Here is a 59,732-nt window from a genome sequence, read left to right as displayed (position 1 = left end):
TACGTATGTCATTGTTCTTTTACAGCACATGAAATAGAGAGTTGATAGTACTATTATATTCGTACATTGGTTACTGGTAATTATACAACTATGCACATCTATGATGTGATGCTTGTCACTTGGAAGTTTAGTGATAGAACTTATGTGAGGATAGTTATTTGATTCAAGATTCCGCTGAACACTGATTCGATTTTAAATGTCACTAGATCATGACCCGCTCTACCGAGCGGGAGTCAATTTTTTTTTATCTTTGTTTCTACTAAATTTACTAAATGTTATACATGATTGCAATGTGTATTAATATAAAATTTTGATAAATAACAATGTGTACTAATGTGTTTAAATAAGTAATGTGTTTAATTACTAAATTTGATTTTTAAATTTTATGATAACGTGAAGTAGATTTTTATATATATAATTTAAAATATATAGTGCTATATATTTTGTATTTTCAACATTTATCATATAAAACTTACACTGGGGTATTATTTATATGAAATATGTGTAACTTAATATATAAATATATTATATAAACATATCTACGATTTTTGCAAAGGCCATGCGCACCCGCACGGGTTTTATTTTTAAAATGTATTATATATTGTTTAGTTTTATGTAGTATCGAGTTTGTATAATTCAATTTTGTGTTTAAAGAACAATATCAAATCTGTCTTTATGTAAAAATAACACTTTGCAAGCGCGAGTTGTGTCTTTTTATTGTAACACAAAATTTTATATAAAACTTATGTTTTTTGTACATTACGAAATTTAATTTTCTAAAATAACTATTACATAATTTCAAAGTGAATTTTATCTCTGAGGTCTAATATATTTTGTGTGTAATGGTTCAAAGCATTTTCGATATATATTATATTTCAGTTTGGTTTGTTTTTAGTATTATTGTATAAGTATAATACTATACAATATTACTATATTCTATACAATATATAAAGCTATGTGTTATTTGTTTTAGAAAGTAGATTAAACCCAACGTAGTTAAAGAATAATCGTATCTTTATGTATGTGTCTGTGACTTATCTACTTAATGTTATTCGTACTAATAAAATCAATATGGCCAATGAAAGTATACTGATCAATTTAAAATGAATTGTATAAGGTAATTCTAAAACGATTAATATTTTTAGTATTTTAGTATCTATCTTATTTAAATCGATATGTAATAAATGTGAAAATTATATATGGAATATGGACAAAAAGAAGAATTGTATTTAAGGAAATACATCAATGCAAAGTTAGACTATAGTACGTATTATATATAAAGAATGAGACATTTAATTTAAATATATGAGGTCCACCTTTAAAATCCACCTAGAAGAAGTTGTAATGTTTCTGATTTAATAAGATAGATACATGTATGTCATATGATATATCGTCGGTGAAATGGTCTAAAACGGTAAAACATAATATTCTCTAATTGGATTTGTTTTCGATATATAAGGACATTTTATCTGTTAAATTTAATTCGATTCATTATTCGTTTCGATTTGATTCAAAAATTCTAGATATCCGTAAACTTTCAAAATCAAGCAAATACCAAAATTAATATCCGCTAAAATCAAAATAAACATTAAAATTTTAGAAATCGGATATCCCTTATGATCTGACAATATATAAATACATGTATATCTTGATTATATTTAAAGTTTTAAATATATAAATTATATAATTATTATTCTAATATATGATTTGACAAATCTTATTCATATTATTACTTAGAAAATTATTACAAAAAGAGAAAACTTAATTACAATTATACATTTTTCTTAAATTTTATGTTATTATAATTGTTAACTAAGTTTATTTTTTTATAAAATATATAGATTCACTACTTATTTTAATTTTTATTTTATATATCACGTAAACTAAATTTACAAAAAAAAATTGTATCCAGCTTTTAAGATTACTTGTATTAATCAAAACATATGAGATATTCGTAAGTATTTGTAAATATCCGTAAATATCTATTTATTTTCCGGATATCTATACTTTTATGAAACAAAGTAAATCTAAAAATTAGATATCAATAACATATAAAGCAAATCACAAATACCGTCAAAATAACTTGGATATCTGATCGTGCCCACCATAGGTATGTGTATGTTTAGTGAAACAGTAAATCTAGAGTGGTCCCGTATAATTAATTATCGGAGTAGTGTAGAACGAGTTGTATGCAAGTCTCACTTACTATCATAATGTGGTTGGATCTTAATTCTCCTACCTTGTTTGCAATGATGAGAAGCATTTCCAAATTGTATAATTAATTTAATTTCCCCACTTAATTACTTTTATAAAAACATCATATATGAGTCTATGTGTTTGATGACAAAAAAAAAAACTTGTCACAAGCGCACATATTTGATTTATTGGTTTATAGTTGTAAAATATAGTTGGGGAAACAAATACAGTATTTTTTTTTTGTAATAGTCTACATTCTTAAAAAAAAAATTAAAACTACGAATCAAAAATTACACATTTGAAAATAAAATTTAATATGAAATTTGCATATATATCACTATTCCTTATATGAAGTAATAATTATCTAGGTAGTTAAAGCGGTTAATTAATCATGTATTCGGTTACGAGTTAATTGCAGAACAAATTTGTATAAATAGTTTATACGTCTAGCACAAAATGCATGTATATCTAGGTTGCATGGAAGTTTTGTCGGATGTCCGCTTCCCGCTTTGGAATCGGAATCGGAATCAGAAGCTTGTGGAAGTTCTCAGAATCTTGCTTCCAATGCGCTTCCAAAAATACATCTTTAAAAACACGTTGGAATCTTACAATTCTATTTTGAAATCACGCTTCTGTTTTTTTTTAAAATACAATATCATAAATAAATAAAAATAGAAGGAACATTGTTTTTATATAATAGTGAAATAGAGAATATAAATATACAAAAATTAAAACTAATACTATATATTGTCTTTATGTATTGAGGGTCTATTAGAGAAATATCGTCTATATTCAAATATCTTGTGTTAATTATTTTAAAAATATTAAAATAATTAGTATAATAATATTTTATAAACATAGTTTATGCATAGTTTCACGGTTTTAACATGAAATCATTTAAAATTATTATAAATAAATATTTTTCTTTTATTTTAATTTAAATCATATAATTGTTAGTCACATTTATATTTTTATATGTATATATATATATAATATATATATACGTTTCCGACACGTTTCCGCTTCCTAATTTCATACTCCCTCTGTCCCATTTTATATGATGTTTTAGGTTATTTCACATAGATTAAGAAAACACATATTTTTATATAGTTTATCTTAGTAACATAAAAATACATTAAATAAAACTAGTTTAACCAATAATAAAAAAGTACAGTATTTTATAATTGGTCATAAAATTCAAATCATATTAAATTATATCTAGATTAGTGAGAACATCACTTAAAATGGAACAAAATAAAAATCCTAAAACATCACTTAAAATGGGACAGAGGGAGTAAAAAAACTTGCTTCTATGCTTCTACACGATTCCGCTTCCGCGTTTCTACTTCTGTTTTCACGTAACATAGATGTATATTATAGACAACCGCGTCATATCACTTTTATATAGTAGTATATGAGTTACAGCTAATTAACAACTATGATCGTGGGATTTGACCAAATAATTTAAAGTTTGACCATATTTATGGGTGTTGGGGCTTAGTTGTCCCATGTCCTATAAGAAGTTAAGAACTAGTTGTCTAGTACTAACCACTAGTGTGTCCAAGTCTTATAAACAACTGTAGCTCGAACTGTATACGTAGTATTTTAGTTTATTTTATTTCTAATGAATTATAGATTAGATTCTTTTTTATTCGTTATGCTTCCTCCTATGACGTTGATAATACTTTTATAGTCTACGATTTCTTTTTGAACCAAATCGTCTACGATTATCTTGACCAAAAAAGCGTTCCTACTATTATTTTGTGCGTGTTTAATGTTTATAAATAATTAGCATCCGTTACTTGTTGCGATTGTTTCCTTGTTTCTGCCCCCGTTGTTAATTATCCGTTAAATAATCGATATGTCTCTGAGTTTAACTTATGTAAAACGATACCATTACTCCCTCCATTTCATTTTACTTGTTGTTTTAGTTTTATACACATAAATTAAGAAAATATATAATTTTATATATTTCTAAGATAAAAACACAATTACCTATACATCTAACCATATTTCAACTAATAAAAAAAATAAAATACATAATATTTTTAATAAATTTTGCATTGAAACTCTAAAACAACATTTATTTTGAAACGAATTTTTTTTTCCTACAACGACAATTAAATTGAAACAAAGGGAGTATATGACTAAAAATTTGCAAGAAGTGGGATCGAACCTGTTTATTCTTCAGAAACGTTTTTGGAAATTGTAAAAAGTCTTGCCAGTTTAACTTGTTTATTTTCGGAAAATGACAACACAGCCAAATAGTATCACCTAGATTTGAGGATCCTCATAAACTTTACGCACTGTAAATTGAATAAAACTTAGCTTCACCCCCTAAGGTGAACCTCTACATTCACCCACCAATAGGAATTAGTTAATTGAGATTTGATATCTCTTAAAAAAGGAAACCAATTAATAAGAATTTAATGAAATAAAATTATGTTTTTAGATAAATAAAAAATAGTAGCAATTATCAAAAAAAAAATTTTTTAATATTGATAAATCCGTCAGAAAATACTAAACCCTAAACCCTAAATTCTAAACCCTAAACCTTAAATTCTAAATACTAAACCCTAAACCTTAGGGAAAAGCCTGAACCCTTGGGCAAATCCCATACCCTAAACCCTTAAATTTAAACCAAACCTTAAATCATAAACTAAATCCTAATCCCTAAACCATAAATTATAACCCCTAATACTAAACCCTAAATCCTAAATTCCAAAATGGTTTATGGTTTAGGATTAAGGGTTTATGATTTAATATTTGTCAAAGAGTTTAGGGTTTAGGGTTTCGTGTTTAGAATTTAGGGTTTAATATTATTGTTTATGATTAAGGATTTAGGGTTTAAGATTAACGATTTAGGATGTAGGATTTGCCCAAGGGTTCAGGCTTTCCCCAAGGGTTTAGGGTTTAGTATTTAGAATTTAGGGTTTAGGGTTTATGGTTTAGTATTTTCTGACGTATTTATCAATATTAAAAAAATATTTTTTTTATAATTGCTACTATTTTTTTATTTATCTAAAAACATAATTTTATTTCATTAAATTCTTATTACTTGGTTTCCTTTTTTAAGAGATATCAAATCTTAATTAACTAATTCCTATTGGTGGGTGAATGTAGAGATTCACCTTAGGGGGTGAAGCTAAGTTTTGTTCCTGTAAATTCATTAGTTGCAAATTTCAATAAAGGACAATATGTTTTCTTCTCAAGTTGCATTGTTGGTAATATATACAAAGACGAAACAATATGTCCCTCGTGCCATATTCCACTTATCTTAGAAAACTTCAAACTACCGTTCAATTCTGAGAAATGAAGAAAGTGCATGTGATCACAACCTTATTCAAGACTTTCAAACGAGTCTTTTAAGGAAAGATAACCCTTATCTATATTATTAGAATTAAAGTACATTTTAAATTTGTTTAAAAACATAAATAGCAGTAAAAAATATAATAATATTTTAAAATATGAAAATAGTATATTAAAAAAGTTTAAACTATTAAAAAAAATTGGAAGTCTATATGTTATGAAAAATTATCTATGTGGGATAATTTTAAAATATATGCAAACGACTCAATCTAATTATCTAAAACTATCTTTTGTTTAAAATAATCATAAAACAAAATTTTAATTTTGTGTACATATTTTAAAAAAAAAATTAAAAATGGTTTATATCAAAAATTTATTCAAAATATACATATGTTCAAAGATTTAAATTTTACTAAAATATTTTCCAATAACCGTTATTAAAAATCTTTTCAATATATATAATAAAAATACAATACAAAGCTCAATTTGAAACACTAACTTAAATTACGATTTTTATATTTCATACTAAATTTCTAAAGTATAATATATGTGATTATTTATATTATTTATATGATGGTACATATAAACGATTATTAATTATATGATTATTTATACGATGATACATATAAAAGCAAAAAATACTTTAAATTCCAAAATAATATGAGACAAAACAAAATAAATAATTAGAAACTATCGATATGGATCAGTTTTAAAATATACGAAAATGGCTAAATCTAATTACTTAACAAATAATAGGTTTAAATTATTAAAAAAATGGAAAGTCCATTATATTATGAAAAACTATATATCTGAGCTAGTTTTAAAATATATTAAAAACACAATCTAATTACTTAAAACATCTTTTGTCTAAAATAATCATAAAACAAAATTTAAATTTTATATACATATTGAAAATAAAAATAAAAATTTAAAATTGATTCAAAATATTCATATACTCAAAAATTAATTTTTACTTAAATATCTTCCAATAACCATTATAAAAATATTTTAACTATATAAAGAAAAATTAAATGCCAAACCCAATTTCGACCAACAACCTAAATTATGGGTTTTCATATTTGGCATTAAGTTTTAAAAATATAATATATATGATTATTTATATGAAGGTACATATAGAATACTATTAACTAGATTTTGACCCGCGCTTTCAAAGCGCGGATTTATTTTTCCTTTATTTTTTTTAATTGACAAATATTTAGTAAAGGTCATTTTTTCATATATTTGTTTTTTTATAAAAGACTTAAGCTTTTTATATTTCTTTATCGTATTTCATTTTAGGTCTGAGCACAATATCCGGACCCGAAGAACCAACCCGAAACCGATCCGAAAATCAAGGTCCCGAACCCGATCAGACCCGGGGTAAATATCCGAATGAGTTCTAAATTGCTATATCCGGAGAACAGGTCCCGAATCCGACCCGAACCGAGAACTGAATGAGTACCTGAAGATATCTGAAATGTGAATATATATAGAAAATATATGTTATAATTATATTTACAATTATTTTAATATTTTAATTTTATATTTTAAGTTAACTATAGTAGTTATTTTCGGTACTTTTGAGTATTTTTGGATAAAATATGATAGTTTGGATAAAAGTTTACCAAAAAAACTGTATAGAATGTATATTTTTGGTTACTTTTGAGTAATTTGGATACAAAAATTTTAACCGAATCGGATACTTTAGTTACTTGGAGTACAAATAACCAAACCCGTTTTAGATATTTTGGTTATTTGGTTATTTTCAGGTTCTTATGCATGAGAACCGAACCCACCAGGACCCGGAAAGACCCGACTCGAACCCGACCCAAAATTTTATAATACCCGAATGGAGTTTAATTTCAAAATCCGAAAAACCTGATACCCGAAAGAACCGATCCGTACCCGAATGGGTACCCGAACGTCCAGGTCTAATGAGTATTATGTTTAGAAAATTAAACTTTATTTTTAATGAATTAAGTTGGTATAACTCTGATAAATTAATTTTATTATGTGGTTAATTTTTTTAATAAAAAATTATATATTTTTAATAAAGATTTATACTTTTCAATGAAAAAATTCAAATTTTTTTATGAATGCTTAAATTATATTAGAAAAAAGAAAAAACATAATAATTAAGTGATTAATTTTTTTTTACTACACAAAATATTAAGAATGGTTAAAAATAAATTATTTGAACTTGGAGAAAAAAATAAGAATTGAATATGATTTATTAATCTCAAATGGCCCAAGAGAGATAACGTGGGCAGTGGATTGAATCCAAAAAAAATGACCCAATATATATGTGTTATTAATATTATTTGATTGTCCTTAATGAAATATATAATGTTAGTAAAGAAAATGATATTTTTAGTAAGAAAAACCAATATAATCCTACTTTAATAGTATATATTGAAAAAATGGGGAATATACTGTAGTACATTTGGTTAAAATTTGATTCAAATATTTTGGCTTGATTAAACTGTCAATACTATGTCAATATTGTCTGTCCATAAGTATATATTGCATTTTGATAAGCAAATATTTGAAATAACAAAGCCAAGTTACAAAAAAAAAAAAATTTGAAATAACATATAGGTTGGTGGAAAATAAGCCTTTGAACATGTCAATAAGTGTTTTAATAGTTTTTAATTATTGTGTTATGGAATAAGGTGTGTTTAGAGTTTTATTATGAAGATGATTCTGATGGGCTGAACATTTTTTCTGATTGCTTTAAAAATGCACGGGCTTTACTCTGAATCGGGCCTAAATTATTGGCTGCGAATTGATGTATACGGACATTAAATAGGCTTTAAAAACTGAGGAGTTCTGATTGGTAGATAATGACTGTGGACATTTATTTTTTTTTTAAAAGGAAAAAGGCAATGGCAATGGCATGTAATTAACTTCAAAATCCAAGGGCAAAAACCTATTAGGTATTTTGCTTTAATAGTATAGATTATATGATTATTTATATAATGATATATATATAAAATACGATTAATTATACGATAATACATATCTGGTATATAATAATGACTTGAAAAATAAATAATAATATACTTTTGAAAAATATATATCTACGCCGTACGTGCAGATTGTTAATATAATTTTATAATTTATAATGTGAGTACACTATCACATACATTAAAATGTTATAAAGGAAGATAGTGAAAAACAATAAAAATATGTTGCTTAATCCAACGGCTTAGAGATGAGATCTAAACGTAGTGGTTCAATCACACGGCTGCTAGAAAAGCTGAGAGTAAAATTATTCCAAAAGAGGGGTTAGTTGGCACTCTGAACAAAAATATGAGTGTGTCACAGCAAATAGTCTTCAGTTAGAATATACAGTTGGAGTTGCCCAAAAAAAAAATATACAGTTGGCAATTTCTGTCAGTAAAATAATACTATTATCTTACACATAATCATATAAATATATATTTTGCCCAAAAAAATCATATAAATATATATATGCATGTATGTGTACTTAGACCATCTCCAATGGTTTACACTATTTTAGAGTATATTTCACTCTAAAATAGTGTCACTCTAAAATAGAGTAGAGTTTTTCTCCAATGGTTTACTCTATATTTGACACTAAAAAGAATATTCTTAAATATATTCTTTTCTAATTTTATGACTAATAGCTTTTACTTATAAAACTTACAAATTGATCCATTACATTTTATTTTTCACAAAATTTTCATAAATTATATATCTATATCAAACATTTATTATATTAATAATTACATTACATTATACTAATAGCATAATACATTTTAACTTAAACATCTCCATTAGTGTATGTTTCTCACAAATGATCATTAACGAACTTCAGATTGTGAAATGAATTTTTTATCTAATAAAATTATTTTTGTTTTAGTGCTTATTTTCTTTTGCTAATAATAATAAAATTTAAACGTTTATATATACATATATATATATATATTGTTTTAAACATAATTATGTGTTGTTAGCATAATTAAATAAAATAAATAGTTATAAAATAAAAATGTTGAAAAATAAAAGGACTAAAGTATAAATAAAAAAGTTTCACTGTATAATAGAGTAAAAAATAGAGTTACTCCAAATATAGAGTAAGAAATAGAGTTGCACTATTTTAGAGTGGGATATAAAGTGGGGTTGGAGAAGATTTTACTCTATAATAGATATTAGTGTGAGAAATAGAGTGAGGTTGGAGATGCTCTTATAAGCTATAATATTCTAAAGCACATGTCAGGGAGTAGCAGCTAGAAAGCAAAGCTTGGGCATGAAGAGAAGAACCTCTTGCTTGCACAATGAGACTTTGAAACAATAAGAAAAGAATAATGATACTTAAATATTGTTTGAAAAAATTGATTGATAAACATAGTAAAATTAAATTTTTTATATCAATATAACCTTGATTCTCTGACAATTTGGTATATATTTTGTGTTATTGCAAAAATTCAAGATGTAGATTTTCATGTGTTTAAATAAAAAGAAAAAATGAAGGAAATACACAGAGGGAATAGTTTACTGTAGTTTAAACATTTACAAGCCTACAAGGTGTAAAAGCTAAGACATGCTTTATAAAAAAAAAGTAAGACATGCTAAAGAGGTAGATTAGGTTGTGTAATAATTAAAAAGAAAAGAACAAGTAAAGCAGTTGCAGTAGTTATTTTTTTAATAATCATATTATGTTTCATCTGTTAATGTTAATTTCAACAGTTCTCTCTCTCTCAATTGGTAATTATGAACTTTACTTTGTTTATTCTCTTTCTCTAGGTATTTTATTGTCATTAAACACAGTTATTATTACTGTTCTCTTATAAAGGTTGGAACTTGATGCTTGCTTTGTTGCTTGTGAATCTCTCCTTAATTTCACTTTATATTTTTTTCCCTTTTAAATTCTTCATTCTTCCCAATTCAAGCTACAAACAGCATTTGATACCCTTTCAAACCTATCTGATTTAGGTTTACTGTAATTGTAAAATGTAGAAGTCCCACCTACAGAATTTGATTCTTATATTGTACTCTATCTATTCAAGGGCACCACAATCTTGGAGTATCTAAAACAGAGTTTGTTTCAATCTTCTTCCATTTATTAATTCCCGTCACATTATTGCTTCTCTGATCCTAACAACTTGATGCTATCCAATGGAGTTGTGTCAATATCCTTCATTTAAAAATTCAAAGTTCTTGAAGCTGAAGAGATTAGTTATGAGACAGTGACTTTGCTCTCTCTCACACTATTAAAAGCGAATCTACTTTTGCTTTTCTTTTTTTTTCTTTTCTTGACCAAGCTTCTGTGAGCTGTAACTTAGCTAAATCCATTACTTAATACCACTTTATGCTCTGAAAGTCCTCAGCTTTCTTTGTCTATGATAAGTCTATTCTTCTCTTTAAATTATTTTCTTCTCTTGACTTGAGTAGGAGTAAGCATTGTATCCTAGGCCTCTCTTTCCTTAAAGAACCTGTGACTTGCTTCTGCTAACATTAGATTTGATGCTCTCTTGATTTTTGTTTCTCTTTCCCCACTGTATAAAATCTACAAAACTGGTTTTTAAGTTTCCTTGTCAAGAAGTCTTTACAAAGTAGCAAACCTGAGTTTAAAGTTTCTTCCTGAGAGTTGAAATGGGTGGAGAGAGTAATGAAGGTGAAATGGGGTTAAACCATGGACATGATCCCTCAAGAGTTGGAAGTACTACATCAATGCCCTTGTATGCAAAGGCAGATCCATTCTTCTCTTCTGCAGATTGGGATCCAGTTGTTAATGTTGGTGGCTTCTCCAGCTCCCATTACTCTTCAGTGGTGATGGACAATCCAGGGATGAGTTGCTTCACTCATTACCAACCTGGTTCTGGTTATCCGGACATGCCTACAAGTCTTCTTCCTTTTGTTGATTGTGGAGATGGTGGTGGTGGTCATTTTCTTGGTTCAGACAAAAATGGGGATAGTGTTGGAAGGTTGATCAGAGCTGGAGAGTCTCATGATCAGGTTTCAGATGATGGTGTTCTTGGTGTTTCCCCAAACAGAAAAAGAAGGCAAGCTGAAGCTGAATCACAACGGAACAAGGTAGGTTTTGGTTTTGGTAGCATTAGGTTCAAGGTGAGTGTGGCTTGTGCTGAAGCAAGTGTTGTTAAAAATGGCAGAAAGCTGTGGAGGAATATCGAGAAGACCCTCAAAGGGGAAGTGATCAGAGCCAGACAAAACACAAAGATGGTCAGAGTAAAGAGACAATGAACAAGGAGAGCTCACAGAGTGAAGAAGCACCTAAAGAAAACTATATTCATATGAGGGCAAGAAGAGGTCAAGCTACTAATAGTCACAGTCTTGCAGAAAGGGTAACGACTCTTTAATAATAGGTATATCAAGTTTTCCTACCAATCACTGGTTCTGAGAAGTTTGCTGTTTTGTTTGTTTGTTTGAAGGTTAGAAGAGAAAAGATCAGTGAAAGGATGAGACTGCTTCAAGAGCTTGTCCCTGGATGCAACAAGATCACTGGTAAAGCGGTTATGCTTGATGAGATCATCAACTATGTTCAGTCACTGCAACAACAAGTTGAGGTAAGAACTATCCCCAATAATGCTAGATTCTTGAAAGGTTTAAGTTAGGTCTGCAAGATGTTTTGGTTTTGATGTTACTGTCTCACATTGCTTTTCTTTTTTATTCAGTTTTTGTCTATGAAACTGGCAACGGTGAATCCAGAAATCAACATTGACATAGATAGGATTATCGCCAAAGATGTAAGAACTCCCAAAACTTGACCATTGAAAATGATTAGTAGTTTGCAAAGTTATGAATCAGTTACTAAGCCTTACATATTCTCTGTTCAGCTTCTGCAATCTAGAGACAGAAACACTCCTACGCTTGGGCTGAATCCTTTCACCGGGTTTCAAGGGACGATACCGAACATTTCTACCACCACAAATCCACAATACAACTCATTACCTCAGGCAAGCAACAGCAGAAACAGCATATGGCACCACTTTAGATTCTCTTACACATTTCTTTTTTTTTTTTAATCTCATCTTGCAGACAGCACTAGAGAGTGAACTACAAAGCCTCTACCAAATGGGTTTCGTCTCAAACCCATCGACTATGTCTAGTTTCTCACCTAATAACGGTAATTAAAGCTGCACAAGCTTTGCTCCTCTCATCTCTCTGCCTCTTCTCTCTTTTTTTCTGTTGTCTTGATTTATATTTTCTTCTTACCGTAGGTCGATTGAAACCAGAGCTCTAGTACTTCAAGGAAAATTTGCAGAGAGTTTGTATAGAAGATGGCTTTGTTCCTAAGTATGATATTGTTTTCCCATCATTCCATGTTATTATTTTTCTTATAAACCAGAACGATTCGAGTTCTCAGTTGTTGTGTTTTTTTCCCTCAACGAAGAATGCATTTATAAAATATGGAATCAGAATACATTTACTAATAGAACTTTGTAGGTAGAAGTTGAGAAGACAGAAACGAGCAGAAGATCTTTCTGTTTCTGTCACATTATAGAAAATATATCTACAGAATTATTATTCACTGTTGTATATACACGGCTTAATAATTTGCAGAGTAGTTTCTCAGTTGATACATGTGACCCATCCCTTGGTATCTTTAATGGATCCTGTCTGGATACCGACAAGGACCGAACGTAGTTTCTGGCATACAGATTCATCCCCGGCTTCATACTCTACTCTGAATGTTTCATAAAGACTATTACATGAGGACGAATCTTTGTAAAACTTGATCAAGGCATTGTGAGTTTTTTTTTTTCTTACCTTTTGTCCTGATATGTTATAGTACCCACAGGAGCAACTCCTACAGCAGTTCCTGTGCAGAAAACTTCATCTGCATCCATTATTTCATTCACATGAACTGCCTTCTCTACAACCTGTGAGGAACTTATCTGAGATTTATTATTGTTGGTTCTTCTGAGCTATAGAGCAGCTTTTGAGTTGTCTTTACCTGATAACCTTGATCAAATGCAATCTCCATCACACTCTTCCGAGTAATCCCCTCTAGAATTGTTCCATTAGTTGCAGGAGTTACGATTGTCCGACCCTGAACACTAGATATTAAGACACAGCAAAAAAGAATTCACAGTCCCAAATATGTATATTAACCTTAACAAGAAAGACGTTACAAGCTGAAGCTTCCTCAAGATACTTCTTCTTGACAGAATCAAGATAAAGAACGTCTGAAAACCCAAGACTCTTGGCTCTACTCAGTGCTTTCAAAACCTACAACACGTGTTTTTTTTTCAAAACTTGTGTCCCCTTTCAAAACTAAGTGGGTTTCAGTAGTTACCGGGGCATAGTTTGTGATGCTCTTGACGCCTCCAGATCCACCAGGAGCTGCACGAGCATGCTCTTCCTCGACAAAGAGGTTAAGAGCAGCAGTACCTTCCTATAAAGAACCATTTTCATTGAGAGAAAGCCAAACGGGAAGCGAAAGAGAGGAAATATATGTATACCTTGAAGTAGTTACCAACTGGAGATGCATAAACAATGAATGTATATTCAGGTGCAGGTCCTAAACCAAGAACTGGACCAGTTCCCATCAATAGCGGTCTAATGTACAAAGACCCTTTCCCTGAAGGAGGAACCTGGCCAAGCACAAACCACTCAGATCTCAAAAGAAACCTTTTTAGAAAGCAATACTCCCTCTGTTTCAAAATATTCATTCCATTTTTATATCCATAATTGTTTCGAAAAAATACATTTTTTATATTTTCAATATTTTTCTATTAAGTAATAATGATAAATTGTAAACTTTGAAATTTCTTATTTTTCTCAATATTGATTAATATTTGATTGGCAAAAAGTTGTGAAAATAGTTAATTTTAAGATGTGCAAAACTCTAAAAAAGGAGGGAGAGTTTGTTACTGGAAAGCATTTTTACCCAACGTTTGTTTGCAAAAGCGGTTTGTTTAACAGCATCAACGAACTGATCAACGGAAGGAGAAGGCATGAGCATACGTTCAGCTCCAAGCTGCATTCGGACAGCGTTGTGATCAGGGCGAAAGAGAAGAACCTTCCCGTTTTCTTTCCTGTATGCTTTTGTACCTTCATATATCGCCTGTGAATGATATCACAAAAACCTCCATTCATCAGACAGTTCATAGAAAAAGTCAAGAGGGTTACAAGAGGGCTTGCCTGTCCGTAGTTCAAGACTCCAGCAGAAGGACTTAGCTGAATAGTACCAAAACGAGTAAGTTCACCTTTAGTGAACTCACCGTCTTTTGAGCATTTCATGACGTACATGTAATCAGCTGGAGTAAGAGCAAACCCGAGATTATCCCAATCCATATCCGCATACTCATCATCTCTTTATAACACAAAACAACAGTTGTGAAAACAGAGTTTTCTAGTGTAACAAAAAACATATATTGGTAAAGGCAATAAGTTACATGAGTTGGATCAGAACTTACTGATAAACAGGTTTTTTACCCTCCTCTCGCAAGGCTGAGGCAGCTTGTGCGTTGTACTTAGAGAAAGTTTGTAACTGTACATCAGAAAAAAAAAACATTCTCAAATACTTTTGTATCTAAGATTTGAGTTTTGTCCGGATAAGAATGTAAGAAAAACATTTTCTGTTATACCGTACGGATGTGTACATGACTTTTGAGCAGAGATGAGACTGTTTTGATCATCTTCGCAGTTGCAGAGCCCTTGTTTTCTGGTCGTGGAAGAAGATCCTATTTGATTTTAACAGAAACAAAACAAAAAGAAACGAGAAATTTCTTGAATGAAAAAGAAAAAGGTGAAGAGGACACTAAGCACACAGTGTGTCAAATTAAGTATCCAACACGTAAGTGGTTGCGAGGTGTCTGCTTTTATCTTGGCAAATAGTTGTATTTTGTGTTCTTGTTTTGCTTTTATTTCTAGTTCGAAAAAGACACGTCAGCATCTCATCAGGTAGACAGATACATGTGACAAAGCAAATGAAAACAATAATTTTGCTTTGTTTTCTTCGTCACTTGTGTCTATCTACTTGATGAGATCATTTTTTTTTTGTCATCTGATAATATAATTACCGTGCTTAACCGAGCAAAGAGTTTGGTTACAACCATGCTTACAAAGAAGCAGAACAACTACAAGGTCGGTACTATTCACGACCATATATACCAAAAAATTAAGCCATTAACCCTCAAACTTCAACCAGTTAACGCTCTAACCCAAAATGTAGTGCTTGAGTCACTAAGTCCCAACTGCAAAAGAGGACAGCCTTTCTTCATTCTCAAAGAGATCTACTTGATGAGATCTAGACGTGTCTTTTCTTGAACTAGAATGATGTAAACAATGGAACTTTGTTCTTGTTTCGTTTTAATGGGATAAGTACCCAACAAATGAGTAATGAAAGTTAGATGTGTGTTTCCAAAAAGGCCTCAATTTAGGGTTTCAAAATTCTTTTTTTATAACCCTAGGGCCTAGGGTTTCGAATTTTTATTTCTCGTGTCGCAAGTAACAAAAGTACAGAAAAAAGATCCAGTACAGTATACACGAACAGCCAGGCTTGTATCTCACCAATGTGGATACAAGACAGCAATTGTATATAAAAATTTCAAAGGTCTATGATCACATCAAATGGACAATTGCCTTTCTCAACAAGAAAGTTCTTCACATACTTACCTTCAGAAGTAACAACTTCCACCACGTAACTCCCATGATAACCTCTGAACCCAAACCCTCCTTCTCCATCCTCAATCACTCCCTCCACAAAAGTTAACCACTCACGTTTGATCTCAAGAAACCTCTTCCCAGCTTCGTTAATCTCACCATCCGCGTCCACCAAATGCGCATGCTCTCTGCTCATAAACAGCTCCCAGAACCCCCAAAGCATCACTCCTTCAACCGCTGGATGTGCAAACGCTTCCCACAGCATCACCTCAAGATCATCTCCTCTTACATGTTCATTAACAGAAGAAACATCAAGCTCCGTGAACCAGATAGGTAACCCTAACGTACTCAACTTGTCTAGAGCTGAACGAACAATGTGACCGACCGGACTCGTTATATGTCCTTGTATCCCGATTCCTCCAACAGGTGCACCTTTTTTCTGCAGCTTATGAACAAGCTTTATGTACTTCTCGGGAGATGACCTAGAGTCAAACCCGTCTTCGATATGGTATTCATTGAGGAACAGAGTAGCTAAAGGATCTAACTCGTGTGCAGTCCTAAACATCTTTGCTCTCGCATCAAACCCTAACCTATCTCGGTAGAATGATCCATGAAGCATCTCGTTGTTCACATCATAGTGTCTGAACTTCCCGTTGTAACGTGTAAGGAGGTCTGTTACACGGTTCTCAACGGCAGCTTCTAGCTCAGGTTCGCTAAGCTGTTGTACCCACGGTTGAATGGCTGACTCAACCTCCCAGAATATGCAATGGCCTCTGGTCTCTATGTTGTACATCTCGCAGAAGCCGAGCATCTCGTCTGCGTCTCTGTAGTTGAAGCTCCCTTGCTCTGGCTCTGTCCAGGCCCATTTGAGCTCGTTGCCGAACACTGCCCACTTGAAGTTGTTGAGAAAGAACTCCACAAAGTCTTCGTTGTCTATGTTGCTCCGACTAATGCATGATCCGAGTGGGAAACTGTTACTCGTCTGCCTGATTTTCACCGTTGCGCCAGATAGTTCGTTAGGATCTAGGCCTGTGACTTTGAGGCGAACGTTGCGTTTACGAACCTGTTATAACAGAGAAAGAGCATTAGTGCAAAATGTAGCTTCATTGAAGATGTAAGGACTAATATGTTTCGTAGGTTACCATATCAGCTTCTCCTCTGAGATAACTCAACCGTGCTTTATGATCGACAGCGAAGATCTGGAGACCTGCAACCATTAGATCAACACCAGGAGACGGTCCCTGGACATGAAGCATAACTTCTCTTGCTTGCTTCTCGATTCTAAACGAACCAACAACCTCATGCCAATCACCATCCTTGACCTCAACCTTCCCTCCATTCACCCATTTACCATCAACACTGAGTGCGATGTTCACGTCCTGTGGACAAGTTAGTCCTCCTCCTGAGCCAACTTTAACCCAAGCTGAGACCTGGTATGTTAAAAACAGCTTCACTTTATCAGTTATCATCTGAGCAGGACCCATCCATGTCCCACTTCGGTTAGTTGCAAGCACGTATCGTCCGGATAGGTACTCATGCGTTGTTCTAAGAGAGTGTCTGGCCAATGGAGGTAATATCTGAGGGGAGCCTTCTCCAACTCTTAGATGGCAGTCTCCAAGAGGGAACCAACCTTCGACACTTCCATCGGTTAGGTGGCTATTGGAAACTATGTTCATCCCAAAGACATGACTCTGTAGAGATTAACAAGAAAGAGTTTATGATTCATTTAGACATGAGGAGAAGGTGCATGTCAAAAGAAGCAAATACAATGGATATGTCTAACCTCGATGTATGGTCGTCTTGAAGGTGGAGGTTTCTCTGCAGGCTTGACTTCGAAATGGTCGACGAAAACATCAATCCCCGGTGGAGGTCCTTCAATGTAAACAACTGCTCTAGCTGGAGATCCGTTCAAGAGGAACTTCCCTTTCAACTTTACCCAATCGTCATGGTTTGCCTCAACACTTGAGATAAAAAAAAAAAAGAAACAAACTTTCATCAACATTGTTCGATCAAATGATACATTTAGATTCACATCTTCAGAATCATTTGGTATAAATAAAAAAAAGAAACCGTTGCCAAGCTCACCTGGAAATGCCTATGTATTCTTCACGTTGGTCATGGTATTGAACATACAAAGTAGCCTGCACAGTGTGATGGCTATGCGATAGCCGAACAACAGAAGATGCTTCATAAATGAGTTTCCGCTGGACTCTCTCTGTAACATCCTGCTCAATCCCACTCCACTTGTGCGTGCGCTCCGTTGCAGAAGCAAAACATGTTCCAGAGTGTGGTAGTATCCTCCCATCAGCAAGAGACTCATGTAAGATAAGATTGCATCCTCTTCCAGACCAGTGATTGAGTCCATCGGAAAAGCTTGAATTTAAAAAGATGTGATGATCAGCTTCAGGAGCTGATGAGCAGAAGTCTCTGCTTCTCTGGCAAGCAGAAAAAACATATTAAACACTGAACACAGAGATTCATAAGATCTCAATATGTCAGTTACCTCAAACTGATTACTGTTTTCGCAGTGGATGGTTACAGACTTTATAAGAAGATCAACACCAGGAGGTGGCCCTTCAAGGAAGAACACAACACGGTCAGGTCTTCCTGAGAATACAAAAGTACCTTCCAGAGTTTTCCAAGTATCTTTCGAAACATAAGTTCTGCCATTAAAAAAAAAAAAAACATTATCAGTGTCTGCATCACCTTCTTGGCTATATATATCAAAGAGAATGTCGTCATGTAGTTCCATTACTTTCCAATTAGTTTAAACTCGGTATCTGAGCCTTGGTGCTCTAACTTCAAAGTGGCCAAGACCTGTGCAGACCTTTGAACAGGTCCCCAGACGCTAACACTAGCAGAGACTTTATATGAATAACCAGGAGAAACTCTGTCTGTGATATCTTGCTCCAGTCCTTGCCAGGTTTCGCTCCGGTTATTAACAACCGCATATGATTCTGAGTTACATTCGTTGCTGCCAACAACAAACGAATCACAACTGTTGGAATGCCAAGAACACATCCCGTCAGAGAAGTCATGGTTCTGAATGATATTCAAAGCCATGGGACTGGATGCTGCTTTGTTTTCTTCTGCTTCCTGCAGTAAATCAACAATCAGATCACAATGGCTTCTAACTAGTAAAGAAAGAAAGAGCCCATAAACCTTATACCTGGAAGTCGTCACAAAAAGTGGAGTCTTTAACGGTAACTGAGCGTATAAGAAGATCCTTCCCCGGAGCTGGACCTTCCAAATAGATCACAACGCGGTCAGGCATATTCTTTATCGAAAACGTTCCTTCTACATCAACCCACTCGTCTCTCGATGCATATGCTCTGCAGGTAAAGTTTTCAAATAATCCATCATCAATCAATCTCTAACAAAACTTCAAAAGATAACAATAACCTCTCAAACAAACCTACTTTCCAATGAACAAATACTCGGTAGGAGAGCCACCACGCTCCAGCCTCACAGTGGCGAGAACCTGGGACGATTCATGGAAAGGACCAGAGACACCAACGCAAGCAGATACAGTGTAGGTAACACCAGGAGAGACCTGAGCTGTGATGTCTTGCTCAAGGCCTTGCCAAGTTTCTTTCCTGTTAGTTACAACTGCGTAGCCAGAGTCTGAGCTAGAGGAGGAGTCAGAGGAAACGACGAAGGCTTGGCATCCGTTGGGGTACCAAGGCTCAAGCCCATCAGAGAAGTCACCGTTCATCACGATGTTGGAATCCGCCATGAGAGTGGCCTGTACTGAAAAAAAAAAAAAAAGAGCTAATGTGTATCAATCTATCAAATCAACATGTACAGATCATGGGTCAACGCAGAATAAAAATCTCACCTTTGAGTGACAGAGAGGAGAGGAGAGGAGCAAGGAGGAAGAAGAAGGTGATTAGTTGTAGGAGAAGACCAACAGGCATCAATCAGAAATGTCAAAAAGAAGACTCATCGGACTTTATCATTTGCTTCTCTGTTTCGGTTTCAATGCATTTGATTTGATTGAGATTCTTGTCTTGTTTTGGACGTATTGGTTGGTTGGTCATAGAATACAAAAGTCAAACATTGTGGTTTGACTCTTCCAATCCAAGCGAAAACAACAGAGAAGCTATTGGGTGGGGCAAGCTTGGATCCATGAAACAGATGTCTTCAAGACATAAGGACCGGGCTTCGTTTGGGCCCATTCTCATTTTCTTAATTTCTAAATATTTTCACCTGTCCACCACCTTAACAGAAACTAAATCTCGATCCGTGCAACCGTGCGTGTATTTATTTTTATTTATTTTTATATAAATATTTTATTTTAAATTGGTATATATTATAACATATAAAGTGTGTCTATCATTTTTTAAAATATAATAATTTTGCCGTTAATTTTTTATTGAATATGTTGTTTCAAATTTTCACATATATTTGTATCTTCTTCTATATAATATATATTTTTGGATCATTATTTCCTTATCTAACTTACCAATATATATAAAGATTGAGCATGCATTCATAATGTTTTAGTGATTACAACAATAAAACAGAGGTTTACTGGTTAATTTTAGTTAAAATGGTCTGTCTACAAATGGTTTTATGGTTTGATAGTTATTTAAACTATACTATACGATGGTCTATCTCAATCATACACTCGCACATATATTATTCTTACCAAAACATCCTAATATACGATGGTTTATCTAAATTACACCAATTTGAATAATTAATTAAGTATTCAAATATATGTTTGTTAACCAATCCTAATTTTTAGGAATAATTTATTAGGAATGATATATTATTGAGCCATATGTTTAGTAATTAATGAATGATAAGTGATTTTTAGTTAAGGGTCCATTTAAAAAAAATCACACATAAGTCAAAGCTGTGACTTCTCTTTTAATATAATAGATATGGTCATTACATGTTGAATGCATTATGTTATTTCTATAATAGTAGGTTTTGATTCTGATCCTGAATTAATTTTTACCTAATTTTAGTTAATTGGAAAAAAAACTAATTTTCAATCTATCTATCTATATTATTATTTGCGAAGTGATTTTTCGCAACGGAGCTCTCACGTTAAAAGTTAGAGTGGTTAACATCGATACTACCCTTAATGAATAAACATATAAATTATCCATAAAGAAAAACGAATTTTAATCTTATGATTAGATAAATGATTAAAACGTATACTGATAAGAATTATCCAAAATTTAAAAATATATTTTAAAATAAAAATTAGAGTGATTAATACTGTTTATATCCTTAATGGATAAATATATAAATTACATACAAAATAAAATCAAATTTTTTTTATTACATAAGTAAATAAAATTAATAATGATAAGAATTATCCAAAATCTAAAAACTATATTTTAAAATAAAAAAATTATAGTGGTCAGTATCATTTATACCCTTAATGAATAAACATAAATTAACCACAGAATAAAAAACGATTTAAATTTTTTTGATTAGATATATTATTAAAATTAATATTAATACTAATTATCCAAATCTAAAAATATATATTAAAATAAAACGAACTTATCATATAATTTAAATTAAAATATATATTATTTTGATTTCAATCTAACAATAAATATATTGATCCAACTATTACTTTTTGTAAGTAATTTTTTATTGTTTATGTTTAAATAGTATAGATGAGAAAATATATGTAATAGAAAATATAAATAATGGAAAATAAATGGAAAATATGAGCAAAATATAAGTAAAAATAAGTGTACAAAAAGTGATAATAAAAGTATAAGACTTCAAAATCAAAAATATTTTTAATATGTTAGTGTTTTCAAAAATTTAATAAAATAATAAGCATACAAATTTTAATAAAATATATAAACTAATAAATATTCGTAAAAGAATTCATATGCGGATAACACACCTAGTTTATGTTGATTAATTAGATGCGTGAAAGAAATGAAATCAGTTGGGGCAATATGGTTATAATTAACGTAGAACAAGTAGATAAAAAGAAAAGAAAGCAAACATTCAGAAATATCTACTACATAAGCTGAGTAGCATCATATCATAAAACAAGAAAATAGATGGTAATGATAATAGTTCATTTTCTTAAGTCTTGGAGTAGTGGTAGCTAAGCTTCATCCTCGTAGTTGTCAAGGAGCTGTGATACAGAAGCGAACAAACAATGAAATTTTGTATCAAAACACTGGTTAAAATATTAGTGGATTAAAGGAATATTACTTACCACAGGACAAAGGATATATTTAATCAATGACGGTTTTCCATTGCGGCTTGTTTGTCGGATTATCTTCCCGAATCCATTTTCACCCCAACCAGTTCCAGCTGAGTTTTTGACCTTCCAGTAGTGGACTCCATCAGCATCAGTTTCATAGCCCATACGCATGAGAATGTAAAAGCCAATCACACTCTTGCTATCCTTAGGACTAGATGGCATCCTGTTTTACAAACCCATCAAACAATATTGTATTGTTGTTCAAAATAGTAAAATTGGGCTTAACATATATATTAACTAACCCCTTTAAGTCTTGCAAACTCTGAATGGTTTTCAATAGAAATTGCCACGGGCCCTTTATTGGAATATGTATAAGTTCTTTCTCATCAACCTTAGTTATCACTGTCAGTTCTTTAACCTTGTACACTTTTTTAGGCTGCAACCAAAAATTTTCAACAGAAAAAATAGTGAATGTTAGATTAGTCAAACCAACCTTATATAAACCACCACTAAATGCTTTAGTGACAAAGAAAACAAAGATGGATATAATTTATATGTCAGATTTTAGCTATCTTGCGTTTGTGGGTGCACATAACTGGTCTACGCATCTTTGATTTATCAAAAGTGTTTATCCTTCTCATTTCAGCAATAGGGTCAGAACAGTTGCAATCTTCCTTCAAAATAACACCTTCGTCTTCTAAGAATCTCTTCAAAGAGGTTAGATCTTTGAGTTCTCCATTGCTTTTTATCTTGTCAAAAAGACCAACCACCATGTGGACAAGAGACATACGCTTAAGAGTAACAGTTTTCTTTTCAATATGAAGCCTAGCAGTCAAAGTACTTGTGGATGCTATAGTCCAGCAAGTTTCTACACAATTAAAAGGGCTCTCATTAACATTTATAGAAAGAAAGAGAGCACAAATATATCTAAAAGAATGAGAATATACAATCAATTCACATAACCAAAACCCATATTTGTGGTATCTGAAAAACAAATTTAATATCCAATTAATTTTCCAATCCTAACTAAAACAATAAACTAAACTATTTATCACAAGTAAAAAATTCTGATATTTGTCTAATCATGTCTGGAAACACCAATCAAAAAAACTCAAAAAGTCTATGGTGTCACAATACATGATACCCATTTTTTCTATTAAAAAAATAAATTTCTAACCCTAATCAGAACAATAAACAAAATCTATTTACCACAACTCATATTCTTGATTTATAATCATATGCTCAAAAAAAAATTACTTACGCATACAGCCTTGATCCATGACTTCAAGAAAGACTTCTTCAGACCAAAACTTCTCATAGAATTTAGCACCACTTAAGACATCCTTGAAAAAAATTACATACATATGAACAGTAAGTATTGATAAAAGCGAAAAAAATCAAAGAAAATAGAAAAGAAGTCTTCACCTTAGGCCATCTCCAACCACAACACTATTTTAGTGTGATTTTAGCACCAAATCTTTTTTCATCTCCAACAACAACACCAAATATGACACTAAAATAAATATTTTCTATTATTATATTATTAAATCAAAGATTTTTTTAATTATTTAATATTTTTGATAACTAACATTATTTTTATAACTTGTATAATTAATTATTTTTAATAAAACTGGAATAATAAATCTATTTTATATTTTTTTTGTTAAAGGGTTTAATTTTATATTCTAAATCAATTAATTAATTATGTTAACTAGAATTTAAAAGACACATAAAAATTTAAGATAAATTAATTTTAAATTACTTTATATCACAATACATAACAATGCCATTTATTTGTAACTTTGTAAAAGCAAATATATTTAACTAAACTACTTAAGCATCAAAATAATTCAAAAACAAAAAAAAAATATATCTCGTCGCTACATTGTCACACTATATATTATGATATTTTATATAAAAGTTTAATGAGTTTATGCAAGCTATTTAAAATTTTATATTTAGTTTAATATATTTATAAGTCTAAAAAATTATTTTAAAATCCCTTTATATTTTTATAGAATAAAATATATTGTATTATGTATATATAAATGTATATATTGTTCTTTCGTACATATTATAACGCTTGTGTCAACATATATATTTATATATATATAACACATGAATTATATTTTGTTTAATATTTCTTTTATAATATGTTTAAATTTTTTAATTAAAATAATAATAATAATTTGTATTTTTGTTTTAGATGTTTAACTCACAAAATTATTTTTTAATATTCGGTTAAATAAGATAATTCGATATATTAGTTTGATCTGCATCTGATTTGCATTTGATCTATATAATCTGTTTGATATGCATTTGTTTTCTTTAATCTGCATTTTATATTCAATCTGTTTTTATGATCTGCGTACCATTCGGAACCATATTGTAACACTGTAGCAAAAAAACAGCATCACACTATAATAGTGTTGGGAATGACGTTACGTTGGAGAAGAAAAGTCACATTTTTACATTATAATAGTGTTATAGTGTCTCCTCCTTTGAAGATGCCCTTAGGGTAGTGTGGATCTGACTCTGTCAGCCGCTGTTACATCAAAAATTAAATCAATACTTATTTTAAACAGAAGGTAAGTTTTTTTTCATTTTATGTCACTTCAGATTACAAGTAATTTGTATATGCTTCAGAAAAGAAAAACAAAAGAAAAGGAAATAAAAAGTGATAACATTATTGCTTTGAATAAATATAGTAGAAATGCAGAGTAAATACAGTACGGGGGAGGTTATTCAAACAAGAATTTGTATGGAATTCAGTGATTTTAAAAGTTGATGGATTTTTAAAAGTTAAGTAAACTTAACAAATATTTTATGTGGATTTCCATTGATTCTTATTGATATTCAAAGATTTGCTTACATTTTATATTTCCAAAAAAATATCCTTCTAACGTAATTTATAAAAGTTTTATAGAACATTCTCAAAATTTTATAATGTAACAACACTAGTAGCAATGATCCAATATCCACAATGGAAAAGACAAAAGGAGATGATGAATGTTTCGGAAAAGATAAATGAGTGTTGGGTAGTTCTATGAATGTATTAAAGCCTGCCTAAGCTTTTCAGATGATGTTTTAAATGTCATTTTCTTCTCCTGCTGGTGAAAAAACAATTCCGGTGTCTATGTCAACGATAAAGCTGCACCTCGAAGAATGAGTTGGTAGAAAGAAGGATCGTCGGCCATGAATGACATGTTTATACGCTGTTCTTTGAAGATGATGAAATTCAAGCATTGCTTCTTGTTATGGTGTAAGAACATCATCTCTTTTTTTTTTTGCATGGGTCACGTTCTACTTGTTACAGAGTTGAAATGAATGGGTAAATGTTCATATTATTATTACTTGTTTGTGTAATGCTACAGAATTAAAAGTGTTTTTTTATGTATGTGGATTTTGAAAATCTTATGGATATCCATAATATTTTAAAAGTTGAGTCTCATGAGTAAAAAAGTAAAGAATTTATATACCAATAACAATAGAGTTTGATGGAATTACAAAATCATTAAAATGTAAACTTTTTGAATAACAATGGATTTTGGAAGGACTTTAAAAATCTTCAAACCAATAACAATGGAGTTTACAAAGATTTTCTAAATCCATAAATCAATAATGATGGATTTTTAAAATTTCATAACTCTCGTAGAATCTATCTACCAATAACCCCCCTACATTTATGAAGCAGATTGATCTGCATTTTATTTCTTATTGAATTATTTAAATGCAGAACAAAATTAAACTATCAAATATTCAATGATCTCGATGTAGATTAATGTTAGTGCAATTTTTGTTGATCTGCAGAGAAAATAAAATAGATGCTGAAACTATGTAGAGGACCAATCACCATTCGTGCAGTTTTTTTTCTCTCTCTCTATTAATGTTTTAAATTAATTTATTGTTAATATATTTAAAATACAATAACTTATTAATGTGTAGATAAATTAATTTACTTTAAAATAAACACATGTTCTCTTTAAATATATTTAATTTTATTATATTTTCTGTTTTCATACAATAATTTACCTACTATTATTAATAAAAACAATATTTTAATATTTTAATTAAATAATAATTTGTATTTTTGGTTTAGATGTTTAACTCACAAAATTATTTTTTAATATTCGGTTAAATAAAGTAATTCGATATATTATTTTGATATGCATCTGATCTACATTTGATCTATATGATATGCTTGATCTGCATTTGTTCTTCTTAATCTGCATTTTATATTTGTATGCCTTTTTATGATCTGCATACCTTTCGGAACAATAGTGTAACATTGTACCAAAAATCAGCATCACACTATAATAGCGTTGGGAATAGCATCATGTTGGAGAAGAAATCACATTTTCACACTATAATAGTGTTATAGCGTCCCCCTTGAAGATGTCATTACCGTAGTGTGGATTTGACTTTTGACTCTGTCAATCGGTATTACATCAAAAATCAAATCAATATTTATTTTAAACACAAGGTAAATTTCTCTTCATTTTATGTCACTTCAGATGACAATTAATTTTGTATATGCTTCAGAAATGAAAAAACAAAAAAAAAAAACTGATATCATTATTGTTTTGAATTAAATACAGTAGAAATGCAAATTAAATGCAGTACATTTATTATGCAGATTGATCTGCATTTTATTTCTCATTCAATGATTTAAATGCAGAAAAACTATAAAATATTCAATGATCTCGATGCAGATTAATGTTAGTGCAATTTTTGTTGATCTGCAGAGAAAATAAAATAGATACTAAAACTATGCAGAAGACCAATCACCATGCATACATGTTTTCTTTCTCTCTCTCGATTAATTTTTTTAATTAATTTATTGGTAACTTATTTAAAGATACAATAACTTATTAATGTGTAGGTAAATTACTTTATTTTAAAATAAACACATATTCTCTTTAAATATATTTAATTTTATTATATTTTCTGTTTACATACAATACTTTACCTTCTATTATTAATAAAAACAATATATAAATATTTGTGTTTTACATATATATTATTTTTTGTATCATCTAAAATGTATAACTATAGTTATTTTCTTTATATTATGGATCACAATTAGCATTAATAAAATAACTGATATTATTTACAAAAAAGTAGTTGTTATATTATGATATTTTATATAAATAGTTTGATGAATTTATGCAAGCTATTTAAAATTTTATATTTTAGTTTAATATATATATATATATATAAATAAAAAAAGTTACTTTAAAATCCCTTTATATTTTTATAGGAATAAAATATATTGTATTATGTGTGTATATATATATATATAGAGGTGTTCAAAAAAATATATATATAGTGTTCTTTCGTACATATTATAACGCTTTTTGTCAACATTTATATATAAAAGATGAATTTGTTTAACAAAATCTTTTTATAAAATGTTTAAATTTTTTAATTAAAATAATAATGATAATTTGTATTTTTGTTTTAGATGTTTAACTTACAAAATTATTTTTTAATATTCAGTTAAATAAGGTAATTCATATATTAGTTTGATATGTATATGATCTGCATTTGATCTATATAATCTGCTTGATCTGCATTTTTTCTGCTCCATCTGCATTTTATATTTTCTCTGTCTTTTTTGATATGCGTACCATTCGGAACCATAGTGTAACATTGTAGCAAAAAGCATCATCACAATATAATAGCATTGGAAATGGCGTTCCGTTGGAGAAGAAAAGTCATATTTTTACACTATAATAGTGTTATAGTGTCCCCTTGGAGATGTCCTTAGGGTAGGGTTCTGACTTTGTCAGAAGCTATTACATCAAAAATCAAATCAGTACTTATTTTAAATACAAGGTAAATTTTTTTTCATTTTATGTCACTTGAGATGACAAGTAATTTGTATATGCTTCATAAAAGAAAAGCAAAAACAAAGAAATAAAAAATGATAGCATTATTGCTTTAATAAAATACAGTAGAAATGCATATTAAATGCAGTACATTTTATAGTGCAGATTGATCTACATTTTATTTATCATTCAATGATTTAAATGCAGAACAAAATTAAACTATAAAATATTCAATGATCTGGATGTAGATTAATGTTAGTGTTATTTTTTTTATCTGCAGAGAAAAGAAAAAAATAGATGCTGAATGGTTTTCAATAGAAATTGCCACGGGCCCTTTGTTGGGCATGCGTATAAGTTATTTTTCATCAACATTAGTTATCACTTTCAGTTTTTTAACCTTGTACACCTTTTTAGACTGCAAACAAAAATTCTCAACAAAAAAAAAATAGCGAATGTTAGATTAGTCAAACTAACCTTACATAAACCACTACTAAATGCTTTAATGACAAAGAAAAAAAAGATGGATATAATTTATATGTCAGATTTTAGCTACCTTGCATTTGTGGGTGCACAGAACTGGTTTACAGATCTTTGACTTATCAAAAGTGTTTATCCTTCTTATTTCAGCAATAGGGTCAGAACAGTTGCAATCTTCTTTCAAAATAGCACATTTATCTTCTAAGAATCTCTTCAAAGAGGCTAGATCTTTGAGTTTTCCATTGCTCTTTATTTTATCAAAAAGACCAACCACCATGTGGACAAGAGACATACGCTTAAGAGTAGCAGTTTTCTTTTCAATATGAAGCCTAACAGTCAAAGTACTCGTGGATGCTATAGTCTACCAAGTTTCTACACACTTAAAAGAGCTCTCATTAACATTTATAGAAAGAGAGAGAGTACAAATATATCTAAAAAAATGAGAATATACAATCAATTCACATAACCAAAACTCATATTTGTGGTATCTAAGAAACAAATTAATATCCAATTAATTCTCTAATCCTAATTAAAACAATAAACTAATCTATTTATCACAAGTAAAAAATTCTGATATATGTCTAATCATGTCTGGAAACACCAATCAAAAAACTCAAAAAGTCTATGGTGTCACAGTACATGATACCCATTTTTCTATTTAAAAAAACAATTTCCAAACCCTAATCAGAACAATAAACAAAATCTATTTACCACAACTCATATTCTTGATTTATATAATCATATGCTCGAAAAAAACAATTACTTATGCATACAGCCTTGATCCATGACTTCAAGACGGACTCTTTCAGACCAAAACTTCTCATAGAACTTAGCACCACTTGGGACATCCTTAAAAAAATTTTACACATATATTAACAGTAAATATTGATTAAAGCGAAAAATCAAAGAAAATAGAAAATCAGTCTTCACCTTAGGCCATCTCCAGCCACAACAGTATTTTAGTGTCAAAACTACACTATTTTAGTGTGATTTTATCACCAAATCTTTTTTCATCTCCAACCACAATACCAAATATGACAATAAAATGAATATTTTCTATTATTATATTATTAAATCAAAGATTTTTTTAATTATTTAATACTTTTGAAAACTAACATTATTTTTATAACATATATAATTAACTAATTTTAATAAAACTGGAATAATAAATCTATTTTTTGTTAAAGGGTTTAATTTTATATTTTAAATCAATTAATTAATTATGTTAACTAGAATTTAAAAGACACATGAAATTTTAAGATAAATTAATTTTAAATGACTTTATATCACAATACATAACAATGCCATTTATTTTTAACTTTGTAAAAGCAAATATATTTAACTAAACTACTTAAACATCAAAATAATTCAAAAACAAATATATATATATATATATATCCCGTCGCTACAGTGTCACACTATATATTATGATATTTTATATAAATAGTTTAATGAACTTATGCAAGCTATTTAAAATTTAAAATTTTAGTTTGATATATTTATAAATCTAAAAAGTTATTTTAAAATCCCTTTATATTTTTATAGAATAAAATATATTGTATTATGTATATATATGTGTATATATGTATATATTGTTCTTTCGTGCATATTATAACGCTTTTTGTCAACATATATATATATATGTTTAAGAATTTTCTTTATAAAATGTTTATATTTTTAATTAAAATAATAATAATAATTTGTATTTTTGTTTCAGATGTTTAACTCACAAAATTAGTTTTTAATATTAAATAAGGTAACTCGATATATTAGTTTGATCTGCATCTGATTTGCATTTGATCTATATAATATGTTTGATCTGCATTTGTTTTGTTTAATCTGGCATTTTATATTTAATCTGCGTTTTTATGATCTGCGCACCATTCGGAACATAATGAACACTGTAGAAAAAAACAGCATCACACTATAATAGCGTTGGGAATAGCGTCCCGTTGGAGAAGAAAATTCACATTTTTACATTATAATAGTGTTATAGCGTCCCCTTGAAAATGCCCTTAGGGTAGTGTGGATTTCAGCCGCCATTACATCAAAAATCAAATCAATACTTATTTTAAACACAAGGTAAATTTCTTTTCATTTTATGTCACTTGAGATGACAAGTAATTTGTATATACTTCAGAAAATAAAAACAAAAAATAAAAGAAATAAAAACTGATAGCATTATTGCTTTGAATGAAATATAGTAGAAATGCAGATTAAATGTAGTACATTTATGAATGTCAAAAAAAATGTAGTACATTTATGAAGCAGATTGATCTGCATTTTATTTCTCATTCAATGATTTAAATGCAGAACAAAATTAAAATATAAAATATTAATGATCTGGATGCAGATTAATGTTAGTCCATTTTTTTGAGAAAAAAAAATAGATGCTAAAACTATGTAGAAGACCAATCACCATGCATGCAGATTTTTTTTCTCTCTCTCTATTAATATTTTAAATTAATTTATTGTTAACTTATTTGAAGATACAATAACTTATTAATGTGTAGGTAAATTACTTTATTTTAAAAAAACACATATTCTCTTTAAATATATTTAATTTTATTATATTTTCTGTTTCCATACAATAACATACCTACTATTATTAATAAAAACAGTATATAAATATTTGTGTTTTACATATATATTATTTTTATATCATCTAAAATATATAACTATTGTTATTTTATTTATATTTTGGATAACAATTAACATTAATAAATTAACTGATATTGTTAACAAAAAAGTAGTTGTTATATTATGATATTTTACATAAATAGTTTAATGAGTTATTCTAGCTTTTTAAAATTTTATATTTTAATTTAATATATTTATAAATATGAAAAGTTATTTTAAAATCATATTATATTTTTATAGAATACAATATATTGTATTATGTATATATATATATATATATATATTGTTCTTTCGTACCTATTATAATGCTTTTTGTCAACATATATCTCTAAGAAGCCCAATAATGTTTTGTTTTACGCATAGAGAGACCATCATTAACAACAAGGAAAAAGCGTTTCGCAACCAAAAGTAAAATATTAATATTTAGTTTTACAAGTATATACTTTAATTCCTTTTAAACAACTCAATTACTCGTCGTCAAAAAAAAAAAAAACAACTCAATTACTCAACTACTAAATGAGTTACAAGTTTCTCCATTATTTTCTTGAAGTATCTTTACTATTTGTTTGTTCTTTTTTTTTTCTCAGTATTCCTTTTTAATTTAATTGGTAGAAACCTTCTAAGGTACTATGATTAGTGGGTGCTCTAATAACCGTTACTATTCCAGCCAACATATATATCATGTAACTAAAATATGAATGCAAATAAAAAGAATCCTTTTTTAGAGTGATCGACTTAAAAAAACAAATTTGTGAAAATTTAGACTCAAAACGGATAATGTCACACTGAATGAAATGTTTAGTAGGGCGTATGGCTTCAGCAAAGAGCATTTGATTTGATTTGATTTTGGTAAAACGTCTAGTCCATGAAGGGATCTGATCCGTTATTATAAATTGGTATCATATCAAAAGCTTTGTGGTCTTTGGTTTGAGTACTGTTAAAGTAAATAGAAAAGGTTTAGTTTAACTATTTTTCAGAACAACTAATCCAAAAACAAATTCGTTAAAGAATAAACACAAAAGAAAAAAATACTATACTAAGCAAATGATTGGACACATGATAAAAGACATCTAACTATAATGAAACATTTGGCATATGATGGTATCTGGTCAGTCGTCACAACAAAATCTATTACCATTTCACTTTCTTGGTGGTTGAAGAATATGTGATTTACTATCTAATTGATATATCGTATAGTGCGTTAAAGCATCTAGGTGAAGACGAGAGAGATGGTCTTGGTGACACTTAGTGTTGATCATAGGATACTTGATTAGGACATGTGTGTGTGTGTGTGTCAAAACTGGAAACGACTGATGTATAAAGTCATATTCTCCTTCATCTTATATTATATGATCCGGGGTGGTGTAACGGATTGAAGCGCACACACAAGTATAAAGAGAGATCAAAGACCATTAGATTAGAGCTTATTATATTGAATTTCGAAAGTTAAAGGTATGCGAGTGTGCGCCAAACTCGATAAGTTCAGTGCCCATTCTTTTCCGTTCTTTCATTTTGTTGAAAACCAATTTAATTCGATCAACGGTTAAGATTGAATCAACGAGCGTCTTTTTGGGGCTTCAGTACATAATTTTTCAAATCGGTCATGGTTTTACTAAATCGAGTTTCGGTATTCAAATAAACAATATGATATGTTACATAAATCATTTTCATTAGATAAAGTTTTACAAAATGATCTATCTTCTAATTTATATGTTTAAAAACAATAACATTCGATATGTTTGTGTAGATTAATAAAGCAAAACTTAAACATATGTAATTGATGTGATAATTGGTTCGACTATGGTTTTAAAAATTTCGCGGTAAATAAATTGGTTGTAACTGTAAAGTTGTTATGTATGTTTTTTTAAAGAGAATTTTGTTGTAGTTAATTTTATTGTAGCTGTAAGTTATAGTATGTAGATATTTTAAAATAAAATATGTGAAATATGTAATGTATATATAAAATAATTAATTTTTATCAATTAAAAATTTTATATAAATAGTTTTTTTTATAAATTATCAAAGTTTATTGTTATTTAAAATGTGATACATAAATAATAATTATGTTATTTAAAATATTTCAATAATTTTAAAAACAGCCAAAATTAAATTAAATATTTATAGATGTTTTTAATCATGACTATCTAATTTATTTGATTCTGTGCCATTAATGAGATATTGCTGCTCTTTTGTTCCTTTTATCTGTTGGTGTTCAATGTCTCCATGGTAGGTTATCTAATTATATAAATAAAATAGCTCATTATTAACTATTGTATTTATCTGCTCTTATATAAACTCATTGTTAACATTATTCATTATTAATTATGTATTCAGATAGTTTAGGCTACAAGTAACTAATATAAACTGTGAAAAGGCTTGTATGCTTTGACACTACTTATCAAGCCGATGATGGATCCTACTGCAGCTAGGAACGAAACAATCAAACAAACCAATACAAGGAGTTTCAACCCTATCCATCTCATGGTATACTTCTTAACTTTTTTCTGCGAGATGTGCATCTCCACTGGGAAGTAAACTGTTAACGGCCAGAATGCGAGTGCCCCGATAAGGCCTAAGACTGCGTTGAAGAAGGGGAATATCATTGCCACAGCTGTTGAGAAAATCACATAGGTTGTCCTCCACACCAGTCTGAAGAAGTTGATGCGACATTTTCCAAGCAACAGTATGTTTGTCGAATGTTCTTTGGTGATGAAATTGCTTTCTGGCCATGCTTTGTTGCATTTCTTCTCCACGAACTGGAAAATTGGTTGTGCAATCACCTGCTCGTTGTATTAACATCATCAATTTTTTGTTTATCTTTTCTTGAGCCTTATACTTAAACTTAAAAAATGTGGGTGATAGATACTAATTATCTTCGTGACAAAAAAAAAGATACTAATTATCTATTGGAGTATAAACTTTTTTGTTTAAAAAAAACGTTTTAATGAGCTACCTGATAGGCTCCGATTAGGTGGACAGCGATGCAAGCATTGGCAAAATCGATGAGCCAGTAAGGTTCATAAAAACCAAAGTCAGTAAGGAGGTCTCCAGGGGCTTGGCTTCCAAATGTAGCATATCCTATGCAGGCACATAAGATGTAGAAAGCAGTTGCAGTTGAGACTCCGACAAGGCTTGCTTTTTTCATGACTATGTTCTCTGGTGGGCTTGAACTCAGTGTATCCTGCAAAAACAAAAAACAAAACAAGCATATATGAGCAACACTGTCTTTAATTAAGAGTTAGCATACGTCATACTAACTCTAATCAATTCATCATTATATACTTTAAGGGATTTGCAACAGAAAATAACCACAATAAACGACGGTTGAAGACGTATTCAAGTGAAGATAATATAGTTCTGTGTCAAAAAGATTAATAAGAAGCCCAATAACTTTTTGTTTTACACATAGAGAGACTAGGCGTGGGCATTCGGGGTCCCAATCGGATTTCGGTTTTATCCAATCGGGTTTCGGTTTTTCGGGTTTATCAAAATCAGGTCCATTCGGATTATTTAAAAGTTTGGTTCGGGACCGGTTAGGATTCTACCGGATTCGGGTCGGGGTTAGTAAATCTTCAAAGAACCGGTACAACCCAATGTACTTTCGGGTTCGGGTCCCAATCGGTTCTTCGGTTTAAAAATATCTGATTTATACCTACTTTATAACCAAAACATAAGTAAAATTGGTTTGTTTTGGTTTTGAATACCTAATTTGTACCTTTTTGTAACCAAAACATAAATAAAATCGATTTAAAAATAAGAAAAGAACATCAACCATGATCATTCAAAATCAAACGAAAGTGAAATAATAAAACGAAAACTACGACCTCATGAAATGAGAAACATTTTTTACTGAAAACAAAATTTAAATCTAAATCTAAATATTTCAAAATTCAATAGCCACCTTTAATCATCAATCTTCATGTATTAGAACCACCAACTTTTATGTAATAGATAAATATTTCAGATGTTCAATATATTTTAATGTATTTTGAATACATATTATGAATTGAGATTATATTTGGTATAGATCTTTTTGGGGTTTTGAATGTTTCGGGTTCTATCGGATATCCATTTAGATTCGGGTTCGGTTCGGGTAATACCCATAACCCGAAATACCAAAAAACAATATCCATTCGGTATTTATGTCGGGTTCGGATCGGTTCGGATTCATTTTTATCGGATCAGATTCAGTTCAGATTTTCGGGTTCGGTTTATTTGCCCAGCTCTAAGAGAGACCATAAACAACAAGGAAAAAGCATTTCTCAGCAAAAATAAAATATTAATATTTATTTTTACAAATATATTTTAATGACTTTTAAACAACTCAGCTGTTAAGAACATAATTAACCCGCAGTTTTTAGGGTAAGATTTTTAGCAGAAGTTAAGAAACAGTTTCTTAACTTCCACTAAAAAAATTTACCCTAAGAATTTCGGATTAATCATGCTCTAAATGAGTTACACATAGAAAAGTGTCTCAATTTTTTTCTTGAAGTATCTTTGCTATTTGTTGTTTTTCTCTTTTTTCAATATTCCTTTTTATTTTAATTAGTAGAAAACCTTCAAAGATACTATTATTAATGGTGCTCTAATAAGTGTCATTATTCCAACCAACACATATATCATGTAATTAAAATATAAATGCAAATAAAAGAACTAATAGTAAAAATTGCTACACTATTCTGAGTGTGACCAGTGACACCAACATCTCTAGTTAAAAGAATGCATGCCTTTAAGTTTCAAAAAAAAAAAAAAAAAAAAAAAAGAGAATGCATGCCTGAATCTCAACGAGAACAACAGAATAAGCGTACGAAAATGCAATGTTTCCAGCCGCTTGGAATGACTTCCATAATTTTTCAGACGCAGTTACGTCCACTCCGACCACCGTGCCTGTCAGTTCCGTCTTACCAATCTTCCCACCTTTCATCATACCGGTTTAGACATTAGTTTGAAGAACAACATATGTATAAAAAGTATATATATACATATATATATATATATACTTTTTTATGTAACTTATAAATATATATATATATATATATATATATATATATATATATATATATATATCATATTACAAATCAATGAGAATGATTTCTACAGAAAATTAAACAATAGTAATTTATGTACAGGACTGTATATGTATGTATCAAGATATTTTCATAGGGTTTAGAAATAGCTTGAGAATGAATGCTACAAATATATTTTTGAAAGTCAAAAGAAAAGTTTGGAAGGAAATAACGTACTTGCCAGAGCAGCCAAGGCTAAGCCAGTTCCGATAGATGAATAAGAGAAGGACATAACCGCGGCGATAATGGAGAGAAAAGAGAGCTTGTGAAAATTAGGAATCTGACTTAGAACAATCTGGACGATTCCAAACGCCGCCATGGCTGGATAATTTGATACTAAACATTTCGCACCATGTCCCTCGTCATGATAACAATTAGCTTTCTCAATCGCTCTAACCAACATAACATCAAACAAGACTTTAATATTTTCTTGACATGTTGGTAACCATGTGACATTGTGGCCATTTGCATGTCGCTGTAATACATGCAACTGGTCACAAGATCATGCGACATATTCAAACGAGCAACGACATTTAGTCATAGGTCACGTCAGGAATTGGAACGAACAGGTTAAATAAATCACAAGTTGTACTTACACTAAGCTTATGGAGGCAGTGATGGTGTAACCAATAGTCATCCCTGCTAGACTCCCGTACTGTGCTAGCCCACATAGCTGCACTTTCCTACCGCCTGTCGTTTTACGGATTTTGTTATTGTTTAATAAAAAAATAGACTAAGCTAAGAAAATGTACGATTTTGTTTACTACTTCTTGGTTAAAAGAATACCAAAGTAGTACGTAGTTGAGTCACAAAAATGACATATTCATACCAAGGTAAGCTCTAACGACGTCCATGTAAGTATTGTTGCGTGTTCCAGCGTCCGGAGATCGATAACAGTCGGCGAGCATTCTGGATGTGTAATTAACTACGATGGCAAAGCTTACCAAAAGCACTGTCCCCGCCACCCAGCCAAGTTGTGCTATAGCCCAAGCCAAGGACAAGACTCCGGAACCTATCACAGCCGTGATTATGTGCGCACTCGCCGTCATCAACGTCCCCGTTCTCTTCTCCCCACCATCATCGTCGAAGTTATTTCCAGCGACGGTACCGGATTCAACCGCTGAGCTCGTGTCAAAGCTTTTCATTTTGAGAGGAGAAACTGAGGAAGACAGTAATAAGATATACAAAAGCATAGGCAATGAAGAGTGAATGGAATATTTATATATAGATGATCCATGTACGCAAACATCAATGTTTATGATATTTTGGAGGCGAGGCTCTCATAACCTTTTTCTCTTATTTTAATTTGCAGAGTCAGTAACGATAGTTGCAAACCATTTTCAAAAAGAAGTAGATAATATACATACAATATTGCAAAACTTTAACTAGGCATGGACGTTCAAATACCAATTCGAGTTCCGTTAGGATCTTTTTGAGTGTACAGAATTAAAGATTTTAGCTACATTAGCATATTTAAAAATTACGATCCGGTTCGGTTCAAATTTTTGCAGATTCGGTTCGAATTTTGCGGGTTCGGTTTGGTTCGCGTTCGGATAACTCATTTAATTTTTTTTTTTAAAATTCATATACAATTTAAGTTTCTCAAAATCTAAAAATAAAAATATTATATAACATATAAATTTGAATAATGTATGCCAAAATACCTAAAGTTAACAAAAAATGGTTCGGCTTAAATATTATTTTGGATAGAGAATCAATAGATATTGTAAGTATTTTTTGGTGTTTTGAGTATTGTTTAGATATTTTAGAATTGAATATTTGTATATATTTTCAAACATTATATCTTTTACATTTTGGATATTTTTTGATACTAGATTTAAAAATAAATTAAGATATTCAAGTATATAAATCTGATTCGGAGATCCAAAATATTTCGGTTTAGATCAGATTTGGTTTTGGCTTTTTAGATACCTAGATTTTGAACTCGCTTGGATATTTAACCAATTCTGTTCGAGTTTAATATTACTTTTTTAAATCGGATTTGGTTCGATTTTTTTGATTCAGATTTTTTGTCCAGCCCTAACTTTAACCAACAAATAACAAAGAAGAGTAACGTGAAGTCTTTTTGATTTGTTCCATTTTTAATATGAAGTCTTTTCGAGAGTAACAGATTCAAAAACAAATTTGTGAAAGTTACTGCCTAAATCAAATAATATCATACTAAACGAACGGTTTAATAGAGCATCTGGTCCCAGTATAATAGAGCATTTGGTCTAATTCTAGTAGAGTGTCTAGTCTAGGAAAGCATTTGGTCCACTATAGCAAATAAGTATTAGAGTCAAAAGTTCTATGATCTTGGTATCGTTAAAGTAAGTAGAAAAGATTTAATTCAATTCTAATTATGTTAATGCAAATATGACACCACGATAAGATAATACAAAAGGTAAACCAATAGACAAATTACACAAGCAAATACTAACGTTTTATTAGAATCTTTTTAAACAATTTTTACAGAACCTTATTTTTTAGCTTTACAGTTAATACCGTAACACACGATATTGAAAGATTTCTAAGCTATCCGCTTATATTTTTCTACCGTTAAGTATTGTAATCTCTTCTTCAGCACGATCCAAGAACACTTCCAAAAACATTTTTCTTTTTATAAGATCAGCCTGTGTGCATATGTCTTTCTACAGACGATCCCATAGCTATCTTATATAATTTTCCACGTTCCCAAACTCCAAAAAACTTATGATATAAACATCTTTCATAAGAATAAGTGCAAATGTCTCTTTACCGTCAAGTACTTCTTCTTCTTCTTCAACACGACTCAAGAACACTTTCAAAATCTTTTCTCTTTTTATAAGATCAGCATTTGTGTCTCTATCTCCCTGGTTATCTTATATAATTCTCTACGTTCTCAAAACCTTAGTCTCTAAAGAATTCATGATATGAACATTTTCCATAACAATAAGTGCAATTTTTCATAAATCTTGAAATCCATTTATTCATCTTCTTTTAATCATAAATTTGCTTGTCAAATTTATATTTTTTTCCAAAATATACGTTTATTCTCCAATTCTACACGACTTCAGCTCAGTACCTTGCATCCATATAATTTTCATCATTTAACACGACGTATATTTCAGCAATTAGAATAAGCACTTCTTAGAGTAATCAATCCAATCCAACAACAAATTCGTTAAAGATTAGACCCAAAAGAAAAAAAAATAGTATACTAAGCATATAATTGGACATATAATAGGGAGACATCTAATTATAAACATTTGGCATATGCTGGCATCTGGTTCGCCACAACAAAATCGTAATCATTTTACTTTTTTTGGTGGTTGAAGAATATGTGATTTACTATTTAATTGATATCTTATAGTGCGCTAAAGCATCTAGGTGAAGACGAGAGAGGGTCTTGATGACTCTTTGTGTTGATCATAGGATACGTTCTTGGGCCGTCCGGCCATGTGTGTGTGTAAAAACTGGAAACGACTGATGTGTAAAGTCATGTTCTCCTTCATCCTTATATTAAATGATCCGGGGTGGCGTAACTGATTGAGACAACAGCTTCAAATACTGAATTTCGAAAGTTAAACGACTGATGTGTGGACAAGTCCCATTCTTTTTTTCTCTTTCTTTCATTTGGTTCAAAACCAATTTAATGTCGAGGTTAAATCAAGGCACCATCGTTTTGGGACTTCTGTTACGTGGGCCTTGTAAACTACCCAAATACCGGGATGTAAACTCATATTGAAAAGCCTGTAAACACGACTATGTGGTTTGACTAAGGTTGTCATGTGGCCGGTCCAGCCCAGCCGAAAAAACTATAAAACTAGTAAAATATTTGAGTCCGATCCTGCCTTTTTTTTGTCAAACGAGTCCGATCCTGCCCGATCTGACAATCTTATAGGTTTATATTCTAAAGCCTGGCCTGATCCCAATATGGCTATTAAGACCACCCGCAGTGGCAAGGTCTTGAGGAGTACCTCATGATAAAAAAAAATGAAAAATAACTGAAAAGCAAGAGAGATAATAGAATGAATCTCTTCCTAAAGAGACTTTGACAACTTTTAAAGAAACCATTTTCACACTTGCTGAACAACTATTGGTCTAAATATTCTTTTGGTATCAAAAATAATTGTGTATCAAAATTGTTCATTTTTTATAATTTTTGAGAGCTTCATGTGAGTTTCTCCCACTAATGATGCTCTTAAATTTTTTGGGGTTTTCAGAGAAAATTTATTTTAATGTTATATATATATATATATATATACATATATATTACTTTCACCATTTTAAACATCTAGCTTGAGTCTCCATTGTAGTTTCTGTGATTATAGTTCTCTATATGTTGTAACAAGTTAATTAACAGTTTAATATAGCTCGTCATTAACTATGTATATTCATTTGTTCTTCCATATTCTCATTGTACATAGTTCGTAATTAATTATGTATTCAAATAGCTTAGGTTACAAGTAACTAATCTAAATTGTGGAAAGGCTTGTATGCCTTGACACTACTTATCAAGCCAACGATGGATCCTACCGCAGCTAAGAGAGAAACAATCAAACAAACCAATACAAGGAGTTTCAGCCCTATCCATCTCATCGTATACTTCTTAACCTTTTTCTGCGACATGTGCATCTCCACTGGGAAGTAAACTGTTAACGGCCAGAATGTGACGGCACCAATGAGACCCAAGATTGCGTTGAAGAAGGGGAATATCATTGCTACCACTGTTGAAAACATCACATAGGTTGTCCTCCACACTAGCCTCAAAAAGTTGATGCGACATTTTCCTAGCAATGGTATGTTTATATAATGTTCTTTGGTGATGAAGTTGCTTTCTGGCCACGCTTTGTTGCATTTCTTCTCGACAAACAGGAAAATTGGTTGCGCAAACACCTGCCCATACATAACTTAAAAACTGTGAGTGATAGATACTAATTATCTATTTAAGCTCTCTGACATTTTTTCAATGAGTTACCTGATAAGCTGCGATTAGGTGGATAGCGATGCAAGCATTTGCAAAATCGATGAGCCAGTAAGGTTCATAAAAACCAAAGTCAGTAAGGAAGTCTCCAGGGGCTTGGTTTCCAAAAGCAGCATATCCTATGCAGCCACATGAGATGTAGAAAGCAGTTGTAGTTGAGACTCCAACAAGGCTTGCTTTTTTCATGACTTTGTTCTCTGGTGGGCTTGATCTCAGTGTATCCTGTTAAAAAAAACAAGCATATTTGACCAGTAACATAAAAATTGCTAAACACAATCTTGATGGTGACCACCAACATCTCTAATTGAAAGAATGCATGCCTGAATCTCAACAAGAACAACGGAAAATGCGTATGAAAAGGCAATGTCTCCAGCTGCTTGAAATGACCTCCATATTTTGTCAGACCCAGTTACGTCCACTCCCACCACCGTGCCCGTCAGATCCGTCTTGCCAACCCTCCCACCTTTCATATCAAACCGTTTTAGCCATTAGTTTGAAGATTCACATATATATATATATATGAGAATCCTAGCTATGACTAGGCCTAGAGTCACACAAACTATTTTATATGTAACTTGTTTGTGCAAGGACATTTCAAAGGATGGAGAACTGATGCATTCGAACAAGTTACCTGAATCAATAATGTTTATAAAATTGAATATGTATATATACATCTCGGGGCTCATTTTATAATATAAGAAAACTATAAACTATATAAGAGCATATGGTGAGTTTCTCTTTAATATATATATATATTTTTTTTTTTTAAATAAAAAATATGTTACTTTAAACAGAACAAAAAAAGAGTAAAAAAAATGTGAGACTTCTTTCAGAAAATCTATAATAAATTCTGAAACTCATATGCCATATGTTATCTAATGAATGAACTTGTTTTGTAAAAGGTAAAATTTTACTTATGTATAAATGACTTAATGATTTTTTTTTTGACATCAAATGACTTAATGATTTAATGATGCTCTAAACAACATAATGTATATATGAAGATATTTGCATGGGGTTCAGAAATAGCATAAGTTGGAAGCGAAAACGTACTTGCCAGAGCGGCCAAGGCTAAGCCAATTCCAATAGATGCATAAGAGAAGGACATAACGGTGGCGATAATAGAGAGAAAAGAGAGCTTGTGAAAATTATGAATCTGACTAAGAACAATCTGGACGGTCCCAAATGCCGCCATGAGTGGATAATTTGATACGGAACATCTTGCTTCGTGTCCCTTGTAATGAAAACAATTTGCTTTCCCGATCGCTCTAACCAACACAACATCAATCAGGACTTAATATTTTCTTCGCAACATGCATGTGTGTGACATTATATATATACACAATTCACAAGTTGTAACTTACACTAAGCTTATGGAGGCAGTGATGGTGTAACCGATAGTGATCCCTACTAGACTCCCGTACTGTGCAAGTCCACATAGCTTCACTTTCCAACCACCTGTCGTTTTATGTTTTTTTTTTGTTTTGTTATATAAAATAGACAAGCTAAGTCAACATGCCATTTTGTTTACTACTTTGTGGTTAAAATAATACCAAAAGTGCAAAGTAGTAGCTTAGTTAATAATGATAATATATTCATACCAAGGTAAGCTCTGACAACGTCCATGTAAATATAATTACGTATTCCTGTGTCCGGAGATCGGTAACAGTCGGCGAGCATTGTGGATGTGTAGTAATTTATAACGGCAAAAGTTACCAAAATAACTGTTCCTGCCACCCAACCAAGTTGTGCTATTGCCCAAGCCAAGGACAAGACTCCGGAACCTATCACAGCCGTGATGATGTGAGCACTCGCCGTAACCAACGTCCCCGTTCTCTTCTCCCGACCATCATCGTCGAAGTTATTATTCCCGCCGGATTCAACCGCTGAACAGGTGTCGAAGCTTTTCATTTTGAGAGGAGAAAACGAGGAAAGAGATAGAAGCGTAGTCAATGAGTAAATGGCGTATCTATTATATAGATGCTATAGGTAGAGAAACGTCAATGTTTATGATATTTTGGAGACGTCAATTGTTTATAATATTTTGGTTACTTTTTACTCTCTCTTTTGCACGGTCAATAACAATAGTTACAAAAGCATGTGAAAAGCAAGTAGTAAATACATACAATTATGCTACGAATAACTTTTTAATCAACGGAGAACAAAAAAAGGAGAAGATAAAGTCGATATTCGTTCTTTTTAGCGACTAAAACGAAATCAAATCTAATATCGTTTCGCTTTTCTTGGTGGTTGAAGAATATGTGGTTAATTATGTATTTGATATCTTATAGTGCGTTAAAGCATCTAGATGAAGACGAGAGAGAGGGTCTTGATGTCTCTTAGTGTTGATCATAGGATATTTGCTTGGGGCCATGTGTGGAAACTTGGAAACGGCTGATGTATAAAGTCTCGTACTCTCTCGTTCGTTCTTATTTTATTCGATCCGGCTGTTATTTTATTGCAACATATTGACATAAAGAAGAAACGAACAAGTATACAGAGAGATCAAAAAAGCCTGGAGATTAAAGCTTATTCTAATGAATTATGAAAGCTAAACGTATAATTTCAGTGTCTCATTCTTTTTATCCTTATCTTATTCGATCCGGATGATAATTTTTGTAACGGATTGAAAGAAAAAAAGGAAGAAAGAATCGCACAAGTAAAATACAAGCTTGAGATTAGAGCTTATTCTAATGAATTTTGAAAGCTAAACGTATAATTCCGGTTAGGGGCGGACCTAGGTGATGACTAGGTGAGGCAAGTGCCCACATACAAAAACTTAAATTTTCATTAGCTTTATTGAAAATTTTGGAACACATTGTTTAAGCTTCACATTGCCAAATGCACATTTGGTTGAAAACCAACTATAACAGCTAAATTTTGTTAATTAATAATAATGTGCCCGCCCATGTTATACACTGTTTGCTACTTTGCTAGGTCCAACTTTGTTCCAGTGTCTCATTATTTTTCAGTTCCCTCCTCATTTTCTTCGAAACGAATTCAATTCGATCAACGGTCAAGGTTCAACTAATAGGCTGTGTCGTTTTGGGCCTTATAAACTCTTACACGGGCCTTATAAACTACCAAAATAAACCGGGTCTGTTATTAGCACATCCCGGATCCATTATACAAAAGTCCAACGTCAGATTTGGCGCAAAAAAAAAAGAAATTATTTTCCGACCGAGATCCCTTCGAGATAGAGCCAAAATATCAAAAACACATAGGAAATAGTGTTGTCGCATGAACATTCATTCGTTCATCTTTTTTTACCCGACAAAAGTAATAAAAATCTGAGTAAAAACTTTTTTCAAAAATCGCTTTTGAGTCTCTCGATATCTTTTTTTGTTTGTTTGTTCCCTACCAATATCATCATTTGTTTGTTTTTCTTCTTCTCTGCTCCTACCTAAGGTCGTCCTGAAAACAGAAAACCCTAGCAAATCTGGGTTCAATCATCAGATCTTGGTTTCGAAGCCCCCCTCTTTGCTCTGCTCTGCTCTGCCATTGACATTATTCTCTTCCATTTCGAGGTAAATGTAGCTCCTGTTTTATCTTTTGTCATCTTCTTCAAGTTACGAGTCTCTATCTCCCGCCTTGTTTTCGTATTTTGAGGGAATGCAGTTTTCGCTTTTCGAAGTTTCATCATGAATTTTATTATTTTGCAACTCTTCGGCTCAGATTGGGATTTTAGCTTTTTTGACCTAATTTGGTGAAGGAGACGACTTTTTTTTAAGTAGCTCTAGTTTTGCTAAGCTGTTAATGGAATCAATCACAGACTTGGTGTGTGTGTGTGTTTTTGCTTTTATCTGCAGCTGCTGGTTTCCGCATTTATCTAGAGGAATGAGATTTTGAATTTCATCCTCAAAAACCAATCATCCAAAGTTGTAACAAGAGGGTGATGTGAGTTCCTTCATCCCATATGTTAAAGCGTCTTGGATGGTTAATTGAACTCAGCCAACGAAGTAGGCAAACCAAGACTCTTGATGCTCATCCTTACGTAGCCAGTGTTAAGCCTGTTCTCATGGTCGACACTGTTCAAGAAATCGCTGTTTATATCCATAGGTTCCATAACCTTGATCTTTTCCAGCAAGGGTATTTTTATTTATTTTTTAATCAAAACTTTGCTCTTTTATTTTTCACATTCTGTGTGTCTTAATCTTAGATTCTTTTTGCTCTCTCTTAGATGGTACCAAATAAAAATCAGCATGAGATGGGAGGATGGTGATAACAACTCCCGTGGGATTCCTTCACGAGTTGTTCTGTATGAAGGTAGTGTACTCTTCTCCATCACCTTTCCATGTTCGTGTAATTCAAGCCAAATATTATCCTATTATGCCAAGAGTGTTTCCTGAATTTATAGTTATCCTATTTCCGTGTATTTTGAGGGTTTTCTCTAGTAAAATTTACATAGTAAGTAAGAATCAATATACCTTTTGTCGTCACAGCTCTTGATTCAAGCTCAAACGACTCTTCTGGAGTTTGGAAGATAGATGATAAAGATAATAGTTTCTTAACGCAGCCCTTCCGCATCAAATATGCTAGGCAGGATGTTCGTCTGTGCATGATGGTCTCTTTTACTATGCCACTGCAAAGATATGAGGTACCATTCTTTATTCTTTTCTTTCTCGCCTAGGTTTCTTCTAATATAAACAATTGTGTTGCCTTAGCATCGAAGGTTATTCTAGCTGCTGCTTTTTGTTCATCATAGTTAGCACCAATAAATGATAATAATAATCCAGTTGGTTGGCCTAGAAGACAAGTATAGTAAATGACTAGTTGCGAAATGATGCAGGGGCCAGCTACATCTGCTGTTATACTGAGGTTTGAGCTTTTATATTCTCCAATTGCGGAGAATATATCACTCACTCATTCAGATGATTGTCCTGCTGCAGTGCATGATTTTCGTATTCCTCCTAAAGCGCTCTCAGGCGTTCATTCTTACTGTCCGGTCCACTTTGACACCTTTCACGCCGTTCTTATCGATGTAAGCGTTCACGTCAGTGTCATGAAATCCGCTTCTTACAAACGGCCTGCAGTTTTGTCAAGGTATGCCACACTTACATTTGGATTCCGCATAATTCGCCATTGTTGAGTTCTAATTCTGCTGAGCTTTCTGTATCTCATTCAGTTAATATATCAAGTATGTTTTGTGCAGTGATGCGAGTAATGGTAAAAATTTAGGCAGCGGCAATTCTCAGTCTTCCAAGAAAGTATGTGCGCTTTCTTACACTATCCTATCATCATGGCCAAACTCTTATTTGATTGAACAAAGTTTCAAGATTTGACAAGAACTTTATTGATAAACCCGTTTTGTAGTGTTAACTCTCTTTGTCGAGAATCTGACAATATTTTTATTGATTCTTTTGTAACTCACTAGGCCTTTGCTCAGATAGCTCCTGCTGACAAGCTGGTGTCATTTGTCAAAGCCTTACTTGGAGCTCGTGACACTTTGCTCGAAGAAATGCAAAAACTTAGCAAGGCAATTGACCAAACAATCGACTTATCTGAGTTTGTATCCAGTATGGACAAAACTCTCATATCTGACTCTGCTTCAACGGGAAAATCTGTTGATGCTGAAGGTTCAGGACAAGGCAAGCAACAAAACAATCTTGAGGTCCTTGCTTTATTTTGCAACAGATTGCCCTTTATCTATTGTTTTTCTGTTCTTTTCACTATCTTCTGGAATATGAACATGTTTCTTCCATTTTTGGCACAGCAGTTGAATGCCTCACTTGATTTAGAAAGCGATGACTGGCTTCATAACTTCTCAAAGGATCATCTGTCTCGCACATTCCACTTACTGGGCACCCAGCTCCATTATCTTTGGAATACCTTTCTGACATTTCATCGGTAATTTCCCTTCGACTTCCATAGTCAAATAAAGCCTTGCAGGTTGTTTATATATACTGTATATCTAATCATTGGTCGTATTTGTCCCTTTCAGGGATAATAACACAAAAATCTTGGAACATCTTCGAGATATCTGGACAAAAGATCGAAGAGCTGAATGGTCAATATGGATGGTATACTCCAAGGTTGAAATGCCACATCATTTTATAAGTGGAGTGGATGATACTTCAAACCATAGTTCGCACAAAAGAGCCACAAGTGCGTTGAAGCTGAATGATGTGAGTTATAGTTACAGTGTCAGTTTTCATGCTTTCATCAGAATGCAAGCTTGGCTTTATTCATCCAATGTTTACTCTTATGCAGCCTTCGCAAGTTGCAGCCACTCGCGCTGAACTTCACCGTCGAAGTATTGCACAAATGCGGGTTTGTTTTCTTTCGTGTTTTATAAGTTACCTGTTGGATTTAGAAATGGTAATAATTCATCTGTGAACAACCAATGGTGCAGATTAACAACCGGACGGTACAAGACATGCATATATTTGGTGATCTAATGCGAGTTCCTATTGTTATAATCGAACGTGTCTGGAATGCACCAAGGCGTACTTTTAGTGAAAACTCGTACATGAGACATGTTGATAAAATCGATTCTAGCTTACTTAATGGGCATGATGATGACGAAAGTGGGACAAGAAAACATAATAACTCACAGAATAGTGGACGTGAGCTGAAGATTGTTGTTTTTGTCCATGGTTTCCAGGCAAGTATCATTTAAAACTTTAGTGAATAATCATTGTCTTTATTGTTGTAATGTCCATCATATTGTTCAATTTATTTTTTCCTCTTTTAATTTTTGCAGTTACCACTTTCTTTTGTATATTTTCAGTTTGTTATTCATTTACATGATAGATTTCTGTTAACTACTACAGGGACATCACTTAGACCTAAGGCTTATCCGGAACCAGTGGCTCCTGATTGATCCAAAGATAGAGTTTCTCATGTCCGAGGCAAACGAGGACAAAACACATGGAGATTTCAGGGAAATGGGGCAGAGGCTTGCGCAGGAAGTTGTTTCTTTCTTCAAGAGGAAAATGGATAAACATTCGAAATACGGGCGCTTGAAAAAGGTTAAGCTGAGTTTTGTTGGACATTCAATCGGCAATGTCATCATCCGAACTGCACTAGCAGGTTAAGAATCTCGATAATAATTCTCTTGAAAACATTTCTTTCTGTTTTGTGTTTATCCTTGTCACTTTGTTGCAGATAGTTTGATGGACCCATACAAGAAGTATCTATATACATACATATCGCTTTCGGGTCCACACTTGGGTTATCTATACAGCTCAAATTCATTGTTTAACTCTGGACTTTGGCTCCTGAAGAAGTTAAAGAGTACTCAGGTTATTCATCAGCTCACGCTCACAGATGATCCTGATCTCCAGAATACTTTCTTTTACAAGCTCTGCAAGGTAGAGAAACATCTTAGCATTTTCATCAAGATTTGGTACCATTTATATAGTTACATTCTCTGGTTCTAATCTCAATTTTTACATTCTTTGCAGCAAAAGACTCTGGACGGTTTCAAAAACATAATTCTCCTGTCTTCGCCTCAGGTACTTTTAACATAATAGTAACCAGTGCAATAAGGATGTCTGGATCATAAGATACATCAAATGTCTTGCTAGATTTGATGCTAGTTGCACTTATCTTTTATGTTGTCATAGGATGGGTATGTTCCATATCACTCAGCTAGGATCGAATCATGCCAACCAGCTTCATTCGACAACTCAAAAAGAGGAGTCGCTTTCTTGGAGATGCTTAATAGCTGTATGGACCAAATACGTGGGCCATCCCCGGAAACTCCTCACCACCAGAGAGTGTTCATGCGCTGCGACGTCAACTTCGACACGACCTTATACGGTCGTAACCTCAACTCGTTCATTGGTAGAGCTGCTCACATCGAGTTCTTGGAGTCTGATATCTTTGCAAGATTCATAATGTGGTCATTCCAAGATCTATTCCGCTGACAAAAATCTTGGTTACTGAGAATTCTTCTCTTTTTTTTAGATAGAGAATCTGAGAATGATACAAAACTGTTGTATATTTGTAGTTTAACTCTTTGGTTGCAGCAGAAGCTGTAATATTGTATGTTAACCACAACTCTGGGCTCTGTATGGTGTTTACTTTTTAGCTTCTAGAATCTCTTTGGATCGTTAATGTTAATGATTGTTGTGACGCTTTCGATTGGTTTACAGATATCAAGTTGAACCACTCATAAAGCTAGGCCATGTAGTGGACTTTTGGTCCACCACAAACTCTCTAATGAGTTGAGTATGCTTTTTTAGTGTTTCACTACAGTAGTTGCATCATGTGACTACAATTTTGAGTTTGTTATTAAATATTGGCTTATATGATGATGCATTCTTTGGATTGAATTGCAAAACAAGGGAACAAAAAGATGATGGGGAGACAGCTTTTAAATTTGTTAGTTAGTAAGTTTAATCTTGTGGCAATGTATTAGGTATGTCCAATTAGTTTCTAACTAATGCAGTTATGATGTTTGTCTGTATCAAGGTTGTTCTATTACGGGTAGTATTATGCAAAATTCACATGTGAACACTACTTTTTAGACTACGTTATTTCTTCTCTCTAATGTAAAATATTTCTTAAAATACTAATGCTTATATGTCACACTCACACCCCCTTACAAAAAAGAAAAGAGGTTTATCGCTGGATACAAAACATTATTGTCCATAGTGGAGAAATATGAAACCTCCAATTTTCTTTAAATTCCTTTTTATTTTTGCTAGTCAAAGTTGGCAACTACAAGTTTTGATCACACGTACAATAATACATTTGACTATTATAAACTATAGGGGACGGTGGCGCTATACGATAATAATTTGTCATTTCATCACAAGAATTCAAATTGGATTTGGCTTTGTTTTGAGAAGTCATAACAAACTGATTGCTTGTAGTGTCTGTAGTCATTATTTTATCAGCCTAATATGCATTTCTTTTAGCCTAGTTGCATCTAGCCAAACAAAAAGAAGCCGACTGTTGAGTGTTGACTTTCATCAAGTAAGTCGAAAACCTCATACCAAGATTCTACAATTACAAGAACTAGTTTACATGAGAGACTCTGAGATTTCATAACCACCAGGACTAGAATCACATTCTCTATCTAAACTCTTACGTGTTACCAAATTTAGATGAAGTCTTCTCTACAAGTTTCATAGTTTACCAAAAGCATACCCAATCATCAACTTTTGATCTTCACATCACTCTCTTTACTGATCACAATACCCATCAACCTACACGGTTCAGCGTCCTCTATCATATGAACCACGCTCCTCATCGTCGGCCTTAGTCCAGGCTGTCTTGCGGTACAGAGTATTGCAACTCTCAGAATCTTGATTGCATCTTCTCTATACATCTCTCCTATCTTCTTGTCCACAATCTCCATAACACTCTCTTTACTCTTCAGATTGTTACTAACCCAATTCACAATGTCTTTGCTCTCTCCATACTCTGCTTCTATCGGTTTCTTCCCCGTGACTAGCTCCATTAACACAACTCCAAAGCTATACACATCGCATTTCTCATTCACTTTCGACGAGTAACCATACTCTGCAACCACAACTTCGATGTTAAAAAAAATGTAACATCAAATAACAAAGCTGGTTAATAAGAATTTTAATTTACCTGGAGCTATGTAACCATATGTTCCTGCAACGACATGAGTCGAATCTAGACCGCCATTATTCGCCTGAAGAATCTTGGCAAGACCAAAATCAGCAATCCTAGGCTTGAAAGACTCATCTAGTAATATGTTACTTGATTTAACATCACGGTGAATCACCGGCCTCTCGTATCCATGATGCAAGTACTCAAGCCCTTTAGACGCACCAAGCGCAATATCATACCGTGTTTCCCAACCAAGATTCGACTTCTTGCACGTGTGAAGCATGTCGTACAGGCTCCCATTAGGCATGTACTCGTACACAAGCAAGCTCGAGTCATCGCTCGTGATGCTACAATAGAGTTTCACCACGTTTAAGTGTCGTATCGAGCTTAGTGTCTGCACCTCAGTCTCAAACTCTTTAGACCTTCCTTCCTTCTCACTGAGGATAGGCATCGTGCTGCTGAAGCTCTTCTCAGTGCTACTACTGCTTCGAATGTGTTTCACAGCGAGTTCTTTACCATCACCGAGTACTACTCTGTACACATCTCCACAACCTCCTCTACCGATTAAATTCTCTTCTTTGATCGAGTCTATGATATCGTCTTCGGTGAAACTCATCTTCCTGAACGACTTTATACTCCAAGACTCGTGTCTCAGCGTTCTCATTTCCTTCTTCTCGCTTTTCTTGAGGTACAAGAAACACACAAGAGAAGCTAGCAAGATCAGTGAACCGAGAACTATACACGTCACAAAGATGCGCGTGACACGACCCGATCCTGTAGAGTTAATGCACCGGTTAAGCGACTTGATCGTCGTGCTGCAGAGTCCAGGGTTACCGTTGAAGCTACCGTTATACGAAGACAAGCTCAACGGGACACGGCCTGATAATCTGTTGTTTGACAGATCAAGAAGGCTAAGCCTCAGAGACGACAAGCTATCCGGGATTCTCCCGGAAAGCTTGTTGTCAGAAAGATTCAAAGCGTTGAGCGTCGGAAGAGATCCAAGCGTATGCGGGATCTCTCCCGACAGCGAGTTTTCAGCCATGTTGAGATCGCTGAGCGCCGAACACTTTCCGATAGAGTCCGGTATGGAACCGGAGAAGCCGTTACTCTGCATCATTAAACTACTAAGCCCCTTCAGCTTCCCGATAGAGCTCGGTATCTCCCCTGAGAACCGGTTATCATTAATCTCGACTTTAGTCAGAGCCTCCACGTCACCTATCTCGTCAGGCAGCTCATCAGAGAACTTGTTGAACGCTAGATTCAACGTCCCGAGCGTCTTCGCGTTCTTGATCTCTCCCGTGACCGGACCTTCGAAGTTGTTCATGGCTAAGTCAATAATCTCCACCTTCGGCAACCCCCAGAGTCTAACCGGAACTGTTCCGGTTAACGAGTTATTGCTAACTCTAAACCGTTCCAGAGTCAAACAGTTAGCGTACGTCTCCGGTATAGATCCGGTTAGTTTGTTTTGTAACAGAAGGACAGCTTTCATCTTCCCTCGTTTACACATATCCGGAGGGATCGGTCCGGTTAGCTGATTCTCCGACGCGTCGATGAAATCAAAATCGGCTAGCGAACCGAGTCCTTGAGGGATCGGACCGGTTAGCTTGTTCGTGTACAGAGAGAGGTTGACTAGAAATTTAAACTCGCCGAACTCGGGTGGAATCTCACCGGTTAACCGGTTTTCGAAAAGCTGTAACGAAATTAAATTGGTTAGAGATCTGAGCTCAGATAAATCTCCCTCGAGACTGTTCGTCGACGTGTCCAAGTAAGTGAGATTCGTCAAGGCTCCGAAACCGGGAGGAAACTTCCCGGTTAAGTTGTTGTTGTAAACCTCTAACCGCCAGAGTTTGTTGAGCTTCACGATCTCCGGCGGAATAACGCCGGTGAGAAAGCTGTCGGAGATCTCCAAGCTCCGAAGCTCCGTCAAGTCTCCGATCTTCGGAGGGATTTCCCCCGTGATGCTGCAGTTAGACAAGTAAATCCACGTCAGCTTCGTCATAGAAACGATCTCTTCCGGAAACGGCGTCGCATCGAAGGGATTGTCACCGAGGCTCAAAACGACGAGCTCTTTCGCGTTTTGAAGAGATTTCCACGGAAACGCGCCGGAGAAAGCGCTGTTGTTGAGGTAGAGGTACTGTAACTGACTCAGAGAGGAGAGCTCGGGGAAAGGGCCGGAGAAGAAGTTGTTGCCGAGGTCCAAGTACTTGAGCTTCGTGCAGTTGTTCATATCCCTCGGGACGGGGCCCGAGAGTGAGTTGAATCCGAGAGAGAGCTTCTCGAGCGACATGAGGTCGCAGAGAGAAGCGAACGGGAATTTTCCTGATAGGCCTCGACGAGAGAGGTCGATCTCCGTAACGGAACCGTTGGAGTTGCAGGTTACTCCGGAGAAGGTACAGGGACCGCCGGCGCCGGAGGAGCTCCACGAATCTAAAACGCCGGGGTTTGAGTCGAGGAGAGATGATTTGATGTTGAGTAGGACTTGGAGGTCGGAGGAGGAAACGATGGAGAAGAGAGAGACCACGAGGGAGAAGAAGAAGAAGAATCCAAAGTTACGAGACGACGGAGACATGTCGTTGTGTGTTTTGGCGTCAAGGTGGAAGGAAGCGTTGTTTTTTTTCACATCGGACTGGAGAGAGAGAGAGAGAGGTGGCGCGAGAAAATGCGTTGCCGCTTTGAAGCAAAGTTGTTATCTGCTGCTAACCATTAAATATTCAAATTTGGCTTATCTTGTGAATTTTTTTATATCTTTTATCTCTTCTTCCCTTTTGTATATTTTATTAATAATGACATTCATTATTTTATATGGTGCTGCTGATCTAAATAACTTCGATTAAACTATTGCTATTTCCTACTTGGAATGACAATACGAGTTTACGAAGCGGGACCCTTGATAGCCATCTATTACTATTTTATTTTCTGATTATACAGCAATTGTGTGGAAATATAGGAGCATTTTGATTGATACTTTTAAATTTGTTATGTAGTATATTTTGCTTAGTTTTCTTTGACCCTCCTTAAAAATAATGAAATTGAAAGAGAAATTTAATATATTGAAGAAATGTATATACAAAATTGAATCCATGTCCACAGGAGTAGGACCATATCTACTTAATAGAGTATTGACCAAGAAAGCATTATTAGATTGTAGTTTATTTAAAAAAAAAAATCTTGATCACAAACATGAACATTATGTTGTGTAAATGGATACCAATTTTTATGCAGCAGTTTTTTCACGTTAAAGTAACATCAAGTGAACAAAACCAAATTAAAAATATTATATCCCAAAAAACTGTATATAATATACAAATATATATAAGTACTAATAAAACTTAAATAGAAACAACCCATAAGAAACCAAAATTACATTCATTTTGAAATTCGTTTCGTATACTAACTTGAATTGTCCCCTAGCATTTTCGATAATCTAGAAGCTTGCAAGATATTTTTACTGGTCTTATAGACTAACACAAGTTATAACTGTGTACTCACATAGTCACATATTTTGGAAATCACGTCACTACAAGAAAACACGCAGATTCTGAGGGAAATACCGAGGGAAAATGAATTCCTCGGAAATTTCGGACAGAATATCGAGGAAATACCGAGGAAACCAAAAAATGGGGTTTCCTCGAAATTTTCTCACTATTTTTTGAGGAAATTTCGAGGAACACCAACTTCCTCTGTAATTTTCGAGGGGATACCGAGGAAACCAGGGTCGTCGGAAAAAATCGACGGATATTTCTAATATTTCGACGACATCTTGTAGCCGTTAGAGAGCCGTTGGGAGAGCCGTTGGGGGATTTAAACAATTTCGAGGAAATTTCGAGGAAATGTCTGTTTCCCTCGAAATTTCCTCGATATTTCCTCAGTATGCCGGGAGGATTTCATCTATAAATACAGCCACCCCTCTTCCTGTTCATTCACTCCATTTCTTTTCTTCTTCTCTCCTAGTCTCACGAATTTGATTCCAAAAAAATATGTCTTCTTCAAATTATTTTCGTTCTTGGATGGATCGACCTCATTTGGATCCGGACACGAGATTGCTTACGGAAGAATACAATCAAGGTATAATCGAGTTCATGAGGGTAGCTCGCAAACAACCGGAAGCAGAAACAGGTAAGTTAAGATGTCCTTGCTCTAATTGTAAAAATAGAAAAGTTATTAAAGAGTGGGATGTTTGGACTCATCTATTATTGAGTGGGTTTACACGAAGTTACAAAATTTGGTATCATCATGGGGAAACTGATTATGAACTTGGTAGTACTAGCGAACCTCAGCCGGCGGTTAGATTAGAAGAACCAATTAGGACGGATGTAGATTATGGTGTAGGTACTGAGCAGATGATAAATGATCATTTTAGAAGGGAAGATTTACCCAATGCAGAAGCTAGGAGATTTTATGAAATGTTGGATGCTGGAAAGCAACCATTGTACGAAGGTTGCAGAGATGGTCATTCAGCTTTATCATCTGCTATGAGACTGATGGGCATTAAAACAGATTATAACTTGGCTGAAGACTGTGTGGATGCGATAGCTAATTTTGTTAAAGGTATTCTACCTGAGGATAATGTAGCTCCAGGTTCATACTACGAGGTTCAAAAACTCGTAGCTGGGGTTGGTTTATCTTATCAGGTAATAGATGTATGCAGCGATAACTGCATGATTTATTGGAGGGCGGATGATCAGCGGACTACATGCAAATTTTGTGGGAAGCCTCGTTATAAAGATACTAGTGGAAGAGTTCCAGTGCCATATAAAAGGATGTGGTATTTGCCTTTGACGGAAAGGTTGCAGAGGTTGTATCTTTCAGAACGCACAGCGCAACGAATGAGATGGCATGCGGAGCACTCAACAGATGGTGAGATTAGACATCCTTCAGATGCAAAAGCGTGGAAACATTTCCAATCAAAGTATCCCGACTTTGCGTATGAGAGAAGAAATGTCTACCTTGGATTATGTACTGATGGTTTCAGCCCGTATGGGAAGAGTGGAAGACAATATTCTCTATGGCCAGTCATTGTTACACCATACAACTTACCCCCAAACTTATGCTTGCGACGAGAGTTTTTGTTTCTCTCCATTCTCGTTCCCGGACCAGAGCATCCTAAGAGATCACTTGATGTGTTTCTTCAGCCACTAATATATGAGTTGCAACAACTATGGGCTCAAGGTGCTGAAACATACGATATTTCGTGTAAAGAAAACTTTCAAATGCGGGCAGTACTAATGTGGACAATAAGTGATTTTCCAGCATATGGTATGTTATCTGGATGGACAACGCATGGAAGGCTATCATGTCCATATTGTCAAGATAACACTGATGCTTTCCAACTAAAACACGGAAGGAAAACGTGTTGGTTTGACTGTCACAGGAGATTCCTACCACCTGATCATCCATATCGTAGGAGTAGGAATTTGTTTACTAAGAACAAGAAGGTGTTTGACAGTCCACCTGCGGAAATTAGTGGGCAAAGTTTGAAGACACAACTAAGAGATTTTGGTGCAGAAAGGACGCCAGACATCGGTGGACATGCGCGTTTTCCGGTAGATGCTGTTGGAAACCTACATAACTGGCACAAAAAAAGTATATTCTGGGATCTGCCATACTGGGAGGATCATTTGCTAAGGCATAATTTAGATGTCATGCATATTGAGAAGAACTTTTTTGACAACCTCATGAACACGATCCTTAACGTTCAAGGTAAAACAAAGGATAATTTGAAGTCAAGACTGGATTTAGTTGATATATGTGATCGTTCAGAACTTCATGTTGATGGGAATGGTAGGGCTCCTTTTCCCATATACCGACTTGATGCAGAGGGAAAAAATGCGTTCTTCGATTGGATTTCAAACGATGTGGAGTTTCCAGACGGTTATGCATCTAATTTGCGTAACTGTATCGACAGAAAGGAAGGAAAGTTTATTGGTTTAAAAAGTCACGATTGTCATGTGTTGATGCAGCGCTTACTTCCGTTTGCTTTCAAGGAACTATTACCACGAAATGTTCATGAAGCAATAGCAGGGATAAGTGCTTTCTTCCGCGATTTATGCGCCAGATCAGTGACTCTTGAAGGTATTGAAAATCTGAAGACTAACATAGCCGTGATTCAGTGCAACCTTGAGAAGATATTTCCTCCCTCATTTTTTGATGTTATGGAGCATCTTGTTATTCACCTGGCAAGAGAATTGGAACTTGGTGGTCCTGTGCAGTATAGATGGATGTATCTGTATGAGCGGTATATGTTTCATTTGAAGAAGATGGTGAAAAATCTAAGTAGGGTGGAAGGTTCTATAGTCGCACAGATGATCAATGAAGAAATTTCAAACTTTGCTGAGTACTACTTTCCAGCAGAAGTTCAGACCAAAAACAGAAGACCTGCACGGCATGATGATAGAGGCGAACGGGCAACATACCATGTTACGGTTCCTGACATTTTCACAGATGTTGGACGACTTAGCGGAAAATCAAAGGACCGTCGACTTACTGAGCAGGAGCGCAGTCATTTGCAAACATATTTGCTCACCAACTGCGAAGATGTTCTTCAATATGAGAGGTAAGTTTATTATCTTACAAAATTTTAACAAATTAACATTTATATCTTAATTAATTACATTTTTTGTCTTCACAGGATTTTCATGGCAGAAAAGCGGTTCGAATATAGATACGCTACAGAGGCAGAACTAGAAGAAATGAAGCAAAAAGAATTTGCTGGATGGATGTTTACTTATGTGAGTGCCTTAAACAAATTAAAAAATCATTTATCACATATTTATAGAAATTTAAAAAATATTTATCACATATTTATACTCATATATATGTGCTATTAATAGGTGTCTGCTGGTTTGGCCAGAGGTGAAACATTTGACGATTGGATACGCGAGATGGTGGTTGGACCAAACTATGTTGTGAAGTCATATCCGAGATTTTGTACTCGAGGATATGCATTCACAACTGAAAAGACGAAACGTTCGCGTACGACCTATGATGCTGGCGTTTGTTCTGCATCGGGAGATGATGTATACTACGGACACATACATGAGATTTTGGAAATCAAGTATTTAGGCCTGCTTGGATTGCGCTGTACTGTTTTCTATTGTGATTGGCACGACATCACTCCAGATCGAGGTGTGAGAACAGATGCATTTGGTGTTACATCAGTTAATTCGAGACGAAAGCTGCAATATTATGATCCTTTCATTCTTGCTTCTCAGGCCGATCAGGTAAGTTATTGGTCATCATGTGTAATAATTTAAACTTGTACTAAAAAATTTTAAAATGTTACAGGTTTGTTATATCAAGTACCCCCGGATAAGGAACAGAGATGATCCATGGGTTACTGTTACCAGACTCAACCCGAGAGGCCGAGTTCAGGGGAGTTCTGAGCTGGAAGACCCACTACAACCAATCACATCCAGTAACTTAAGTGCAGAAGAAGATGTAGCAGGAGTTGGCCTTGTAGTAGATTTCACCGACTTCGCAGAGGAAGCCGTCGTTCACGCACAGGATGAACCAGTTATTGGAGAGTTTCACCAAGATCCAGATTCAGATTCATCTGCTGATGATGAGTCGGAATCAGAGTAGTTTTTTTTTTTTTTTTTTTTTTTTACTAATCGAGGAAATTTCGAGGGAAGTTAGGGTTTCCTCGAAATTTCCTCGGAATTACCCTTAACGGTTTAGGGGTTTGATAAAAATTACCTAGATCCTCGAAATTTCCTCGAAATATTCCGAGGAAATTTCGACGACCAAGATAATTTTAGGGGTTTGATTTAAAACACCTTTTTTCGTCGAAATACCTTCGAAATTTTTTGGTGTTCCTCGAAATTCCGTCGAAATATTTCGAGGGAATTTCGAGGACCTAGCCAATTTTTGGTAGTTCCTCGAAATTCCCTCACAATATTTCGACGGAATTTCGAGGAACAGGGGGTTTTAAACCGAAAACAACGTTTTGCGGATTGAATAACACGTATATAACCTTCATTAAGTGTCTTAGCCAGATTATAAAGTCCAACTTTAGGGTTTTAACCCGAAAACAATGTTTTGCGGATTGAGACGAAAACCACACGCAACATAAGATAAACACTTATACGTTTTAATAAACGTTAAAGGAAATACTTACAATAATTTTTGTAATTGTGTTATTTCATTATTTATGATCATCTATACAAAGAAACCTCATTATTATGAATTACATTCGTATAAGAAATGACATAGGGAAAAAAATCGATGTTTTCAAAACCCCAAACCCTATTTCCTCGAAATTTCCTCACAATATTGTGAGGAAATTTCGAGGAATGATTTCCTCGGACTGTTTTTCATTAACCAGGAAACCCTAGCCGCGAACAAGAGAATTTCGAGGAAATTTCGACGACCATGTTAAAAAATTTCGAGGAAATTTCGACGGACCCTGTCCGTCGGACCCCTCATAAATTAGGTTTTCATTCTTTTCTTCCCCATTTCTCTCCTTCTCGATTTTCCTCTCTTCCTCACCGCCTCCTTCTCCTCTCCTCTCTCTTCCTCGCGGCTCCTCTCCTTCTCCTCTCCTCTCTTCTCTCTTCCTCGACGGATCTCCTCTCCTCTCCTCTCCTCTCTTCCTCTCGGCCTCCTTCCTCTCCTCTCTTCCTCTCCTCTCTTCCCATGTAAGTTCATATCTCTTCTCTTCCTCTCTTTATAGATCTCGAAATTTAGATTGTTAGATAGAAAATTCTAGGATTGAATGGAATATTTAGGATTTGCATGTTTGGATTGTTGTTTGGATTGTTGGTATATTTTTTTTTTGATTTATTTTGTGTTTTTGATTTTTTAAAACGTTTTTTTGATTTTTTAAAACGTTTTTTTTTATTTTAAAACTATTTTTTGAATTTTTAAAACGTTTTTTTGATTTTTAAAACGTTTTTTTTATTTTTAAAAACGTTTTTTGGATTTTTAAA

General features: G+C 33.1%; 9 protein-coding genes across 12 annotated transcripts; 3 read left to right on the top strand and 6 right to left on the bottom strand.

Annotated features, from left to right (window-relative positions):
• Positions 1–10,498: 10,498 nt before the first annotated feature.
• LOC108856918 (transcription factor bHLH74-like) lies at positions 10,499–12,913 on the top strand. The gene is made up of 7 exons (XM_018630821.2): positions 10,499–11,565; positions 11,643–11,834; positions 11,922–12,056; positions 12,165–12,236; positions 12,327–12,446; positions 12,529–12,616; positions 12,711–12,913. Exons 1-7 carry the CDS (start codon positions 11,125–11,127, stop codon positions 12,731–12,733), a joined length of 1,071 nt encoding a protein of 356 aa, XP_018486323.1. The 5' UTR covers positions 10,499–11,124; the 3' UTR covers positions 12,734–12,913.
• LOC108862402 (branched-chain-amino-acid aminotransferase 2, chloroplastic) lies at positions 12,875–15,323 on the bottom strand. 4 transcript variants are annotated; one of them, XM_057010345.1, is made up of 10 exons: positions 15,089–15,323; positions 14,913–14,986; positions 14,638–14,809; positions 14,384–14,560; positions 13,956–14,087; positions 13,790–13,888; positions 13,606–13,722; positions 13,448–13,543; positions 13,261–13,388; positions 12,875–13,177 (listed from the first exon to the last, which is right to left on the bottom strand). In XM_057010345.1, exons 1-10 carry the CDS (start codon positions 15,098–15,100, stop codon positions 13,063–13,065), a joined length of 1,122 nt encoding a protein of 373 aa, XP_056866325.1. In that variant the 5' UTR covers positions 15,101–15,323; the 3' UTR covers positions 12,875–13,062. The 4 variants fall into 4 exon arrangements, with proteins under 4 accessions (XP_056866325.1, XP_018492016.1, XP_056866326.1 ...); XM_018636514.2 differs by having other exon boundaries at positions 15,084–15,322; XM_057010346.1 differs by having other exon boundaries at positions 13,261–13,330; positions 15,084–15,322.
• A 550-nt stretch (positions 15,324–15,873) lies between these two features.
• Positions 15,874–20,033, bottom strand: LOC108862401 (endo-1,4-beta-xylanase 2). Its single transcript, XM_018636513.2, is given in 10 exon segments — positions 15,874–17,164; positions 17,244–17,792; positions 17,885–18,062; positions 18,187–18,536; positions 18,605–18,764; positions 18,857–19,197; positions 19,271–19,433; positions 19,521–19,846; positions 19,940–19,984; positions 19,986–20,033. Coding segments are annotated over 10 exon segments (3,264 nt in total). The 5' UTR covers positions 20,019–20,033; the 3' UTR covers positions 15,874–16,045.
• Positions 20,034–22,036: 2,003 nt separating this feature from the next.
• On the bottom strand, positions 22,037–23,142 carry LOC108861085 (uncharacterized). The gene is made up of 4 exons (XM_018634911.2): positions 22,891–23,142; positions 22,597–22,730; positions 22,307–22,517; positions 22,037–22,222 (listed from the first exon to the last, which is right to left on the bottom strand). Exons 1-4 carry the CDS (start codon positions 23,080–23,082, stop codon positions 22,193–22,195), a joined length of 567 nt encoding a protein of 188 aa, XP_018490413.2. The 5' UTR covers positions 23,083–23,142; the 3' UTR covers positions 22,037–22,192.
• Positions 23,143–33,523: 10,381 nt separating this feature from the next.
• LOC108859464 (amino acid permease 8-like) lies at positions 33,524–37,625 on the bottom strand. Its single transcript, XM_018633369.2, has 6 exons — positions 37,138–37,625; positions 36,905–36,998; positions 36,486–36,700; positions 36,017–36,159; positions 34,196–34,423; positions 33,524–34,022 (listed from the first exon to the last, which is right to left on the bottom strand). Exons 1-6 carry the CDS (start codon positions 37,499–37,501, stop codon positions 33,597–33,599), a joined length of 1,470 nt encoding a protein of 489 aa, XP_018488871.1. The 5' UTR covers positions 37,502–37,625; the 3' UTR covers positions 33,524–33,596.
• A 3,023-nt stretch (positions 37,626–40,648) lies between these two features.
• Positions 40,649–43,233, bottom strand: LOC108856820 (amino acid permease 8). The gene is made up of 6 exons (XM_018630714.2): positions 42,876–43,233; positions 42,639–42,732; positions 42,328–42,542; positions 41,595–41,737; positions 41,269–41,496; positions 40,649–41,186 (listed from the first exon to the last, which is right to left on the bottom strand). Exons 1-6 carry the CDS (start codon positions 43,183–43,185, stop codon positions 40,761–40,763), a joined length of 1,416 nt encoding a protein of 471 aa, XP_018486216.1. The 5' UTR covers positions 43,186–43,233; the 3' UTR covers positions 40,649–40,760.
• Positions 43,234–44,514: 1,281 nt separating this feature from the next.
• Positions 44,515–49,357, top strand: LOC108805195 (uncharacterized). The gene is made up of 15 exons (XM_018577168.2): positions 44,515–44,801; positions 45,084–45,363; positions 45,455–45,540; positions 45,717–45,871; positions 46,064–46,317; positions 46,427–46,481; positions 46,649–46,885; positions 46,991–47,121; positions 47,216–47,399; positions 47,485–47,544; positions 47,627–47,878; positions 48,048–48,306; positions 48,382–48,587; positions 48,681–48,731; positions 48,843–49,357. The coding sequence occupies exons 2-15, from the start codon at positions 45,191–45,193 to the stop codon at positions 49,143–49,145; spliced, it is 2,406 nt and encodes an 801-aa protein (XP_018432670.1). The 5' UTR covers positions 44,515–44,801; positions 45,084–45,190; the 3' UTR covers positions 49,146–49,357.
• Positions 49,358–50,178: 821 nt separating this feature from the next.
• LOC108861967 (receptor-like protein kinase 7) lies at positions 50,179–53,552 on the bottom strand. Its single transcript, XM_018635968.2, has 2 exons — positions 50,824–53,552; positions 50,179–50,748 (listed from the first exon to the last, which is right to left on the bottom strand). The coding sequence occupies exons 1-2, from the start codon at positions 53,372–53,374 to the stop codon at positions 50,381–50,383; spliced, it is 2,919 nt and encodes a 972-aa protein (XP_018491470.1). The 5' UTR covers positions 53,375–53,552; the 3' UTR covers positions 50,179–50,380.
• Positions 53,553–57,232: 3,680 nt separating this feature from the next.
• Positions 57,233–58,591, top strand: LOC130512833 (uncharacterized). Its single transcript, XM_057011229.1, has 4 exons — positions 57,233–57,358; positions 57,434–57,533; positions 57,636–58,025; positions 58,090–58,591. The coding sequence occupies exons 2-4, from the start codon at positions 57,441–57,443 to the stop codon at positions 58,384–58,386; spliced, it is 780 nt and encodes a 259-aa protein (XP_056867209.1). The 5' UTR covers positions 57,233–57,358; positions 57,434–57,440; the 3' UTR covers positions 58,387–58,591.
• The last annotated feature ends 1,141 nt before the right edge of the window (positions 58,592–59,732 follow it).

The sequence above is a fragment of the Raphanus sativus genome, chromosome 5 (genome assembly GCF_000801105.2).
Source record: "Raphanus sativus cultivar WK10039 chromosome 5, ASM80110v3, whole genome shotgun sequence".
Classification (NCBI taxonomy): domain Eukaryota; kingdom Viridiplantae; phylum Streptophyta; class Magnoliopsida; order Brassicales; family Brassicaceae; genus Raphanus; species Raphanus sativus.
Note: the sequence above shows the minus strand (reverse complement) of the source record. Positions and strands in the feature narration are given on the sequence as shown.

What these genes read in the sequence shown, in the direction of transcription:
- LOC108805195 (XM_018577168.2), top strand. Translation starts at nt 45,191, where the DNA reads ATGTTAAAGCGTCTTGGATGGTTAATTGAACTCAGCCAACGAAGTAGG. An exon ending in CTTGATCTTTTCCAGCAAGG is followed by an intron (nt 45,364 to 45,454) that starts GTATTTTTATTT and finishes GCTCTCTCTTAG; the next exon opens with ATGGTACCAAATAAAAATCA. An exon ending in AGCAACAAAACAATCTTGAG is followed by an intron (nt 46,886 to 46,990) that starts GTCCTTGCTTTA and finishes TTGGCACAGCAG; the next exon opens with TTGAATGCCTCACTTGATTT.
- LOC108856820 (XM_018630714.2), bottom strand. Translation starts at nt 43,185, where the DNA reads ATGAAAAGCTTCGACACCTGTTCAGCGGTTGAATCCGGCGGGAATAAT. An exon ending in CGTTGTCAGAGCTTACCTTG is followed by an intron (nt 42,733 to 42,875) that starts GTATGAATATAT and finishes ATAAAACGACAG; the next exon opens with GTGGTTGGAAAGTGAAGCTA. An exon ending in ACTGCCTCCATAAGCTTAGT is followed by an intron (nt 42,543 to 42,638) that starts GTAAGTTACAAC and finishes TGTGTTGGTTAG; the next exon opens with AGCGATCGGGAAAGCAAATT.
- LOC108861085 (XM_018634911.2), bottom strand. Translation starts at nt 23,082, where the DNA reads ATGTCTCTTGTCCACATGGTGGTTGGTCTTTTTGACAAGATAAAAAGC. An exon ending in AGTTTGCAAGACTTAAAGGG is followed by an intron (nt 22,518 to 22,596) that starts GTTAGTTAATAT and finishes TTTGTAAAACAG; the next exon opens with GATGCCATCTAGTCCTAAGG. An exon ending in AATATATCCTTTGTCCTGTG is followed by an intron (nt 22,223 to 22,306) that starts GTAAGTAATATT and finishes TCTGTATCACAG; the next exon opens with CTCCTTGACAACTACGAGGA.
- LOC108861967 (XM_018635968.2), bottom strand. Translation starts at nt 53,374, where the DNA reads ATGTCTCCGTCGTCTCGTAACTTTGGATTCTTCTTCTTCTTCTCCCTC. An exon ending in ATATGGTTACATAGCTCCAG is followed by an intron (nt 50,749 to 50,823) that starts GTAAATTAAAAT and finishes TTGTGGTTGCAG; the next exon opens with AGTATGGTTACTCGTCGAAA.
- LOC130512833 (XM_057011229.1), top strand. Translation starts at nt 57,441, where the DNA reads ATGGCAGAAAAGCGGTTCGAATATAGATACGCTACAGAGGCAGAACTA. An exon ending in CTGGATGGATGTTTACTTAT is followed by an intron (nt 57,534 to 57,635) that starts GTGAGTGCCTTA and finishes TGCTATTAATAG; the next exon opens with GTGTCTGCTGGTTTGGCCAG. An exon ending in TTGCTTCTCAGGCCGATCAG is followed by an intron (nt 58,026 to 58,089) that starts GTAAGTTATTGG and finishes AAAATGTTACAG; the next exon opens with GTTTGTTATATCAAGTACCC.
- LOC108856918 (XM_018630821.2), top strand. Translation starts at nt 11,125, where the DNA reads ATGGGTGGAGAGAGTAATGAAGGTGAAATGGGGTTAAACCATGGACAT. An exon ending in AATACAACTCATTACCTCAG is followed by an intron (nt 12,447 to 12,528) that starts GCAAGCAACAGC and finishes CTCATCTTGCAG; the next exon opens with ACAGCACTAGAGAGTGAACT. An exon ending in TAGTTTCTCACCTAATAACG is followed by an intron (nt 12,617 to 12,710) that starts GTAATTAAAGCT and finishes TTCTTACCGTAG; the next exon opens with GTCGATTGAAACCAGAGCTC.
- LOC108859464 (XM_018633369.2), bottom strand. Translation starts at nt 37,501, where the DNA reads ATGCTTTTGTATATCTTATTACTGTCTTCCTCAGTTTCTCCTCTCAAA. An exon ending in ACTGCCTCCATAAGCTTAGT is followed by an intron (nt 36,701 to 36,904) that starts GTAAGTACAACT and finishes TATGTTGGTTAG; the next exon opens with AGCGATTGAGAAAGCTAATT. An exon ending in TTGTTCTCGTTGAGATTCAG is followed by an intron (nt 34,424 to 36,016) that starts GCATGCATTCTC and finishes TTGTTTTTGCAG; the next exon opens with GATACACTGAGTTCAAGCCC.
- LOC108862402 (XM_018636514.2), bottom strand. Translation starts at nt 15,134, where the DNA reads ATGATCAAAACAGTCTCATCTCTGCTCAAAAGTCATGTACACATCCGT. An exon ending in GTCATGTACACATCCGTACG is followed by an intron (nt 14,987 to 15,083) that starts GTATAACAGAAA and finishes TCTGATGTACAG; the next exon opens with TTACAAACTTTCTCTAAGTA. An exon ending in CATTTGATCAAGGTTATCAG is followed by an intron (nt 13,389 to 13,447) that starts GTAAAGACAACT and finishes AATAAATCTCAG; the next exon opens with ATAAGTTCCTCACAGGTTGT.